At 41.2% G+C, this 72,089-nt stretch overlaps 1 protein-coding gene and 2 pseudogenes across 1 annotated transcript; 1 reads left to right on the plus strand and 2 right to left on the minus strand.

The window, feature by feature from the left end:
- Positions 1-1,528: 1,528 nt before the first annotated feature.
- On the minus strand, positions 1,529-11,744 carry LOC133754762 (SERPINE1 mRNA-binding protein 1-like; annotated as a pseudogene).
- Positions 11,745-14,843: 3,099 nt separating this feature from the next.
- Positions 14,844-19,139, plus strand: LOC133754763 (histone acetyltransferase KAT2B-like; annotated as a pseudogene).
- Positions 19,140-21,923: 2,784 nt separating this feature from the next.
- Positions 21,924-53,459, minus strand: LOC133754764 (endogenous retrovirus group K member 25 Env polyprotein-like). The gene is made up of 2 exons (XM_062185182.1): positions 51,902-53,459; positions 21,924-21,988 (listed from the first exon to the last, which is right to left on the minus strand). Exons 1-2 carry the CDS (start codon positions 53,457-53,459, stop codon positions 21,924-21,926), a joined length of 1,623 nt encoding a protein of 540 aa, XP_062041166.1.
- Positions 53,460-72,089: the final 18,630 nt, after the last annotated feature.

Here is a 72,089-nt window from a genome sequence, read left to right on the forward strand (position 1 = left end):
TTCTCTCTCTGTGTAACTCTGACTTTCAAATAAATAAATAAATCTTTAAAAAAGTTTATTTATGACACAGTTTAGAATAGTTTTTGTTAACCCCAGTACTTGGGGGAATGCTCCCCAACCCTGGCTGGATTAAACAGCATTTTCAGGGTGATTGAGATTTTAGCTGAAACACAGAGCCTTCACTGCTTTTATTCTGGCTTCTGTACAGATTTGGAATATACAAAAATCTCACCTTAGAAGTTGAGCAGATCATTGATGGCAGAAATAATTTGAAGTGGGAAAGAATGTTCTCACATAATTACTCTGAAGTTTAATGAGCATTGCTGACTAATTATCTTAGTGCCATTAGAAGTAAGTTGTTTCAAAGTAAGTTTTGTTTGTGTGAGTGTGCATTGTGTAAACTAAATTGTGATGTTTATAGCACTTAGAGTGTGTATTTGTATCAAAATGTGCCTACCTATTTATGAGGGAGGCTTGCTTTTCACACTTCAGTTTTATTTAATGTGTGGCAAGCTGAGAGACAACACTCCCATTTTAGGTGAGGTTGTGTTGTGAAGTTTAAAATATTTCAGGAAAAGGATCCGTTCTAAGCAAGAGTCATCTCTCAGCTTTAGTTATCAATGTAGCTGGCTAAAAATGAGGAAATAAAATCCTTAACCATTTATAATTTCTGTAATTTCTCTGAAAGATTTCTTTGCGGAACTAAAAGTGACTTGACATATCCAAACTCATTTCAGAGTAAGAAGCTAACATCTTTTTAAAATCTCAGATTGTTTACTTGTAGATCTAGGTAATATTGTGGGGAAAAAATTTCTTTCAGAGGAGTACTCTTTCCAATTTTGTTTTGGAAACCTAGGTTTTGCCTGTGAAGAACAAGACAATGGTTTTTAGATACTGCTTGTGGATTGTGTTTGAGGGATTGATTCTAGGACTGTTATTTATTGGATAGTATTTCTAGCTTTCATTTATTTACTATTTGCAGTTAATGTTCATGTTTTGCTATACAATCATGTTATGCACATTTCTTTAACTTTTTAAGATTTTTTTGGATGTATAAACAACAAAGTCAATTTTTTATTAAACTGTTACACACTATTAACACCTGTATTTCAAGTTTGCAAGCAGCCATGCAAAAGTGTACATGAATAATTCACAATCTATGAAAATTATGAAAACATCCTTGCTACTAATACATTCCTAAATACAAAAGTGACTACCATATTTGTATGAAGAAGAAGACCTAAATGAGGATTTCAGTGAGTGTGATCCCAGTGGAAAGAACGGGGCCATCAAGGTAGGAGGTACCTTTCTCTGAAGGGAGGAGAGAACTTCCACTTTGACTATGACTCTGTCATAATCAAATGAGAAGCTCATTTTCAAAACAGATAAAATTCAATCTTTAGGTGTGGGTGGCATCAATGTCAGGCTGTTTTTTTTTTTCAATTTCTTAGTCCTTTGGGATCATTAAGCATGCAAAAACATTGCACAGGAGAGTCCACAAAGGAACTAAGGTTGTTAGGACATCCCATTAAGCCATAGCTAGAAATGCCTCTGGATCATTCATATCAGATGCAGAAACACTTGACTTGGTCCTGCTGGACTAAGTCATCCATCATGACATCCATCATGTCCACATCTACCTCTGCCCTCTTCTGCCACCATGTCCTAGGTGGCCTAGGTCTCCAAAGTTGATCTCTAGCTAAGATGTTATATCATTTGCTGGTTTCCAGAAATGATAGGCCAAAATAGAATCTTCAGCATGAGCCTCTTCACACCTTGTTTATGAAAAACAAATCCTTTCATTGCCAGTCAGCACCTTGATTTGATTTTCAAATATTAAATTCTAGTTTTGTCCTGTCTTTATGAATTGTCTTCCACTCATCCAAAGTAATCTCATTTGTACTCTCTTCTTTTACCTTTTCCATTCACATTTCCCTATTTTCCATGTTGGCCACTGGATGTTCTTCACCTTCAAGTGTTTCCTCAGTCACATTTGATGAATCAGTCAGTTAATTCATCTTTGAAAATTTCCCATTTGTGAGACCCACAACCTCCACATTTGTCTACCTGCTTTAGACCACTGTAATGTGATACAGATCTATTGCTTTTACTGTGTCTATCAAATTCACATTTGCCATGAGAACCAAATCCATCTCCTAGGCCCATTCCACATCCATGGCCTCCTGACCTCTTCTAAGACCACCACTACCTCAGGTCAATTATAAATGTATCAACAGAAAACTCACCTCTCATCTGCTAATATCCCTGCCCCTCTGAAGCAGACCTGAGGCAGCCTTGGGCCAACAGTTCTGCCTCAACTTCCACTGGTAGACCTGGTGTTGGGAAGCACTCTTTGCCAGAGAATGACATTTTAGTTTTATGTTCCCAATTAAAACTTTCCCCTATTTTTATAAATTGTTGATTTCTTGCATACTTTACAAAATGACTATAACTTTGCTAAACAAAGTACCATTTTTTTTGTCCTGTGCAATGTTGAGATAGTGTGATGACACTGACAAACCCTTATCCCTTATGATGATGTTGGTTCCCTTTTCTTTTCTGTTTTTTTTTTTTTTTTGTATTTTTTGTATGACTTTTTGTCCTCTTTCCAGTTGTTAGGTTAGGTTTTATGATCTGAGAAAAAAGAATTACTGGAGTCTGAGAATAGAGGAAAGGGGATTTTTCTTGGGCCTTTTAGGATAATTTCCCCTCAGGTAATTTAGAAAAATATCTAAATTGCATTCAAACTTCGAACTACTTCAAGAAGAGGAATCTAATGCAACCAAGTCTGCAATGCTCACAAAACATTACAGAAGCAGATATTCTGTGAATAAGTCAGAGATGATTAAAATATTCAAGGGGTCATTAAGTTGATACTGGCTTCTATTTGTGGTGTGTTTGTGTTTTTGCATAGTATTTGCTTTCATTAGGAGAGGATGTAGCAGGAATAGTAAGATGCTGGATTTGACAATCTGTGCAGAAATGAATCAATGGAAATAACAGGGCAGATCCTGTTCTTGCAGGGCAAGGATAGTAGCAGGGATTAAAGCTTACCCTAATGGCCCTTTAGTTTGTTTTCTTTGCTTGTGTTTGTGTTTCATTTTTTTGGAGCAGTTTCCATTAATAAAGGTTTTGGTTTGTGGACTTAATTACAAGGGGGTATGGCTTTGGAATGTAGACTGGGTCCCAGGGTGACCCTCAGCCTCAGAGCTCCCCCAAACAGCTGTGGAGCCTCTGTGCTAGGAGAGACATCTTCCCTCTCTTGTTGAATGACATTTTCCTTTCCAAGATGCATATAATCTCCTAGTGGATTACGTCCTTCCTCCCAAAACGTGCCTTCTGAGCAGTTGGTGCTTTAGTGGGTTTGAGTCTTGGCTGTTTTGTTCTCCCTGGCCTTTAAACACTCCTTGATGTTCCCCACCTGTCTTTGCTGCAATTTCCCCTGCCACCCAGGGTGTAGGACTTTCAACAAGAACTCTTTCCTTGTTCTTGACTTGTTCACCCTGGAAGGTTAAGAATTTGAATCAGTCCCTATGGGTCAATCCTTTAAGACCTATTAGAGTTAGGTATTAGTCCTTTCACTAGGCAGAAATCATGTATCATTTATCATTGACACGTGGTACTCATTACTCATTTTTCTATTGTGGGTAGTGTTTAGCCCCTGGCACTGATTCTCAGCCTGAAGCCAGTGAATCCCTTCAGTTATAGTTAAACAAAGTTTTTATAAGTCATTTTTGCTCACACTATAAGAAGGTTTACCCAGTCATCTCAAGCTAATTAGAAGCTCTGATTGGCAGCTTTAAATTTCTTGATTAAAAACTTAATAGTATTAGTCTTTTAATAATAAAGGTGCTGTTAATGAAAAGAATGAGAACGATGCTACTTGGTGCTTAAAGAAAATATTTTGATTTAATGTATGTACCAGCTATTGACATTTCTTTATTGTATTGAAAAGTTTTCTTTTAAATAAATAGCAGTTTTTCAGTGTTTGAAAGAAAAGAAAACCTGCTTCTTCACCCTTTTCTTCAAGCGGTTTTGCAAATATTCATTCAAGAAGTGGTCACCTTTTGGTCCTCTCTTAATTATTTTTCCTTCACCCTGAAGCTGTTGATCAGTCTTTTTCCAACATGTCTTATTCCTTCTTTCTTGAACGCCACAGGTGGCTGCACCTTCTCTTTCTTGTCAACCAGGCCAATCTGGCAGTGAGTTTATTGGTCTTTCTGGGACTCTTTCTATGGCTGTTTGCCTGCTGCTTTGGAGTTGGTCTGGGCCTCTGCCTGAGCTGCGTTATCTGCCCCGGGGACTCCAACACTCCCCACCCCCAGCCCTGCCTCAGCCAGCTTCTTTTTCTCTTGGTCTCTGCTCCTTTAGCATCTGGAATGGATCAGATTCGATGTCAAATAACTGATTGAATTGGTTGGTAACCATGCAGAGAAGCCTTCCTGTGGGTGCCCAGCCCTGATTGTGGCTCAGCGGTGCTTTTCTCCACAGACTGCTATGGGTCGCCTTGAGTTAAGAGCTCCTGCTTCAGTTCTTCCCACAAGATGATTCAGCTCAGGGGGAAGGAGTCTACTTAACACTGTAGTTTTAGGGGCCGGCGCTGTGGCACAGTGGGGTAACACCCTGGCCTGAAGCACTGGCATCCCACATGGGTGCTGCTTTGAGACCCAGCTGCTCCACTTCCAATCCAGCTCTCTGCTATGGCCTGGGAAAGCAGTAGAAGATGGCCCAAAATGCTTGGGCCCCTGCACCCATGTGGGAGACCTGGAGGAAGCTCCTGGCTTCAAATCAGTGCAGCTCCAGCCAGTGCAGCCAACTGGAGAGTGAACCATCAGATGGAAGACTTCTCTGTCTCTCTGTCTCTCTCTCTCTCTACTTCTTAAAACTGTAGTTTTAAAAATAAAACTACTAGCAGTAGTTTTTCAGTTCTAGAAAAAGTAAAAGTTGTGGGGTTAAAAGTTGTATTTTCTTTCTTATGGGATCTTCTAATATTGTATTTTTATATGTCCTTTTTAAAAAAAATATTGTGTACAACCTTTAAAACATCAATGTTGGGATCAAAAGAAGACCCAGCCTATTTTCTACTTGCTGTAAGTTAAGCAAACATGTTTTAATAAAAACAAAATGAAGGAAAGAAAATTGAAGCAGTCAGAACATGAACCAGTGCCCATATGGTGAGCCTGTTCAGTTGGGCTGGGCATCTGTGGGCCTCTCGGGCTTTAGCAGAATGTCTTTAGCATGCAGGCTGTAGGCTGTGACAGTGTGGTTTGCTCTGAGACTTGCTCATACATCTCCCCATTGTAGCATCCTGTGCTACAGCCTGTGGTTTGGACCACGTCTTCAAGCTAGTTACAATTTTTCACTCAGAACTAGCAGAGAGAGGGCTGAGGCCACCAAAAGAGGAAGTTAGCATTTAGAAATTCCCATTCAGGCTGTCACCAACAAAAATACCACTATTATTATGGGCCCCAAGCCAATGAGCATACAGTATGTGAAACCCCCATCCAATGGGAAAGCCTGTAAGATGTCCCAATAAGAAAATAGTAAATCCTTAAAAACCCAGTGCACTTTTGGAAAACCAGTGTCCCACTCTGGCACTCCATCTCACCTCTCAGATGAGCTGCTTCACTTTCACTTGCAAAACAAAGAAGCAATAAAGTTTCTATTCACTTGCCATTGTTTCCAGGCTTTTTCTCTTTACTGGGCTAAGGAAAGGAAACCACTGAATTCAATCCAGTAACTACTCTCCCCTCTGTGACTGGGAACATACTAGATGCTGGCTTTGTGGGTAGCATCTTGGCCTGCTATGCCACAATATGGCCCCTAAATAAACCTTTACAAAGAAAGTCATAAAATCTAGAAGACACAAAAGAAATAAAATAAAATCTGAGTCACATAAATCAAAACTTTCTTCAAGGCAAAAACACCATAAACTAAACATTAAGAATCTATGGCGGCCGGCGCCATGGCTTAACAGGCTAATCCTCTGCCTTGCAGCACCGGCACACCGGGTTCTAGTCCTGGTTGGGGTGCCGGATTCTATCCCGGCTGCCCCTCTTCCAGGCCAGCTCTCTGCTATGGCCCAGGAAGGCAGTGGAGGATGGCCCAAGTGCTTGGGCCCTGCACCCGCGGGGGAGACCAAGAGAAGCACCTGGCTCCTGGCTTCAGATCAGTGAGATGCGCTGGCTGCAGCGGCCATTGGAGGGTGAACCAATGGCAAAAAGGAAGACCTTTCTCTCTGTCTGTCTCTCTCACTCTGCCTGTCAAAAAGAAAAAAAAAGAATCTATGGTAGATTAGAAATTCCTGTGAAAAACATAAGTTTGCATTTTCAAGTCTATCAAGAATATCTTCATATCGGGAAAGTGAAATAAAAGTAATTCTCAAATGTTTGACCCAGCTGCAGCCACTGCAAACATTTGAGGAATGAACCGGTTTATGGGAGCACTCTCTCTCTGTTTCTCAAAAACAGTTTTGAAAATCACACACACACACAAATTGTATGAATTAAGCTTTTTTTTTTAACTTTGATGATTATTTCTGAGATATCAATTGCAAGGAGTTCCCATCTGTCACTCATACATCAATGCTGAGTTCCAACCAAGTGCTTGAAATATGCTATATCTTGGCATGAAAAAGGCAAAGTTCTCAAGACACTCTAAGTCCACTATGCAGAGAGAAACCATGATAATAAAAGGGGTCTTCAGAACATTGGTGGGAAATGCATACTACAAAAACAGTGCATAAATTTTGATATTTTTGCCTTAAAATAAACTCATATTAACTTATTATAACATATCTGAACAGGATGTAGTTTGAAGTGCTAGGATATATAAGGCAACAATTTCAAAAGAGCTCATAATGCAACATAAATTCTGAAAACACAGAGAAAACTCCACATTGATGGTGCAACTCAAGTGGAAGAATGGTTAAACAACTGGTGCCATATGGAAAATGTATGGCAACAGCAATTGAAGAGAATCAGTGGTGTATGAATAGATAACTCTTTAGAAAAATTAACTTGAAGGACAGGCAACAAATTTCATGTTTTTCATATATATAGTTTTTTTTTTTTTTTTTGACAGGCAGATTGGCCAGTGAGAGAGAGAGACTGAGAGAAAGGTCTTCCTTTGCTGTTGGTTCACCCTCCAATGGCCGCCGCGGTAGGCGCACTGTGGCTGGCGCACCACGCTAATCCGATGGCAGGAGCCAGGTGTTTATCCTGGTCTCCCATGGGGTGCAGGGCCCAAGCACTTGGGCCATCCTCCACTGCACTCCCTGGCCACAGCAGAGAGCTGGCCTGGAAGAGGGGCAACCGGGAAAGAATCTGGCGCCCCGACTGGGACTAGAACCTGGTGTGCCAGCACCACAAGGCAGAGGATTAGCCTGTTGAGCCACGGCGCCGGCCCATATATATAGTTTTAAGAGTATAATGATACTTCCATCCACACTCCTCCTTCATATTCCTTTCATATTTTAAGGTTTGCTATGGACAAACTTTTAATTTACTTTATAATCACAAGCTTAATCATCCACTAAATAAAAGGCTCAACAAGTAGTAAGTAGAATAACCACTGTTCCTCAGGAGTAGAGACAAGGAATATAGGACTATAAACAATCAAATCTATGAGGGCTAGGATTGTGGCATAGAAGGCTAAGCTGCTGCTCACAGTGCACCCCATATGGGATGCTGGCTGCTCTACTACTGATCCAGCTCCTTGCTGATGTGCTTGGGAGGGCAGTAGATGGCCGAGTTCTTGGGCCCCTGCCACCCATGTGGGAGACCCAGAAGAAGCTCCAGACTCCTAGCTTCGGCCTGTTCCAACCCCTGCTATTGCAACCATTTGGGGAGTGAACCAGTGGATGGAAGGTTCTCTCTCCTTCTCTCTCTCACTCACTCTCTCCCTCTCTTTCTCTCCCCCTCTCCCTCTCTCCCCTCTTTCTGTATCTCTGCCTTTCAAATAAATCTTTTTTTAAAATCAAATCCTAAAATGTCAACACTATTCATATACATTATATTGTTTTGTACTCTGTATATTAATTACCAGAAATCAGGAAAAATCTATGATATTTGTCTTTTGAGGACTTGCTTACTTTACTAAGTATAATGATCTCCACTTGCATTTATCGTTCAAGTCCTGGCTAATCTGACTCCACTTCAACATCCTGCTAATGTGCATGTTGGGAAGCAGCAAATGATGACTCCATTCCTACCACCCACATAGCATACCCAGATGGAGTTCCATGCTTCTGGATTTAGCCTGGTCCAGCCCTGGATTTTGTGGGTATTTGTGGATATCCCAGCAGATAAAAATTTCTGTCTCTGCCTTTAAAATAAAATAAAAAATATTTTTTAAAAAGGGTAGGCTGTGTCAGTAAAGCTTCTGCCAGTGACACCAGCATCCCATATAGGTGCCAGTTCAAGTCCCAGATGCTCCACTTCTGATCCAGGTCCCTGCTAGTGTACCTGAGAAAGCAATGGAGGATGGCCCAAGTACTGTACCCATGAGGGAGACCCAGAAGAAGCTCCTGACTTCTGGCTTTTGACTGACCCAGCTCCAGCCATTGAGACCATATGGAGAGTAAACCAGCAGGAAAGATTTCTTCTCCCTCTCTCTGTGTGTGTGTGTGTGTGTGTGTAACTCTGCCTTTCAGTTAAAACAATGAATAAGCTCAGGATCATTGTGTGTAGCAAGTCCAAGACCCACTGAGCATTCAGGCTTGGAGGGAATTTGGAGAGCATCACTGTAATAGAATTCTGAGATGGGAGATTATCTTGCCCCAAATCTTCCAGTTTTTCTTTTTCACATAACTCATATCTGTCAACACTCACAAAATATGAGAAACCAAAGATGCTACTAAAATTAAAAGTCTACTTCAGATGTTGCTGTGGACTATTTCTGAGAGGAGGAGTGCAGTGGGGGTAAGAGGGGTGGAGTCACCACACAGACACCAGGAGTCAGGTGAAGGCTGGCCAGAGGTGAGCAGCCCACAGACTCATTTATTTCAGTTGGTACAGCAGCTTATATAGATGAGTCAGACAATCCAGTCAAGGGGTGGTTTATGCCCTAACCAATCACAGCCTGTTGAGAGGCAGGCTCCATTGCCAGGTGGGTTTTGAAATCATTCTTAAGTAACTGACGCTCACTTGCCTGTGGCCATCTTAGCATGGCTTTATCATTCCACCACATTTGCCCCTTTTCATTTATATTTGAGCAATGAGAGGCATGATCCTTAGTCATATCATTGTTGACCATGTTTCCATGTGGTCTCTATACATGGCTGTGCCAGTCTTAGGTTGTCCCCCAGGGGATCTTACCCATAATTGACTAACCAGCCCTCAAAATGAACACAGGAGTTCTTGCTCAGATGGAGGTAGGAATGAGGAACAATGGTAATCAGGAACAGAGTGACTGCATACAGGCTGTGGGTCGTTTGAGTGGCTGACCAGAGCTAGTGGAGTATAAAGCAATCACAGATGTGGCTGTGGGCAATTCCTCAGGGTAGGATGATAAAGCAGCAGCTTGACAATTGATAGCAGGTGCATCCACTAACAAGGCAGACTCTCAATCTTATTCAGCTGGTTCTAGTTGACTGTCAGTTGTAGGCACAATATTTCTGGCTGGTACCGAAATGGGCTGCCCCACTTTCTCTGGAAAGAAGCATATCCTTGGCCCTTGGTTAGCAGAGGGTGTGATCTCATCCATTCTCCTGTCAGGGGGTCTTTCCACCTAACCATAGGGGTTGAGGTCTGGGATGGAAAGGATCTCCAGTGTTTATAAGCTGGGCTGACCCTTTGGGAACCAAAAGTAAGAAAATTGATAGTGAAAAGAACCTCAGTCAAAGCAAACAGTGCATCTGGGGGCATGAGATTGTTTTTCTGTCTTTGTAAGAGATATTTAATAGTCCTATGTGCTGTTTCAATGATTGCCTGTCCCTGTGGGCTGTATGGGATACCTGTAGCAGATTGTATGTTCCAGGACCTCAGGAATGAATTAATTTCCTGTGATGTATATGGTGACCCATTATGTCTTTATGGTCCAGGGGATAAAGAGGACCAGCATGGCTGACTTAACCACCTTTATCACATTACTAGCCTTTTCCCTGGGGGCTGTTGCAAATACAGCCTCTGAATAAGTATCTACCACCACATGGGCAAACTTAAGTTTAACAAAGGAGTTAATGTGGGTGACGTCCACTTGCCAGAGCTTATTAGGAGCAAGGCCTCGAGATTTCACTCCTGCTTGTTGCAATGGGCCTAATGGGGCGAGTGGGACACCATTCTTGCAAGAGCACACTAGGTGTTTGCATTGAATCATTGTTAGCTCTGGGCAAAGCAATTTTATGTTGCTTGCTGACATATGAAATTTTTGGTGTAGAATATGCGCTTGTTGTAGGTGTCTGATGGAAGCCATATTGCAGAGATAAGATGATCAACCTTTTCATTGCCTTGGAAAATAAAGCCAGGTAACCCAGTATCTAAGGGGGCCTTGAGGGTAGATATGATTATGACAAATAGAGACACCCAAGGGTCATATCTAAGGGTTTTTAAATTGACAACTGGGTGTTGATCTTTTCTATAGTGGATTTGGCTGCTGATGTCAATGTGATTTTTGAGGAAGGGCTGTCCCCCTTAGTAAGTCAAATAGTGATCTAGGCTCTGTAGGTGTTAAGGGAAGGAAGGGCTTCAACCAATTGAGTTGGCCACATAGTTGCTGAAGTTCATTAAGAGAATATTTATGCTTGACTTAGATTTGGGCCCATTGGAGATATATGGGAGGAGATTTGATAACCCAGGAATTGAAAAGGAGGAAAATGTTGTGCCTATTCTGTGGCAATAGACAAACCCAGGAATTGTAAATTTTTTATTGTCTCAATTAGACAGGCCTTCAGAGTTGCTGCATTTTCATAAGCAAGTAACATATCATCCACATAATGTATGACCAACCACTGATCTTTAGGTGTGCTGGTTGCATGAGAAATGTGTCTTTGACAAATGGCAGGGCAACTTTTCATGCCTTGTGGGAGTACTGTCCACTGAAATCTTTTTGTGAGGAGCTAGAAATTGGGCTCCCATACTGTAAAGGCAAAGTAGGGCTTATCCTGCTCTGTGATGGGAATGGAAAAGAAGCAATCTTTGATATCAATGGTAACTATGTGGAATCTGTTAGGAATGGCCCCTGGATAGGGAATGCCAGCCTGGAATGTTCCCATCTTTTTTATGATTTTGTTGATGGCTCTCAAATCCTGTAGTAGCCTATATTTTCCCTGTTTCTTTGCTATCACAAAAATGGGTGTGTTGTGAGTGCTAGTGGAAGGCACTATGTGTCCCTTTTCCAATTGTTCCTGTACCAATTCTGTAAGGATGCCAAGTTTGGGTTGTGATATTGGCCACTGCTCTCTCTACCCAGATGTTTCCTGTTTTTTTCCCATTTAATGGGGATTGGACCTGGCTTTTGTATGAGGTGAGCAGTGGCTGCTAGAATTGGGGGTGAATCTTACTTGTAGGCTCTCCATTAAAGCGGTTGGCTTGTGGAGATTTGTGATCTGTAGTAAGGACCATTTGCATTTGTGACAGCACATCTCTCCCCCATGAGGTCATGGTAACCTCAGCAATTAGTGCAAAGATGGTTCCTGTATCTCTGCTGTCATCTTGCCACATTATAGGCATGATGACACGATCAGCCAATTTTAATCCTCCAACACCTTGGAGGTCGGGCCTGGGCGCTGTCTTCCAAAGTTGCATTTTTCTTGTGTCCCTAGCTGTTAAGACAGTGGCATCTGCCCCTGTATCAATTAAACCCACAAAGGCAAAGTCATCTAAGTATAGGGTCCATTTTGGCCTCAGATTAAAGATATCAACCAGTTAATGATGGTGGGACTCCCTCTTATTTGCTGGGCTGAGGGCTGCCCCGCTGAGAGTGTTTAAAGGCTTGGTCTTGCAATCTTTTGTCCAATGAAAGACTTTTTTACATCTCGGCCACACCATTATGGGCTTGCCCCGTCTGTCAGTGTTTGGGCAGTTTTGCTGTAGGTGTCCTGTTTCCTGACATCCCCAATAAACTGGAGGGTCATTAGACTTCCTTGTGTTCAGTCTGTTAATGGCTGCAGTTAGGGCTTGTATAGCTTGTATGGGTGTATCAGCAGGGTTTACCTCCTTTATAGCTACTATCCATTTAGAAAGGTCTTCATTATGGACTGGGGCAATTGCAGCTTTTGCCTCTGGTAGCGCCTTCCCAAGCTAATTGTTTGACCAGATTTTCTTGATTGGGGCCAAGCAATAATCTTTTCTCTACTGCTTCCAAGACTCTGGTAAGGAAATTGGGAAACCATCCGCCTGGGCCTTGAACTAGGTTTCTAAAGAGCTGACTATAATTAGGAGGATTTATATTTTTTAAGGCTCTAAGTGCCAAATCTCTGACCTGATCAAAATAGGTAACTACTCCAATGCAGGCCTGTTCATGAGAATATATGTAGGTACCATTGCCTGTAAGCATATCAAAGGTTACTGCTATTTCATAGGCAGCATTATTCCTCACCACGGTTACAGCCGCTTCCTCATAGGAGGCTTTTGACTGTAAGAACTGTGGTCTTGACAGATATGCTTTGAGCAGTGTAACCCAGTCAAAATGAGTTTGAAGATTCGCTGCCCATTGTATGAGCACCTGTTCAAAGCAGGGAGTCAGAATCTTACTCTTGAGAAGCCTTTTTTGGCATAATAAGGTCATCTATGGGTATTGCAATCCAAGGCCTGAATTCTGCGTCCACTCCTACATTAACGGAAAACATGTGGGTGGGATGGGATCTAGCAGCTCCCCTGAGAGCCTGGGGTGCCCGGGGACTGCCACAAATGTGGGGATCCTCACTAGGTGCAGATGGGATGACCTTGCATGGGTTATTGCCTTGAGGTCATCTAAGTTCATCCCATGGATGTTTGGGGGGTTGCTGACTAGGCATTATTGCATTGTCTGCTGTCATGTCATTTTCACTGTGGGAGTTCTCTCCTTAAGTCATCAACTCTTGCCTGTGAGGATGAGGCCTGGAGTGACAGGCTCTTATCACTCACAGATTCATTATGTTTGGTAATCTGTGTGGGTTTCTGAGAGGGTGATATGTTTCCCATGTTTGAGTGCTTAATAGTGGCACACCACACTGATTCTAGCCAAAAGAAAGACACCCACAACACTGCTGCCATAACAAAACAAATCCTAGCACCTCAGTTGCTGATGGCATTATGCAAGGGGTTCCCTATGTTAGACGAACAGACAGTGGTGTATCAGATCGTAAGTATGGCCTGTGCTAAGTGGGAGACTTCCTTGATTCATTAGGTCAAGGCCATATGCCCACACAGTGTCTCCAGAGCATCACCTCTCTCAAGCGAGGGAAGATGACTTGGTTTTGAATTCTAGGATGATCAGTCCGTTATGTAAATTTGCCAGATGAACCAAAAGTAAAAGGAGGAGCGGAGAAGTGGCATTATGCTTCTGGGCAGTGTGTGCCTAACCTGGGGTCACTTAGACCGAGGACAAGGACAAAGAAAGGGGTACAGGAGGGGGTTCTGTGCTCACCCTCACAGAACCAAACAGCACACAAAACACAGAGGGGCCTACTTGTCGAAATCAAGAGGGGACCTCACCAAGTCCAACATGCTGTCTCTCTCAGTCACATTGGGGGCCATATGTTGCTGTGGATTTGTTCTGAGAGGAGAAGCACAGTGGGGGCAAGAGGCAGAGTCACCACACAGACCCTGAGAGCTGGGTGAAAGTGGACCAGAGGCGATCATCCTGCAGACTCATTTATTTCAGTTGGTAAAGTAGCTTATATAGCCAAGGCAGACAATCTGGTCAAGGGGCAGTTTATGCCCTAACCGACCACAGCCTGTTGTGAGGCAGGCTCTGTTGTCATGTGGGTTTTGAAATCATTCTTGAGTATCTGACACTCACTTGCCAGCGGCCATCTTGGCATGGCCTTCTCATTCCACCACATTCAGAGAAACCCTACATCCAGCCAATGATTTTGTTAGATGTCATAAAACCCAAGCCTCTTCCTCTTTTTTAAAGATTATTTATTTGGAAGGCAGAATTACGGGGGGGGGGGGAGGCGGTGACAGAGAGACAGAAAGGGATCTTCCTTCTACTGGTTCACTTCCCAAATGGCTGCACCAGCTTCATCCAGAACTTCCACATGGGTGGCAGGGGCCCAAGATTTGGGCCATCTTCTGCTGCTTTCCCAGGTGTGTTAGCAGGGAGCTGGACCAGCAGTGGGGCAACCAACATTCAAACTGGCACCCATATGGGATGCCAACATTGCAGGCATCAGTTTAACCCACTGTGCCACAGTACCAGTCCTTCAAGCCCTTTCTTAACCTTTCAATAAGATCAGTGGGACCTGAAAATTGACTGACTGAGTGGTAATGCAATACCAGACAGAAACAGCCCTGGATCCAAATGTCTTCATGACAACTGAGCTGCCCCAGACTACACAGCTGGCATTTTCACTAGTCTCCTTGGACACACTATGAGGAAACTTAACATGGAGAAGGAATTTCTATGATGGCTTCTTTGTTGGAAGAATCTGGGACAGATTGCAGCAACTGTTCAGGCACCAAGTCTCTGAGAAACCCTTTGGGGATAAGAAACCATTTCCATTCATCTTGATCTCTTGCCAAGCTGCAACTAGTGAAGCTAGCCATGTCTTCCCACCTGTCTCCACCTTTCATGCTCCCCCATCTCGCCCACAGGAAAGTAGCACTCAAGAATCATGATCCTAGTGAGTGATCACACCCTAGTGAGTGATCAGAGGCCTCATTCCATGGTCCCTGGGATCACAATACTACAGCTTAGACATGGAGCACTGTGGAGACCTAGCAGCGAAGGAGGAACTAGAGGCTTGGCAGAAAAGTGACAACATGGCCAGTCCAGGCTTCCTGGTCGATCAAGACCCTTAAGGTCACCCTTACACTAAGAGAGAATCACCTTTTGGGAACTGTTCATGAAAGGGCTATGAGTCAAGGACTCTGTAATGTGCCACACACAAACACACACATAAATAGTTACACATGGCTTCACTATTTTGAAGAAACAACCTTTGTTCTTTGACAACCTACATCCATCTCGATTTTTTCATAGCATTTCATATCAGACCAGGTGGAGTCTTCTTCAGGAATAAAAACTCTCAATGTCTCAGAATTATAGAGCGCTCAACATGTTAAAAGAATTTCGAGCCTGGGGAAGGAGAGCCGAGGGAGGGCATGTGCGGCGACAGCGGCCTTGGCATTGGAGCCGCTAGTTCCCTCCCTCCTGGGGGAACAGCACCGCCACCAGCGCGCGGGCCAAGGCCAGGGCGAGCCGGGCGGGCAGCGCTCCGGAGGACGGAGGAAGGGAGAAGGGTGGGCGAAGGGGCGGCCGGGCGTGCGGGGAGGGTCTCGCTCTCCTGACGACCAGAACCCGAGCGGGAGACCCTGGCGGCGGCGCCTGACACTCGGCACCTTCTGTCGTGCAGGAGGGCGGCTTGTCCGAGGCTGGCGGGGCCAGACCCGGGCCGCTGTTCCCGCAGGCCCCTGCGCCGCCGCCCGCGCCGCCGTAGGGCTCCTCGGGTGCCCCCGCCGCTGGCTCGGGCTCCTGAGGTCCGGCTACAGCTGTGGCTGCGGCGGGCACGGCCCAAGAACCGGAAGGCCGTGGCTCGGATCAGATCGCCCAGAAAAAGGCACAGCTGCATTCCGCTCCGCGGGCGAAGAAACTGGAGAAGCTTGGAGTGTACTCCTCCTGCAAGGCTGAGGAGTCCTGTAAATGTAATGGCAGGTGGCGGAGGCGATGTCACCCATGCTGTATGACCAAGTCACAGCTGCGGGAGGCAGAACTCAGCAAAGCAGGAAGCCCCTGACTGAATTGAAGCCATCTTCTCTGTTGTTTTTATTAGGCTTAATAATGATGTAATCATTGGGTTTGAGTGTGAGAATAATGGATATCAATCTAGGCAAAATTGTTGTTTCTTGTAAAAAAAAATGAGTTACAGGAGGTGACTGGAGAAATGAGGAGAATCCCCTAAAATTTGTATAGAGTAAAATATTATTAGAAACATGAGTAATGAGTTTTATGAGAAAATAGAACAGAAAGAGCATGCAGGTGCTTGTTCCCACAGACCTCCCCTTTGCCTTACACAGGAGTATATGATGAGATTGGGAGGTACGTAGTTAATATTACAGCAAATGGAAGGATGAACAAGCACTACTATTCTTACAAAGGTTAAGACCTTATGCCCCTGCTTGGAAATGTAGAACAAAGGAACAAAGAACACTTACATTAAGCAATGAAGTAGGTTTTATAAAAAACACAGTTGTTGGAGGTGTGGTTTACCTTTAGAAAAATAGGATATAATCATTAGAACTTTCTCTATACAGTTTTAACCCTTTAAAATAAATCGATTAACATATAAAATCTTAGACATTTTGTCTAACACCTTTAGATAAGTTAAGCAAGTTTCATATAGCTAACATACCCACTATGAATAGAGAAAAAATTAGTGGAAAGCTTATGATGAGGCCATGAAAGGAAAACGAAACAAAACAAGATTAATAGAGAAAGTTACGCATAGATGATCACTTGTGATGTGTTCTTTCCCAGAAAGAAGAGAGACTTGGGACAAAGAAGGCTTAATCAAAAGTACATGTAAAAAGAGTATAAGATAAAGCTAGAAGAAGGAACGGCAAAATGATGCCTTCCCTTGCCACCTAAACCTCATCCCTTCATTTCCTTTCTTTGCTAATGCCTCCCCTCCTTCAGGATCTCCTGGACCTTCCGAGGCTGGACCACAGCAGGCTGGAAAAACCCCAACCCCTCTCCCACTCCCCTCAGAGCCCATCTGCAGCAAATAATCGTCAGTCTAATGGAATCCTGTCAGGGTGGTAGCCATGCCCTAGCTGCTCATTTTTCTCACCTGGAGAATGTGTCAGAGGAAGAAATGAACAGATTCCTGAGAATAGTGTTGGATATGGAGCATCTCTTTACTTGTGTCCAGAAGGAGAAAGATGCGGATACCATGCAAGGTTATTTCTACCTATTTAAGCTCCTGAGACAGTTTATTTTACAAATAGGAAAGCCTGTGGTTGAAGGCTCCTTGGAGAAGAAACCCTCATTTGAAAAGCCTAGTATTGAACAGGCTATGAATACCTTTGTACAATATAAAGTTAGTCACCTGCCATCAAAAGAAAGACAAACAATAGTTGAGTTGGCAAAAATGTTCCTAAACCACATCAACAATTGGCATTTGAGGCACCATCTCAATGAAGACTGTGATTTCCCAATGTTGATATTTCTGGATATGAAGAGAACTACACAAGGTGGCTGTGTTACCACAATGTCCCACAGTTCTATGACAGTCTACCTCAGTATGAAACCACCCACGTGTTTGGGAGAATATTGCTTTGCTCAGTCTTCACTGTTATGAGGAAACAACTCCTGGAACAAGCAAGACAGGAAAAAGACAAACTGCCTCTTGCGAAACAAACTCTGATCCTCACTCATTTCCCTGGGATCAGGAGTAGCAGTCCTGCCTGCAAAGCTTCTTCTGGGCTAGAGGCAAACCCAGGAGAAAAGAGGAAAATGAATGACTCTTATGTTCTGGAGGAGGCCAAGAAACCCTGAGTAATGGGGGATATTCTGATGGAGTTAATCCATGAGGTGATGTCCACCATCATGGACCCTGTAGCAATGCTTGGACCAGAGACCAATTTTCTGTCAGCCCATTCAGCCAGGGATGAGGCAGCAAGGCTGGAAGAGCACAGGGACAGGATTGAATTTCACCTGGTTGGCAATTCCCTGAACCAAAAATCAAACAAGAGGATCCTGATGTGGCTGATAGGCCTGCAGAATGTGTTCTTCCATCAGCTGCCCCGAATGCCAAAATAGTATATCATGTGACTTGTCTGTGATCCGAAACACAAAACCCTCACTTGAATTAAAGATGGCCATGTTATTGGTGGTATATGTTTCCATATGTTCCCAACCCAAGGATTCACAGAGATTGTTTTCTGTGCTGTAACTTCAAATGAACAAGTCAAGGATTATGGAATACATGTGATGAATCATTTGAAAAAATATCATATAAAACATTACATCCTGAACTTCTTCACATATGCGAATGAATATGCAGTTGGGTACTTTAAGAAATACGGTTTCTCCAAAGAAATTAAAATACCTAAAGCCAAACATGTTGGCTATATTAAGGATTAGGAAGGAGCCACTTTAATGGAATGTGAGCTAAATTCTCAGATACCATATGCAGAATTTTCTGTCATAATTAAAAAGCAGAAAGAGATCATTTAAGAACCGATAGATGGGGCTGGCACTATGGTGCAGTAGGTTAATTCTCTACCTGCAGCACCGGCATTCCATATGGGTGCTGGTTCTAGTCCTCTTCCAATACAGCTCTCTGTTGTGGCCTGGGAAAGCAGTAAAAGATGGCCCAAGTGCTTGGGCCCCTGCACCCACATGAGACACTGGGAAGAAACACCTGGCTCCTGGCTTTGGATTGGCACAGCTCTGACTGTCGCAGCCATTGCGGAGTGAACCAATGGACGGAAGACCTTTCTCTCTGTTTCTCCCTCTCACTGTCTGTAACTCTACCTCTCAAATAAATAAATAAAAATATTTTTTTAAAAAAAGCTGATAGAAAGCAGGCCCAGGTTCAGAAAGTTTACCCTGGACTTTCATGTTTTAAAGATAGAGTTTGGCAAATTCCTATAGAAAGCATTCCTGGAATTAGAGAGACAGGCTGGAAACCAAGTGGAAAGGATAAAAGTAAGGAACCCAAAAACCCTGACCAGCTTTACAGCATGCTGAAGAACATCCTTCAGCAGGTGAAGAGCCATCAAAGCACTTGGCCCTTCATGGAACTGGTGAAGAGAACAGAAGCTCTGGGATATTATGAAGTTATAAGGTTTCCCATGGATCTGAAAACCATGAATGAATGCCTCAAGAATTGGTACCACATATCTAAGAAATTATTCATTGCAGACTTAGAGTGAGTCTTTTCCAATTCTAAAGAGTACAACCCCCCTGAGAGTGAACACTGCAAATGTGCCAATATTGTAGAGAAATTCTTCTTCAGTAAAATTAAGGAAGCTGGATTAATTGACAAGTGATGTTTCCCCCTCTGCTTCTTAGAAATTCAAGCAGTGTGCCTAATGCAAGGTGGTTAAGTTGGACAAAGAATTGGACAAAATGTGTTGAAGAGACATGTAATAATTAGCACTTTTGAAAAAGAAACAAAAAACCTCCTTTTAACTTTATATATATATATATATATATATAAATTGACATAGAACATATATATATATACATATATATATATATATAAATAATTCCTGTATATGAGGAAATTGCACATCTTCTGGAGATTTGGGGAGTCTAGAAAATTTCAGACCATGAATGTTTCCACATTTTTCTAATGGAATGTGAGAATTTATTTTTATTTTTTATTCTGAAGAACTTTAAAGAAAGGATACCTGATTTTTAAAAACCCATAAAAGGTGAAATACATTTGAAGTCTCATTGTAGACCTTATATATATTTTTTAAAACACTCATTTAAATGAGATATTTTGAACAGTTCTGAAAAATGCAGCTTTGCAAAAGCAACTGCTTTGATTTCTAAGAAAAAATTTAAATAATGTAACATTTTATAAGCAATTTCCTCATATGTTCAATTTCCTCATACACAGGTTTTGAGAAAACCCTTGGCCATTCATCTTGTTATGGTTGTCTAATGGACATCCCATAGAAAATTTACATTAATAGCACTAAATGGATTAAAATCTATTCCATAAAATAAAAATGTTCTATGTCAAATGTTCTATGTCTGGAGTTTTGATAATTCTGTCTACCTACAACAAACTTGTGAGTTCATAACCATTATTTTAATAATTCTTTTCTCTACATAAAAGTTTGATATATATTTGACTTTGCTTATGCAAGCCATAAGTACCAAAAGGTAATTTCCCAGGCCACAAAGGCATAAACTTGAAAACACTTAAGATTTAATCCACGCATTTTAATAGGAAAAGATTTATAGTTTACACATATATCAATATGGTGAATCCTTTTCTAAAATAAAGATTTATTTCTTTGGTATACAGAACACCATTTATAAAGTATACATGAGGATTTTTTATTTTTTATCTCTCAATTTTGTTTGTTGTCAGTGGTGAACTAAATTCCAACCAAGATTTTCTGTCAGTATTTTAATACCTATATTGCTATATAGGTCTAAGGTAACATCTCACTAAACTACACTATACAGCCAATCTTATTAACCTATCATCAATTTATTTTCTAATTATGCTACAAAGAAAAGTGGGACTTCTGCTATCCCAAATCTGGGAAAATCAACTAATATACAATCATAGAAATAAAGGCCATCCTGATAGTCTCTACACTAATTGTTATGATGCAAATTTATTAACTGGTTTATGTAAAGGATGGAGCTTAAAAAGTGTATTTATCTTAATTTTTCTATCAGCATAAATAAATTTAAATGATCAGCAATAGTCATTAAAAACCATTGCCAGTGATAGTCTGTGAAGAAAAAAAACCCTACAAATGGCTATTAAGTTAAATTAAAAGTGTTGTTTTTGATACAAATGAGATATTCAGAATGCTCACATGGAAAAATGCCTCAATTTTTTTAAAGATTTATTTATTTATTTGAAAGTCAGAGTTACACAGAGAGAGGAGAAGCAGAGAGAGAGAGAGGTCTTCTGTCTGTTAGTTCACTCCCCAGAAGGCTGCAATGGCCGGAGCTGTGTCCATCTGAAGCCAGGAGTCAGGAGCCAGGAGATTCTTCTGGGTTTCCCATGTGGGTGCAGGGGCCCAAGGGCTTGGGCCATCTTCTGCTGCTTTCCCAGGCCATAGCAGAGAACTGGTTTGGAAGAGGAGCAGTCGGGACTAGAACTGGCACCCATATGGGATGCCGGTGCTTCAGGCCAGGGTGTTAATCCCACTGTGCCACAGCCCCGGCCCCTCATCTTTTTTAATATAAAAAACTACCTTCAGTGGTGTCTAGATTTCTATGAAAAATGATGATACAGTTTGGATTAAGTTATTTTGGACTGGTTTTAATAGTGCTTTGTATCAGATCTGCCAATGCATCTGTCCAGCTTGGTATCCTGTGAAAGTTTGTTATTTTCTTGGTAGACATTCTTATAGAGTATTGTCTTTAAAATGAGATTCTTTTCTATACTGAAAACATTTTTATCTTTTCTAATTTAAAATTAATATTTTCTTATAGATATTGTGCAATAAAGCTGAAGTAGAATGTATAGTTTTACAAATGTTTTAACAGCTGATAAAATTTTACATTTGTAGAATTAATATATTGTACTGGTACAAAATAGTTTTAAATTATATTTTAAAAAGCTAAAAAAAGAGTTTCATAAAAATTATGTCACTATGAAGACTAAATGTGCTAAATATATTCATATTGCTAAAACTAAACATGAGACTTAGCTTAGAGAGACTAAGACATTCTATTTCTAGGAAATAATCTGATAAGAAACAAGGAATGGAGATGAAAAACATCATCACCAAGCAAGTATATCTTGCCATCACATGTGATGTTCTCCAGTGGGTTCTTAGAACCTTAATTTTGAGGGAAGAGCAGAGGGGACCAGAGAGTGCTTTGTGTGCTTAGCTCCTGCCCATGACACTGAACTCAGAAGTGAGATATTTGGAGGAATTAAAGATGACTTAAATAACTGATTACAATAAATTAACTGTCTCCAAATTGTGATGAGAATCCTACAGCTCAAGTTTAGAAGGCCTTCCCACAGATGGAGAAGAGACTGCATTGACACTCAGCTTGAATGACCTCCCCGGGCCTGGGGAGCAAGGAAAGTGAGGCCCCTTCAAGATAAATAAAGCCATTTTTCATCATCCACCCAGATTCTGAACAGCTGACTTCCCAACATTTGCAATCAGAACACGCTCTTCTAGGCCTAGAGATCAGGAGGAAGTGATACAGAGTTGTCCAAGGCATTGTTGCCCCTCCTAAAATGTCTGAGGTTGCCCACTGCAGTTGGGGGAAGTAATGCAGCATGTAGAAAAACAAGGACAGAGAACAGATTATCAACCTACAGTTTAATTTTTTTTTATTTGAAGAGCAGAATGACAGGGAGAGGGAGAGAAAGAGAGATACAGAGATCTTTCATCCACTGATTCACTTTTCAAATGACCACAATGATTGGGGCTGCATGAAGCCAAAGCCAGTAGAAAGGAACTCCATTTGAGCCTCACACATATGTAACAGGGTCCCAAGTAGTTGGGTCATCTTCTGCTGCTCTCCCAGGTGCAGAGAGCTGGATAAGAATTGGAGATGGGGGGGAGGGGGGACTAATGCTGTGGCTCAGTGGGTTAATGCCCTGGCCTGAAGTGCCAGCATCCCATATAGGCGCTGGTTAGAGACCTGGATGCTCTACTTCTGATCCAGCTCTCTGCTATGGCCTGGGAAAGCTGTAAGAAGATGTCCCAAGTCCTTGGCCCCCTGCATCCATGAGGGAGACCTGGAAGAAGCTCCTGACTCCTGGCTTTGGATCAACACAGCTCCAGCCATTGCAGCCAACTGGGGAGTGAACCATCAGATGGAAAATCTCTCTCTCTCTCTCTCACATACACACACACACACACACACATATATATATATATCCTCTCTCTGTGTAACTCTGACTTTCAAATAAATAAATAAATCTTAAAAAAAAAAAAAAAGAATTGGGTGGGGACCAGTGTGGTGCTGCAGCAAGTTAAGGCACTACTTGTGATGCTAGAATCCTCTCCCACTCTGTAACTCTGCCTTTCAAATAAATAAATCCTTTTTTAAAAAATAAACTGACTGCCCTGACATGTAGGAAGACATGCCTAGGCATGAATTCTGGGGGATGCTGACAGGGCAGAGTAGTTACTCTGAGGACACAATCAGGCCTACACAGGTAGGACAAGAAGCAAAGCTGCCAGTTTGTCTTGCTCCTCTGCATACACTGCCATTCATCTGCCTCTCCCATTTGTAGCAGGTTCACCAGCCATTACAGCCTGTGTTCTCCTGTAAGCCTTCCAGTGGACTACTGCTGAGGTGGCACAAACCACAGTGTGTGTGGATGTGTGTGTGTGAATATTTGATGTATGATGTATTGAGTCACCAAGTTCAAGTATTAAAAATTTTTGAAGCCAGTTTCCAGAAAGCAAAAGCAACCCCACATTACAGAGGCTTATCCCGGGGATGTGTGGGAGAGGGTTCATTAAGTTCAGGACAGAGAGCTCCACCTAGAGGATCTATGCTGCTCAACACCCAAGGTCAATAAAAGTAAAACCATCAGTCAACTGCCATTTACAATGTCAAATTAAAAGCCCCCTGTGCCCCAGAGGACTTCAATTTCTGCTTGAGAAACAGAGAATGCATGGCCTCACTTTCCCCAACAGTTGAGTCCTAATTCTATGCACAAGGTCAGAATACAGAGATGCCCCATACCATAAATGCTCTAGCAGAGGTCATTGTTAGAGCAATCTTAGGAATCTTCTGCAAAGTGGAGCTACTGCTTATAATGTTAATCTAAGGTTTTGGAAGGAATTTTCCGGTGCCAAATGTGGTCCTAATTTCAGCCTGGAGACATCCTCAAGCAGTCTGGGAGTTTGGAGACTTGTGGGGACAGCCTGGTTCTGAGTCTATTTGCATGAAATGAGGACTGCCCTGGAATTGAAGTCATTCTAGAGGAAGAGGATCTGTCCATGCTTATCCAGTAAGGCAGCCTCAGCTTTGGAAGAGAAGTTGCTTCCACGGTAAGCCATGAGTTGTGCCTGTGTTGGTAGTTTTCGCCAGTCATGGTCTGATTCAAATCAAGTCACAAAGTGCACAGCAGCTGTGAGGACAGGTTCTAGGCCTGCTGTGACATCCCCATCAAAGACATGAGCAGTATTTTTCCCATTTCTGCCCAGAACCAAGTTGGCCTCAGTAACTGGAGGGCTAAGACAGATACAAAACCTGTCCAGATAGTTGTGCCCCAGAGCAGCAGTATCTCATCCATCTGATAATGAACATGCTTGTTGATTCCATATTTTGGTTATTATGGACAGTGCTGTCATAAACATGGTGGTTCAGGTAACTCTTTGATACAACATCTTCATGTCTTTTTATATATATCCAGTAATAGGAATGATAGATTATTTTTGCAAGTCTATTTTTAGTTTTTTAAAAAAAATCTCAATACTGTTTTTATAGTGGCTGCAATAGCTTGCATTCAATGAACAGTGTAGAAGTGCTCCCTTTACAACATATCCTGGGCAGCATTTGTTACTCTGTCTTTTGGATAATAACCATTCTGACAGGGGTGGGGGAATATTTCATTGTGGTTTTGATTTGCATTTCCTTGAAGGCTAGTGATGCTGAGCATTTTTTCATGTATTTGTTGACATTTTTATTTGTGCTTTTGAGGACTTTTGAGGTCTGTTGTCCATTTCTTAGCTGGATTGGATTTTGTTGTTGTTTGGTTTATTGAGTTGCTAGTATATTCTGGATATCTTTTGTCAAATAGGTAGTTCACAAATATTTTCCCACTCTGTTGTATGTCTTTTCACTCTATTATTTACTTTGCTCTGTAGAAACTTCTGCTTTTAATATAATCCTATTTATTTAGTTTTTTTTTGTTGCTTGTTTTGGGGGTCTTATACAAAAGAAGTCATGGTCTATACCAATATCTTGGAGTGTTTCCCCTTCTCTTTCTTCTAGCAACTTCATTAAACTTGGATCTCTAATACATCCTGAGTTGATTTTTTGGTATATGGTGAGAAGTATGTATCTAATTTCATGCTTCTCATGCATACATCCAGTTATGTCAGCACCACTTATGGAAGAGATTATCCTTATTCCACTGTATAGTCTGGGCACTTTTGTGAAAAATCAGTTGTCTGTAGATGGATTAATTTCTGGATTCTCTTTTGTTCCAGTGATCTATGTGTCAGTTTTTATGGCAGTACCATGCTGTTTTTTTTAAAGATTTATTTATTTATTTGAAAGTCAGAGCTACACAGAGAGAGGCAGAGAGAGAGAGAGAGAGAGAGAGAGAGAGAAGTCTTCCATCTGATGGTTCACTCCCCAATTGGCTGCAATGGCTGGAGCTGAGCCTATGCAAAGCCAGGAGCCAGGAGCTTCATCCAGGTCTCCCACGCAGGTGCAGGGGCCCAAGGACTTGGGCCATCTTCTTACTGCTTTCCCAGGCCACAGCAGAGAGCTGGATCGGATCGGAAGTGGAGCAGCTGGGAATGGAACCACTGCCCATATGGGATGCTGGCACTTCAGGCCAGGGCATTAACCTGCTACACCACAGCACCTGCACCCATGCTGTTGTTTTTTGTTTGTTTGTTTTGGACAGGCAGTGTTAGACACTGAGAGAGAGAGAGAGAGAAAGGTGTTCCTTCCGTTGGTTCACCCCTCAAATGGCCACTACAGCCGGTGCACTGTGCCGATCTGAAGCCAGGAGCCAGGTGCTTCCACCTGGTCTCTCATGTGGGTGCAGGGCCCAAGCACTTGGGCCATCCTCCACTGCACTCCCAGGCCACAGCAGAGAGCTGGACTGGAAGAGGAGCAACTGGGACAGAATCCGGCACCCCAACCAGGACTAGAACCCGGTGTGCCAGCGCCACAGGCAGAGGATTAGCCTAGTGAACCACAGTGCCGGCCTCCCATGCTGTTTTACTTACTATAGCTTCAGGCTGGTGTTATAACATAATGGATAGAGTCATCACCTGCAATGCCTGCAATCCATATGAGTGCTGCTAGTTCATGTCCCAGCTGTTTCACTTCTAATTCAGCTCCATGCTAATGGGCTGGGGGAAGTAGTGGAAGATAACCCAAGTATTTGGGCCTTGCCACCATGTGGGAGACACTGATGAAGCTCCTGGCTCCTGAGTTTGGCCTGGCCAACCACAGCCATTGTAACTATTTGGGGAATGAACCAGGAAATAAAAGATTTCTCTCTCTCTCTCTCTCTCTCTCTCTCTCTGCATGTTGTGTATGTAACTTTGACTTTCAAATAAATAATTCTTTTTTAAAGTTTTATTTGTTTATTTGAGAGGTAGGGTTACAGACAGAGAGAGACAGAGGAAGAGAAAGTTCTTCCATCTGCAGGTTCACTCCCCAGTTAGCTGCAATGGCCAGAGCTTAGTCTATCTGAAGCTAGGAGCCAAGAGCTTCTTTCAGATCCCCCATGTGGGTGCAGGAGCACAAATAATTGGGTCATCCCCCACTGCTTTCCTAGGTGCTGGATCAGAAATGAAGCAGCCAGGGCTTGAATTGGTGCCCATATGGAATGCTAGTGCTGCAGGCTAGAGCTTTAACCTGCTGCACCACAGCACAGGCCCCTGTATGTTTATTTTATAACCTGAACTTTACTGAACTGGTTTATTAGTTATAAGAGCTTTTTAGTGAGGGATGTGGGTTTTTCTATGTCACATTCAAACATGGATATTTTAACTTCCTCCTTTCTATTTTGATGCCCTTTATTTCTTTCTCCTCCCCAATTGCTTTTGCTAATACTGTGAGTACTATATTGAATAAAAGTAGTGAAAATAGATATTTTTTGTCTTCTTCCAGATCTGAATGGAAGATGCTTTCAGATTTTCCCCACTCAGTATTTTATTGCATGTTGAATTATCATAAATAGCCTTTATAATTTTGAAATATATTCTCTCTAAATCTAATTTGTGGAGGGCTTTTACCATGAAGGGGTGTTGAATCTTATCAAATGCTTTCTCTGCCTTGACTGAGATGACCATATGGTTTTTGTTCTTTTTTCTGTTAATATGACTTATGACATCTATTGATTTGTAAATATTGAACCAACTTTGCATTGCTGAGATAAATCCCACTTGATCATGTTGTATGATCTTTTTGATGTTAATCTGCTAGGGTTTTTTTTTTTAGAATTTTTAAATCTATGTTCATCAAAGATCTAGTATACTTTTCATTTCATATTTTGTCTTTGGTTTGGGTATCAGAGTGATGTTGACCTCATAGAAAAAAATTTGGCAGAGTTCTGTCCTGTTCAATATTTTGGAATAGTTTGAAGACAATTGGAGTTAGTTCATTTTTAAATGTTTTATAGAATTCAGTAGTAAATCCATCAGATTCTGAGATTTTCCCTCATGGAAAACTTTTAACTAATTCTTTATCTCATTGATTGCTATGGTTCTGCTTACATTATCTGTATCTTATTGATTTAATCTTGATATTAAGTCATGTGTTTCTAGGAATTTATCCATTTATTTGAAGTTTTCCAGTTTATGAATACAGTTTTTATAGTAGTTTCTTAAAATCCTTTGTATTTTAGTGGTGTCAGTTGTAATATCTCCTTTTTTATCTCTAATTTTATTTATTTGAGTTTTTTTTCTCTTTTTTCTTCATTAGTCTGGCTAAAGGTTTGTCTATTTCATTTATCTTCTCAAAAAACCAACTTCTCATTTTGTTTATTGTATTGTTTTCTTATTTTCAATTTCATTTGTTTCTGCCCTATCTCTTATTATTTCTTACCTACTGCTGATTTGGAGTGTAATTTGTTTTTGTTTTTCTAATTTTAAAATATTAATTGGGGCCAGCACTGTGACATAGCAGCTAAGGCCACTGCCTGCAGTACCGGCATCCCATATGGGTGCTGGTTCGAGTCCTGGTTGCTCCACTTCTGAACCAGCTCTCTGCCATGGCCTGGAAAAGCAGTGGAGAATGGCCCAAGTCCTTGGGCCCCTGCACTCATGTGGGGGAATCAGAGGAGGCTCCTGGCTCTTGACTTTGGATCGGCGCATCTTCAGCCATTGTGGCCAGATAGGGAGTGAACCAGCTGATGGAAGACCTCTCTCTCTCTCTGCCTCTCCTTCTCTCTCTGTGTAACTTTGACTTTCAAATAGACAAATACATTTTTTTAAGATTTAAAGATTTATTCATTTATTTGAAAGAGATACAGAGATAAAGGGAAGGAGAGAGAGAGAGAGAGAAAGAAAAAGGAAGAGAGGGAGAGAGATCTTCTACCCACTGTTTCATTTGCCACATTCCCAAAATGACCACAAAGCCTGGGCTGTGGCCAGGCTGAAGCCAGGAGCCAGGAGCTCCATCCATATCTCCCACATGAGTGCACGGACCAAGGACTTAGGCTACCTTCTGATGCTTTCCTGGGGCATTAGCGGGGAGTCTGATCAGAAGTGGAGCAAGGGCCGGCGCTGTGGAGGAGAGGGTTAATGCCCTGGCTCAAAGCACTGGCATCTCATATGGGCACCAATGCAAGACCTGGCTGCTCCACTTCCGATCCAGCTCTCTGCTATGGCCTGGGAAAGCAGTAAGAAGATGGTCCAAGTCCTTGGGCCCCTGCCCCTTCATGGGAGACCTGGAAGAAGCTCCTGGCTCCTGGCTTTGGATTGGCACAGCTCCGGACATTGTGGCCAATTGGGGAGTGAACCATCAGATGGAAGACCTCTCTTTCTGTCTTATTTTTTCTTTTTGGACAGGCATAGTGGACAGTGAGAGAGAGAGAGAGAAAGGTCTTCCTTTTCCATTGGTTCACCCCCAAATGGCCACTGTGGCTGGCACAGTGTGGCCGGCGCACTGCGCTGATCCAAAGCCAGGAGCCAGGTGCTTTTCCTGGTCTCCCATGCGGGTGCAGGGCCCAAGCACTTGGGCCATCCTCCACTGCACTCCTGGGCCATAGCAGAGAGCTGGACTGGAAGAGGAGCAACTGGGACAGAATCCGGCACTCTGACCAGGACTAGAACCCGGGGTGCTGGCGCCGCAGACGGAGGGTTAGCCTACTGAGCCGCAGTGCCAGCCCTCTCTCTTTATCTCTGCTTCTCCTTTCTCTCTGTAACTCTTTCAAATAAATAAATAAATCTTAAAAAAAAAAAAAAGAAGTGGAGGGCCGGCGCCGTGGCTTAACAGGCTAATCCTCCGCCTTGCGGTGCTGGCACACTGGGTTCTAGTCCCGGTCGGGGCACTGATCCTGTCCCGGTTGCCCCTCTTCCAGGCCAGCTCTCTGCTGTGGCCAGGGAGTGCAGTGGAGGATGGCCCAAGTTCTTGGGCCCTGCACCCCATGGGAGACCAGGAGAAGCACCTGGCTCCTGCCATCGGAACGGCGCGGTGCACCGGCTGCAGCGTGCCTACCGCGGCGGCCATTGGAGGGTGAACCAACGGCAAAAAGGAAGACCTTTCTCTCTGTCTCCCTCTACTGTCCACTCTGCCTGTCAAAAAAAAAAAAAAAAAAAAAAAAAAAGAAGTGGAGCAGCCATGACTCAAACTGGCATCCATACAGATGCCCACATTGCAAGCAGCAGCTTAACCATCTATGCCACAATGCCAGCCCCTCTAAATCTTTGAGATGTATCATTAGATCACTTATTTGAGACTTTCTCTTTTAAATGTAAGGACTTGATATTATAAACTTCTCTCTTAAAACTTCTTTTGCTTTATCTCACAGATTTTGATATGGTGTGTTTTCATTTTAATTTATTTCAAGAAAGTTTTATATTTTCTTTTTAACTTCTTCAATGACTCATTGATCATTCAAAATGTTTTATTTCTGTATCTTTTTGAGTGCTGCATCTTCTTGTTGGTTTCTAATTTTTATTCCTTTGTGGTCTGAGAGGATTCATGGTATGATTTCAGTCTTTTTAAATTACTGAAACTTTACTTGTAGCCTAATAGATGGCCAACTATGACAATACTCAATGCGCTAATGAAAAGAAGGTTATTCTATAGTTGGTGGGTGAAATGTCCTGTAAATATCTGTTATGTCCACTTGCTCAACAGTATGTTTCAACTCTGATTTATCTTTATTGATTTTCTGTCTGCTTGATCTGTCCATTGAAGAGAGTGGGGTGTTGTAATCACCCACTATTATTGTATTGGGGTCTCTTTCCTTTAAGTCTAATGTTATTTGCTGTATATATCTGGGTGGTCTTGTTTTGGGTGCATAAATGTTTATGATTGCTATATCTTCTTGCAGATTCAAGCCTTCTATCAAAGTACAATGTCCTTCTTTGTCTCTCTTTACCACTTTTTATTTAAAGTCTGTTTTATCTTATATGAATAGCCACTCCTGTTCATTTTTTGTATCCATTTTCCTGGTATATCTTTTTCTAGTCCTTCACTTTCAGTCTATGTGTGTCTTTATTCGTGAAGTGAGTTTCTTGTAGCCAACATGTAGTGGGGTCTTGATTTTTTTTTAACTATCCAGCCAATGTAAGTCCTTTGGTTGTTGAATTTAATCCATCTATATTAAATGATAGTATTGATGAATAAGAATTAACACCTGTCATTTGGTTGATTGGGTACTGATTTTACCTGCTCTGTTAGTGAATTTGGTGGTATCATATGTTTTCAGGATGTTTACTTCTAATGCAGGACTCATTTCAGAATTTCTTATAAGACTTGTCTGGTAGTGGTGATTTCCTTCAGTTTTTCTTATTTGAAAAATAGCTTATTTCTCCCTCCATTTTAAGGATACCGTCTCTCAATACAATCTTCCCGGTGGAAAGTTCTTTTCCTTGACGACATTGAATATATCATCCCACTCTTTTCTCACCTGTTTGATTTCTTCTGAAAAGTCTGATGTCAACCAAATTAGTTTTTATATATAACTTGATACTTTTATTTTAACCTTATTGCTTTAGTATTTTCTCCTCATCCTTAACTTTTGTCAGTTTGACAACAATATGCCTTGTAGATGATATTTTTTGGTTCAGTCTGCTTGAAGTTCTTTGAGCTTCTTGTATCTGGATAGCCACATTTCTTTCTCCTTTTTAAAGATTTATCTATTTGAAGGCCGGTGCCACAGCTCACTAGGCTAATCCTCCACCTGCGGCGCCGGCACACCGGATTCTAGTCCCAGTCAGGATGCCGGATTCTGTCCCAGTTGCCCCTCTTCCAGGCAAGCTTTCTGATGTGGCCTGGGAGTGCAGTGGAGGATGGCCCAAGTGCTTGGGCCCTGCACCCCATGGGAGACTAGGAGAAGCACCTGGCGCCTGGCTTTGGATCAGCGCAGTGTGACGGGTGCAGCGTGCCAGCTGCAGTGGCCATTGGGGGGTGAGCCAATGGAAAAGGAAGACCTTTCTCTCTGTCTCTCTCTCTCTCACTGTCCACTCTGCCTGTAAAAAAAAGAAAGATTTATTTATTTGAGAAGCAGAGTTACAGAGAGAGAAAGAGACAGAAAGAGAGGTCTTACATCTGCTAGTTCACTCCCCAAATGGCCACAAAGGTTAGAGTTCAACAGATCCAAAACAGATAAGGAGGAGCTTCTTCCAGCTATTTCAGGGGCCCAAGCACTTGGGCCATCTTCTACTGCTTTTCCATGCCATTAGAAGGAGCTGTATCAGAAGTGAAGCAGCTGGTACCTGAACTGGCACCCATATGGGATGCTGGCACTGCAAGCGAGGTTTAGCCTACTACATCACAGTGCTGGCCCTGATGTCCCTTTCAAGACCTGGAAAATTTTCAATTATTGTTTGATTTGGGAGGCTTTAAACATCTTTTCTCTTCCCTTCTGCTTCAGAAATACCTATAATATAAATATTCAGTCATTTAATCATATCCCAAGTTTCACATAGAATTTCTTCATTCTTTTTAATTTGTTTTATTGTCTGATTAGGTTATTTCAAAAGTCTTGTCTGCCAGATTAGAAATTCCTTCATTCATTTGGTCTATTCCTTTGTTAAAACTCTCAGTTATATTTTTTTTCTCACTGACTGAAGATTTTATTTTCAAAATTTCTATTTGGTTCTTCTTAATTATTTCTGTCTGCTTACTAATATTTTCATTCATGTCACTCATTGATTTACTCACTTGTTTAATCTGTCTATATGTATTCTCCTGATTGCATTAAGTTTCCTTACAATCACTATTTTGAATTCTATTTCCAGAATTTCATAGTTTCCTTCAGTCTGAAGAATTATTGTGTTATTTTGGAGATGTCATGCTAGCTTTCTCTGTCATGTTTCCTATGTCCCTACGTTGACATCTGTACATCTGGTATAGTAATTCCTTCTTCTTTATGAAGTAGGTTTTCTTAAAAAAGAGTTTAAGGTTTGGATGAAATGCAACATATCACTTCGCTGGTTCTTTTGGCTTTGGTTCTAGGTAATTCCAGAAGTTCAGTCTCTCAGTTATATCTTTTGTTTTAATCAATGTCATCCTGTCTATAATTGACACACTGGTCTAGTCTGCTGCAAGCCATAGGATTAGAAGCATGACTTTGAGATGAAGGTAGGTTTCCTAGGCTATGTATCTTCAGTCCACACAATTTTGTATCAGTTACTCTGGAAATGTGAAAGCCATTGTCTTGGTGGTGGGTGCTGATGTCAATGTAAATGACTATTCCCTTGTCCCAGTAGCAATCCTGAGTGATTGTAGGGCTTGTGGCATGAATTTCTGTGACTCTATGATTGTGTAAAGTGGATGAAATGAACCCCTCCTTTGGTCTTGCTAGGAAAGTGCAACTGGTGCTGCAGATTATAATGTCCAAAGCCCTATTTCTTGGAATGGGCAATGTGAACTGAACCCTGCTCCAGTTCCACAGGGTGATTTTAAGGCACACAGGAAATTTTTTCTCTGGCAGGTATGAGTCCCTAGAGGTGGAATGCAGGTGAGTTCTCCCCTAGGTCCATTGGGTAGATTTCAGTGGGATTAAACAAAGTCAAACTGATTGTTATAATCCTGGTGTTATATAGTACAGCAGAGTCATTACCCAAATCTTCTAGATGGAAGTACATTTTGGTGTTAGTTCCCAGAAGCTAAGTGTCACCCCACCCCCACTCCCAGCTCACATACAGTGGGTGAACATGGTTCTTGGGCTAATACTCCCAAGCTCCAATTGTTACAAGATGAATGGGACACGCCCTCTACCCCACAACTTGCCCTTACTCTGACTCTGACTGTCTTCTGATAGCAATGGTCCAGAGATCACTTGTGTGAGTTTTTCCAGGAGAGTCCAGCACTCTATGGGAATAAGGGATGGAAGGGAGACAATGTGAATTCATTTCTTTGAGTGTAGCAATTGCTCAGACCCCAGTCAGCTCCCCAGGATAAAGTTACAGTCAGTGAGTGACTGTGAAATTCTTAGCATGTAAAGCCACAGCCTGCAGTGCTGACATCCCATATGGGTGCTGGTTTGAGTCCTGGCTGCTCCACTTCTAATTCAGCTCTCTTCTATGGCCTGGGAAAGCAGTAGGAGGTGGCCCAAGTGCTTGGGCCCCTGTACCTACATGGGAGACCTGGAAGAAGCTCCTGGCTCTTTGCTTTGGATCAGCACAGCTGCAGTTTCCACCATTACAGCCAATTGGGGAGTGAATCAGTGGATGGAAGACCTCTTTCTCTCTCTTCCTTTCCTTCTCTCTCTGTATAACTCTGACTTTCAAATAACTAAATAAATCTTTTTTAAAAAAATGACATATAAAAACTTCTTCCTACTTTTACTTGGTAAGATGTCAACTCAGCTTGCAGCTGTCTGTACTGTGCTGCCCATCTCAACCGTGTTTCTGTCCTCTTTCCTCACTGTTCCATGGGATATTCATTCTTTTTATTTCACCTCCACTGAATATTTCTGTCAGTCAGACCTCTGGAAAGAGATCATTTCTTTGTTTTCATATCCTAATGAAGCTGGTCAGTATGACTTTACCCTATTCAACCATCTTGGATCCTAGGAATGCTGCTTCTTAGGGCTAGACTCAGGGATGATCTAAACTTCAAGTTTTCCCCAAGTTGAGATTCTGATGATGCTTAAGAATGTCATGTTTCACAATATTCACCCTGAACTAACATCAAAATTATCATTTATTAATACTATGTGTCAGGCACTTTGTATAAGTGTTAGGCAAAATGTTCACCACTAAACTAACTTGAAGGGAAATGTTTAATGACCACTCATTAGGAAATAAAGAAATTGAGTCTCAGCATAAACAGGCCTGAAATCACAGGTCTGTTTGAATTCATGTGTGACCAACTCTGCAAGATTCTTCTTGCCAAGGATACCAATGGACTGTTGACTTCATTTTTTTAAGGGATTTCCTGACAACATTAGAACATGAATTGGTCTTCCAGTGGTGTTTGTTTTAGAAACACTTAAATGATAATCATTCTGGTTCTCTTTCCAAGATATGTGACAATGATTTTGGGTGTGTTAACAGCAAGAGGGAATCACAGAAGACAACTTGTATCTTTCAACACTGGCTGAAAAAGACAGCTGCTTCCTGCCTGCATAGAATCAGTTATGAAAGTGTCACATTCACTGTTAGCTATTCCTTAGACAAACCCTCCCTCTAGAGGCCAGCAAAGAAGGGGATGGATGTGAAGAATATTATGTGTGTGAATTTCACAAGCCATGTTAATTCTTTGTTTTTTTTTAAGTTTTATTTATTTGAAAGAGTTACAGAGAGAGGTTGAGAGAGAGAGAGAGAGAGAGAGAGAGGTCTTCCACCCACTAGTTCACTCCCGAGATGGCTGCAACAGCTGAAGCTGAGCTGATCCAAAGTCAGGAGCCAGGAGCTTCTTCTGAGTCTCTCACATGGATGAAAGGATCCAAGGACTTGGGCTATTTTCTACTGCTTTCCCAGGCCATACCAGAGAGCTGGATCAGAAGTGGAGCAGCCGAGACTTGAACCGGATGACTATATGGGATGCCTGTGCTGCAGGCCGGGGCTTGCACTGTGCCACCACTGTGCTCTACCCCCCACCCCCCTGCTGGTCCCACCATCTTAACTCTTTGTAAAAGCCAATTTATTTTTGAACAGGCATGGCCAGAAATTATACCTGTGTTGAGATTGTCACAACTGTCAGATGTTAACAATTCTAGTAATTTTAGCTCATTAATCCTGGGTTAGCTAGCACAGGGCACATTCTCCTCTCTGGATTCCCTGTGCTGAAGTCTTTCTCCACAACCTTGACCTTCGAGTGAGATAACCTGCACTGACCTCTGATTCACCCATAAAAGGAGATTCATCCCAACATTCACAAGGGAAGGGGTGGAAAGAGAGAATCTAGGGAAGAATCAGAGAAGAATCCCCTCCCCCATTGCCACCTTCTACAGCTATTGGGCTGTGGGATAGTTGATTACTTAATTATCCAATTTTTCAGGTATCTAAGATGTACAGTGGAAGCAGCTGATGACTTAAACACTATGTGTAAAAGGCACTTGAAATTCTTGAGAGGGGCAGACAGAGCACATGCTGAATGACACAGTTGCAAGGCTTATGTTGGTTCTGTCTTCTAGACCAACGAATTTTCCTAACATCTTTGCTTTTAGGAGATTGCCTGCTAGGAACCATTGAAGAACCAAAGTGACTCCATTTTAAAACAATAAAAAAAGCAGCCTCCATTTCCCATAGCAGACCCGAGTCCTTGTAAAAGCAGGCATTCAGGCATTCTGGAGATAGCAAAGCTTACCAGGGACAACTAGCTTGGTAGACCAAGGACAGCACAGTAGAGATTGCTAAACAAAGTAATTCCCTGCATCCAAAGCTTCTGTGCTGTAAGCTCCCGCTGTAACTCCCTGTGCCCAAAGCTTCCATGTTGTATATAACTCTTTTTTCCTGCTGATGTAGCCCTTTTTTCCTTTAAAAACTCTCCCAAACAAAGACCGGGGCCTCACTCGTTCCTCTGCTATGCCGGTTGGTTGGATGGAGTCCCTGTCGCAGCTTGTACTCTAGAATAAACCTTGCTTTTGCAGTTTGGTGTGATCAACTCTCTGGGGGTCTCTGTGGGGATCTAACGATCTGGGCACAACATAATCACCAGTGTTTTTGGTTTTTGGAGCTTCAGCTATAGCTGGAGTATCTTCAGGATGAGGTGAGGAATAAGGATACAAACATCAGAGGTAATGTTATGATGATAGACACCCTAAACTTGATCCAGGTCCTGAAGCATTGCTGACCATGAGACTGTGACACCTCTAAAAACTGGTGGATTTGGGGCTAATGCTGTAGCATAGGTTAAGCCTCTGCCTGTAGCACTAGCATCCTTTATGAGCACCAGTTCAAGTCCCAGATGCTCTATTTCTGATCTATCTTCCTGCTGATTGCCTGGAAATGCAAAATATGGCACAGTATTTGGGCTTCTGCTTCTCATGTGGGAGACCCGGAAGAAGCTCCTGGATCCTGATTTTGGATTGGCCCAGCTCTAGTCATTGTGAACATATGGGGAGTGAACCAGTGGATGGAAGACCTCTCACTGTCTCTCCTCCTCTGTAACTCTGTCTCTTAAATAAAGTCTTTTTTTTTTTTTAAAAAAAAGGGGGGGGGGAATCCTTTTTTTAAAAAAAAGATTGAGAGATTTTTTCTTTCCTGCCAGCATGTGGAGTTCTACAAGAAAGACTTTAATATATTCATTTTTCACACTGGCTCCATGGTCCAAGACCATAACAAAGGAGGCCCCAATCAATATTTGTTGCATGAGGAAAGCACACATAGGTGATCAGATATCAGCCACCTCAATGTTTGGAGGCACACAGGGTACGGGAGCTGGCTAACTCTGTGCACTTATGTGTCTTAAGAAAAAGAAACAGCAAGAATTGGAAACATTCCCAGTACTTCCAAAGGAAGAAATGAGCAGTCAGCGCATGTGTATCCACCTCTACTTCCTTTTCCATTGGTGATGTTTATCACCTTCCCCCATCCCTCACTGACAGTGATAGTGAGAAAGGTAGCCTAACAGCTTGACACAGTTCCTCCATTCCCACACAACACGGGGAGCTTGGGACATAGCTTTCCTTTCCAAATCAAACAACATAAAAGATCTGTTTTCTAATAAAACTCCTTCCTACCTAACCATGCAGCCTTTCTTTTCCAGGTAAGGAGTTCTGCTAGGCCAGGGAATGACAATAAAACCATAGATGAGGATGTCTAAACAGGAGGCACATATTCTGAGTTATGAAACCATGCATTATAAGTGAGCCTCCCAAAATTAAGGAGGAAAAAGAACAAAGAGAGATAGTGGTCAACCAATGAATTATTCTTCAAACAAAAATGTTTTGGACACCATGTATAAGTCAAAGAATGTTTATGATGAAGAAGTGAACAAGCCAGAAACAGGTCTTGCTTCTCTGTAATTTATATGCTGACACAGGAAACAAACATTAAGCAAAGAATGTAAGTGTGTTGAAGTTTAAAAAAGAAAAATGTGAAATGCACTGAGAACCTATCTGGTGATGCTAATAATGGGGGGGGGGGCTCTTACTAATCTTGAGGAAGGCAGTAATGAAATCTCACATGTGGGAGACTTGTGGCATCAATCAGGCCAAGACTGGTGGGAAGAGCATGTGAAATTAACACAAAGAACACTGCTGTTAAGACATTTAAGAGTGCATGATGTCCAGTGCATAAAGAATACTGGGGATGATTGAGATAGAAGAGAGAGGGAGGCTGGGACCAGGTAATTCACATGAACAGAATCCATGTTCAAAATTCTGGACCTTATCTCACAGGTGATGAGAAGGTATTGATGAATTTTAAGAAACAGAATGGCATCTGAGATTTACATTTTAACCTTTTAAGCTTCAGTGTGGATAGCAGAAGGAAAAGGGGCTGGGATATGACATTGGAGGAGCTTTCCAGAGGCCTTCATTGTAGTCCAGGGAACATATGAAAATGTGCTTAATTAATGTGGTAGTGATGACAAGAGAAGAGAAGGAAAGGCAGTGCTGAATATAAATGAAAGACAGGAGCTCTCTCACTGTGATTTTTGTAACAACTGCTCGTTATAGGAATTCCAAAGGATGCTTCAGAAGCTGTGAGGAAAGAAAAAAGTATAAGTTGGATAGTGAAATAAATGCTCACAGAAATATATTTGAGAGTGCTCATTCATTCAAATATTCTCTGAGTGGCTAGAAAGATGGCGCAATAGAGGAAGCAAATACTAGTCTCCGGTCTGTCATTGTGGTGCAGTAGATAAAGCTGCCACCTGCAAACCTAGCACCCCATGTGGGCAACATTTCATTTCCTGGCTCCTCCCTGCTAATGGCCTGGGGAAAGCACAGATGACCCAAGTGTTTGGGCCCCTGTCACCTATGTGTAAAACCCAACTGAAGTTCCTGCCTCCTGACTTCAGCTTGGCCCAGCTCTGGCCATTGTGGCCATCTGGAGAGTAACTAGTAGATGGAAGATATGTGTGTGTGCGTGTGAGTGTGTGTCCCTCTCTATATATAATTCTGACTTTCAAAATAAATAAATCTCTTTAAAGACTACTACTCTCCTCTGCAAAGAAGAACCAGAAAATAAATAAATAGGTGCATTTCAATGTGACTTACACTAGAACCCAGAAGGGGAGAAACAGGAACATTGTACAACACAGAGATTTGAGGTAGTAGCATATAGAATAGGGGGAAAAGAAACAACACTGGACAACAATGATGCTGGTTCTCTGACCAAGGGGAATCCCCTTTATACAAGAAAGGGTAAACAGAAAAGTCCCAGTAAGACCTTTTGCATTGAAGTCAGAAAAAATAGCAACAAACATCACAGGTTTGCAGCCCATTTATAGGTGACCTGGAGTCTGCACAGTAGTTTCACTTTTTTGAAAAAATTTATTTATTTATTTCAAAGATAGAGTTACAGAGAGGCAGAGAGAGAGATAGGTCTTTCATCCGCTGGTTCACTCCCCAAATGGACACAATGGCCAGAGCTGCGCCAATGCAAAGACAGGAGCCAGGAGCTTCCTCTGGGTCTCTGTCATGGGTGCAGGGGCCCAAGCACTTGGGCCACCTTCTACTGCCTTCCCAGGCCATAGTGGAGAGCTGGATTGGAAGTGAGGCAGCCAGGACTCAAATCGGTGCCCATATGGGATGCCAGCACCTCAGGCAGTGGCTTTACCTGCTATGTCATAGCACCGGCCCCAGCTTCATTTCTGAGAAGGTTCTTGCACTGTTATCCTAGCTCCCAAAGACCAGGCTGCTGTAGCACAACAACAATACTGGGGACAGAATCATACTTCCAGCCTGTCATTAGTTGAGAGCTTGCACTTTGTGCAAACACTCATCCATGATTGCCAGATTTCAGGACTTACAATGTGTGCTGTACTCTCCTTATAATCACAGCAAGCCTGGAGTCAGATAATGCAGCACTTGGGTACTCCTCAAAGCTGCTAGTGCCCTAACACTTGCATTATTTACTACACTTCCCCTGCCATCACTGCTGGCCCACCCATGGCCCATGCCTGTTTCCAACAGGACCACATATACACCACACTTGCCACCATTGCTAATGTGGAAAAATCCATCATGTTTCCTATGTCATCATTTTCATTGTGGTGACTGGTCTCTCACCAACACTACTGTGTGCACGACAAATAGTAATGTTCTGGCCATTCATGTGGGAGACATAGATTGAATTTCTGGCTAAGGCCCGCTGGCCAATGTGGGCATTTGGGGAGAGAATGGTAGGTGAGAGATCTCTGTATATAAGTCTCTCCCTTCCTGTGTCTCAGATAAATGCATAAACACTTTAAAAATATATTTTTGAAATACTTAACAAAAGACTGGATCAAACATAAGAAATGATATCAGATCTTGAAGATGAGTCTTATGAAAAAAATGAGGACAGCTTTTGAGACCTTAGGAACACCATCAAGCAAGCAAATACTTAATTTTTGGAGGTCTATGAAGGCAAAAAAAAAGGAAAGACATAGAAAAGCTAACCCATAAGTGAAGCTGCTGGTTCCTGGGTTTCACTTGGCCCACTGCTGGCTATTGCAGCCATCTGGGGAGTGAACTAGTGAGTAGAATATTTCTCTCTCTCTCTCTCTCTCTCTCTTTCTCTCTCCTCTGATTTTCCAATAAGGTAATAAATGTTTTTAAAAACTATCCGAATAAGCTGAAATGGGAAAGAAACTGTTCAAACTCATTTTGCAAGGCTAGAATTATCCTGACACCACAGCTAGGCAAGGCCAGAGCAAAAACAGCAAAAGAAAAATATAGACCAATATTTCTGATCAATGTGAATTCAAGACTTCTCAACAAAATACTAACCAATAGAATCCTACTACACATCAAAAATTTCACTCAACATGATCAAGCAGGATTTCTTTTCTAAAGGAGAGCTACCTATATTTTTTTTTGACAAAGATGAAAAATAAGCAGGGAAGACAAAGATGACTCCAAAGTTTGGGGCATGAGTAACTGGGAGGGGGAGGTTGTCACTGAATAAGGAGTAAGGAAGCATATGAAAGAAACAAATTGCAGAGAAGTGTCAGGGTTTCACTTTGAACATGGTCAGTGTGAGGTACCTGGGGGATGGCGCCATGATAATCCTGAGACACTAACTTATATTCACGTCTGTAGCTCAGTGTGCAAGAGTAAACTGCAGAAATAAATGTGAGGCTCATATCCTGTAGATGGTAAGTGAAACCTTGAGGCATGGAGAAGCCAAGAACAAAGAACAGAAGCAAAGCAGACCAAAGACAAGGCCCTGGGCTCTCCAACACTAAGAAATAGAACAGAAAAGAGGGAAGAATCAAAAAATACCTAGTTGGAGCAGCTAGTGTTACTGGATGAAAGCAAGGTGTTGCATGGAAGCCCAGAAAAGAAATTCCCCCAAGAATAGAGGAGTGGTGTCCTGTGCCCTGTGCTGCTGGATGACAGAGTGGGACATGGTGCAAGAGATGACCCTGTGCTAGCACTGAGAAAGCATGGGTGCATTCTCACAGAAGTGCTCGGAACCTCTAAGTCTTGGTTTAAAGACTAAATGCAAAAATCGAACTTAAAACACCAGAAGAGTAAATTTTTAAAAAGGGAAAATATTTTTAAAACCATAAATCAATAAAAATGAAAATGTGTCTATAGCCCTATAACAGACAGTTCCAAATGTGACTTCTAGGAGTGTGAATAAATTAATAAATAAACTTCTGGCAAGACTGAACGATAAAAAGAAAACACTTGCGATTTGAGTGGAGAAAGTGGATGTCACCAAGTTTCAAAAACTTAAAGATAATATGTCACACATAACTTTGAGTCAATAATATTTTTGGTGATTAAGTGGATTTTATTTTTGGAAATTACATATTACCATAATCAATTTCATGAAAAAGAACAAAAGGATATATCAACAATCATTATACAGTCTGAAAAAATTTTTAAATATGCATAATGACAAATTAAAAACAAAATATGTACAATGTTTAAGCCCAGATGGTACTACTACTGTTGAACAGCGAATGCTGAGTGTCCTGTGTTGAACCTGGGAGGCCACCAGAGGGCACACAAACACATCTTTTTGAAAGAAAGAAAAGAAAGAAAGAGAGAGAGAGAGAGAGAGAGAGAGAGAGAGAGAGAGAGAAGGAAGGAAGGAAGGAAGGAAGGAAGGAAGGAAGGAAGGAAGGAATTAAGACTGAAAGAACATGTAATTCCTGTTACTTGTTTAAAAAAAAGAGAGAGGCTAGAGTAATTTTGATAATGATGATTGATGAAAATAGAATGAAAAAGAGAACCATATGGTCATTTATGAATAAAGTTTAAGTCTGCTGCCATAGCCTATGGGTAAATGCATCCAATTTCATCTGAATAAAATTTAAATCTTGGAAAGATGAATTTAGCAGAATATTAAGTTAATAATGCATTATGAAAAAGTAATTTTCAAACCAGGAATAAAAATGTGATAAAACATTAATAACCATCCTGGTGGCAAGGGAAGTGCTAGGCTCACACTTTGCAGTGGTGAGTAAAAAGCCTTTCTTCATTAGCCTCCCAGCAGAGGGAGGATTCTTCAAAGTACTCAGCAGAGGAAGGCCTTGCAATAGAAAAATATAATTCAAAATATTCACTGTTTCCTCCCCAACACAGGATGTGTTCACTGATGTAAAATATACACAGTGGCCTCTAATTAGAATTAATATACACAGAGAAGCTCCTGGGACTAATATAACATGTTCTCAACTGTCTCTAATATGAATATGATGTCCATGCCATAGTCCCTAGGATGAATCTCATATGTACACAGCAGTCTCTTCTATGAATGCGATGTCCACACTGTATTCTCTGGTACTAGCAGAATGTTCTAAAATAGATGACACAGGGCTGAAGACCAGTTAAAGAACTACACTAGTGAATCTTCACACTTGTCAGAAGGTTGTAGTAATGAAGATAGTGTGATGTTGGGGAAGAAATACATGAGTGGATAAATGAAACAGAATAAATGGAATGAAAATACAGCATGTAAATTTAGTTAACTAATTTTGTCAAAGGAACTATGCCAATTCAACACAGAACAGTCTGTTCCACAGATGTCAACTGAATAATTGTGGGGAAAAATTAACCACATGCAAACCACATGAGAAAAAAACAACACAGACACAAATCTTATAGCTAACCCAAAAATCCACTCACAATGGTCTATAAACTGAAATTTTCAAGTGTGAAAATTGGAAAAATTATAGAATGAAATATATATGCTCTGTCAGTTGCTGGGGAGGTTTTTAAATTATCTATTTTGCTGGGGAAGTTTTTAAATTATCTATTTATTTGTAAGTAGGGGAGGTAGAGACAAACAGAGCTCCCACCCACCAATTTATTCTGCAAATTAACAATATATCTGGGATTGGGATGAGCCAAAATAAGGATCTGGAAACTCAATACAGGTCTTTCACTTGACTGACAGAGACCCAACCCCATGAACTACACCTGTTGCCTCCAGGGTGTGCACCAGCAGGAAACCAAAATAGGGACCAGAACTAGGACCTAAACACAGGTACTACAACATGGGATGTGGGCATTCCAACATGGTGTTCCAACTTCCAGGCCAGTCTATGGAAAAAAAATGTAAAATGGTCTGACCTTGGTAGAAAACTGTCAATTGTACAAAAAATTAAGCGTAGAAGTACCGTGTGGGAACCAGTGGTGTATCATAGTACGTTAAGCCACCTTCTGCAATGCCAGGATCTCATATGTGCATCCTAGCTGCTCCACTCCCATTGCCTGCCTCCTAGTGCACCTAAAAAAGCAGCAGAATATGGCCCAAGTAGTTTGGCCCCTGCCATCCTTGTGGGAGATCTGGATGGGGTGCCAGGCTCCTGGCTTCTTCCTGTAACAGCCCCTGCTATTGCAACCATCTGGGGGAGTGAACCAGTAGATATAGGATCTCTCTGCCTGTATGTCTGTGTGTCTGTGTCTGTGTGTGTCTGTGTTTTGTGTGTGTCTTCCTCTCTGTAGCTCTTTCAAAGAAATATAATAAATCTTATTTACAACGGTTACCATATGATCCATCCATTTTTCTCTTAGATACAAATAAAAAAGTGCTGAAAACAAGTATTCAAACAGAAACTAGTACACTAATGTTTACTTGCTCCCTTGCTCCCTTGGTTAACCCTAGGTATCCTGGATAGTGATTCTCTTGGTGCTCCATCCCCCTATCTCTTACTATATAAGCCCCTGGGAACTGAAGGTCACATGCTTTTCCAGGCAACCCTGGACATTCAGGGTAGTACTGTCTGAATTGGCACTCTGCACGTTCATATCTCACCGAGGGACCTCTGGTAAATGTAGTCTTTGAGTTGCAAAGAAGAGTTTCACCAGACAGCTTCACTGTGTACAGACACTGCCTGAAGTGTCCAACATCATTTGGTTTCATCTACAGAAACTAACCACAGAAGTCCCCCATGTGTTATTCTTGCTCAGTTTCTATGCCTCTCAAATAAAATAAGAAATTTTTTTAAAGATTTATTTAAGTCAGAGTTACATAGAGAGGAGAGGCAGAGAGAGAGAAAGAGAGGTCCTCCATCTGATGGTTCACTCCCCATTTGGTCACAACAGTGGGAACTGCGCCAATCCGAAGCCAGGAGCCAGGATCTTCTTCTAGTTCTCCCACATGGGTGCAGGGACCCAAGGACTTGGGCCATCTTCCACTGCTTTCCCAGGCCATAGCAGAGAGCTGGATCAGAAGTAGAGCAGCTGGGTCTCAAACCAGTGCCCATATGGGATGCCGGTGCTTCAGGCCAGGTTGTTAACCTTCTGTGCCACAGTGCCAGCTCCAAAATAAAAAAAAAATTAAGGGCCAGCATTGTAGCCTAGTGGGTAAAGCTGCCTAAAATGCTGGCATCCCCTTTGGGCACTGGTTTGGTCTCAGTTGCTCCACTTCTGATTCAGCTCCCTGCTAATGGCCTTGGAAAAGCAATGGAAGATGGCCCAAGTGTTTGTCCCCCTTCCACTTATGTGAGAAACACAGATGGTGCTGCTAACTCCTGTATTCTTCCTGGCTCAGCACTGGCTATTGAGGCCATCTGAAAATCTCTCTCTAGCGTGTGCGCTCTCGCTCTCGCTATCTCTCTCTCTCCCTCTTCCTCTCCCTCTCTGTCAAAAATAATTTTTTTAAAAAGAAAGAGAGCACAAAAGCTCCCATCCACTGAATCACTGTGTGCCTACAATAGTGAGACCCAAGATCTGTGAACACAATCCAGGTCTCCCACCTTGGTGCCAGGAATGAAATTAATTGAGCCATCACCATTGTGTGTCGGGATATATATAAGCAGGAGCTTGAAAAAGGAACCAGAGCTTGGAATTAAAACCTAAATATGGGCCGGTGCCACATCTCACTAGACTAATCCTCCACCTTGCGGCGCCAGCACACCGGGTTCTAGTCCTGGTTGGGGCGCTGGATTCTGTCCCGGTTGCCCCTCTTCCAGGCCAGCTCTCTGCTGTGGCCAGGGAGTGCAGTGGAGGATGGCACAAGTGCTTGGGCCCTGCACCCCATGGGAGACCAGGAGAAGCACCTAGCTCCTGGCTTCGGATCAGGGCAGTGCGCCGGCCACAGCACGCCAGCCGCGGCGGCCATTGGAGGGTGAACCAACGGCAAAGGAAGACCTTACTCTCAGTCTCTCTCTCTCACTATCCACTCTGCCTGTCAAAAAATGAAAACAAAAACAAAAACAAAAAAACAACCTAGATATGGGACTTGGACATCTTGACTACAGCCCACTCCAACACTGGCATTTTTGAGAGGAACCCTTCTTTTATGTTGTAGAATGTGTCTAAATTTCAGTTTTTCAGATATTTCTTCAGAATGGATTCAGGTCATATATGTTTAGCAGGAATACTATGGCCATACTTCTGTGCAATCTTTGTGCAAGCCACTAGATGGAATTGGAATGTTACTCCATCCCTGATGATATCTACTATTTATTCAGTTAGAGTTAGGGTGAGGGGTGGGGAAAGCATCATGGTTAGAGTTTATTGTCAGCATTGGGTCTTAGCTACTGTGTTAGACATATGGTGGCACTACAAAAAGTTCAAGGAAGGTGGAATTAAGATAAGTTGATTTTGGTACCAAAATTTTTAGAATCCACCCATAGTCTTTTCAGAATGCTCATCTCCCATAAATTCCAGATCCTCATGTATGCAAATTAGGAGGAGTTGTCATCTTCATTCTGGGGGACCTTCTATTCCAAGAACATGGGATTTATTTACCTATATCTTCTTAATATTTTATTATTATTGAGATAGCATTTTAGTTTACTATAGTCAAAGACTAAGTACTCCACTAAACAAAGAATTCAACAAATAAAAATTTAAAAGATCATATTTGATCAGGAAAATAGTGATGGTTATAAATAAAATTTGAATAAAAGTTGCTGAAGTTTACTCATGTAAAATAAATTTTAAAATAGTCACAAAATCATTAAAACTATGGTAATATATAACAATAATATATACTCTAATAGTATATGATTATTATTAATTCGATTTTTTAACAGCTTGGTAAAATACTGTTTGCTGTAAAATTGATACATACAGACATTTCTTCTTTTGATTTTTAAAATAAATTTTAACTCCCACATATAGAGAACATGTAGTATGTGTCTTTTTGTGTTCTGCTTATTTCAATAAACATGATGTTTTACAATTTCAATCATTTTGTGTCCTGTCTCGCGGGACGTCAACTAGGGCCAAGTACCTAGAATGGGGAATGAAAGGGACAGGAGAAACAAAGATGGCAGCAAGACTCTTGTCTGTTCAAGCTGCAAATTTTATTTTTCAACCACACACTTATATATCATAAAGGCAGGGTGTCAGGTGGGGGGAAGGAGGGGCATTTAGGAGGGCAGGATGTTGGGCAGGGGAAGGAGGGAGAGCTTATCTTGTAGCTCCAATGCTTGTGAAAGTAGGGGAAAGGTTACAAGTGCAAGTAGGGGAAAGGTTACAAGGTCTTAAGGCACAGGTCACACAAGGTTGCGTTATCAGTACTCTCTGGTCTGGGCTGCTTAGCTCTACTTCAGTAGTTTTCCACTAAGAGGCCACATGTTGCGTGGTCCCTGACAATTTTGATGTAAAGCTACAATTTCATTCTTTTTTGTAACTGGATAATATTCCCTTGTACAAATGTACATCAGATTTTCTTTATCCATTCATATGACGATAGAAATCATGGTTGATTCCATATCTTAGCTATAGTGAACAATGCTGCTACAAACATGGAGATGTAGATATCTCTTTAATACAGTGTGTTTGTGTCTTTTGGGTATATGGTGGGTAGTGAGATAACTGAATCATATAGTGAGTCTATTTCCAATTTTTACAGAATTCTCCATATTATTTTCCACAGTGACTGCACTAATTAACATACCCATCTACAATGTTTAAGAGTTTCCTTTTCGGGGCCGGAGCTGTGGCGCAGTGGGTTTACGCCCTGGCCTGAAGTGCCAACATCCCATATGTGTGCCGGTTCGAGGCCCAGCTGCTCCTCTTCCAACCCAGCTCTCTGCTGTGGCCTGGGAAGGTGGTGGAGGATGGCCCAAGTCCTTGGGACTCCTGCGTGGGAGACCCAGAAGAAGCTCCTGGTCTTGGCTTCGGATTGGCACAGCTCTGGTCATTGTGGCCATCTGGGGAGTGAACTGGCAGATGGAGGACCTCTCTCTCTCTATCTCTCCTCTCTCTGTGTAGCTCTGACTTTCAAATAAATAAATAAATCTTAAAAAAAAAGAGTTTCCTTTTCTTTACTTCTTCAACATCATTTATCTCTCACTGCCTTTTAGATAATAGCCATTCTAATATGGGTTAGGCAATCTCATTTTGGGTTTCATTTGCATTTCCTTGATGCCTAGAAATATTGAGAACTATTTTCTTACATTGGCTAGTTATTTATATTTCTTCCTTTTTGAGAACTGTCTGTTGATATCTTTTGTCCCTTTCCTAACTGGATTAGTTGATTTTTTGTTTATCTTTTTGAGTTGCTGATGTATTTTGGATATTAACCCTTTGCCAGATAAATATATTGCTAGTATTTTTTCATTCTACAGGTGGTACCTTCACCCTATTTATTGTTTCCTTTGTGGTGCAAAAGATTGTGAGTTTGATGTAATCCCATTTTTTTCTGGTTTTGATTTTTTTTGCCTATACTTTGGGTGGTTTTCCAGGAAGTCATTGCCTACGCCAATGTCTTGAAGTGTTTCCTCCACATTTTTTCCCAATAACTTTATAATCTTAGGTCTTAAGTTTAGGTCTTTGATCCATCTTGAATTATTTTTTATATGGTGACAGGAATCTAATTTCATTCTTATAAACATACACATCCAATTTTGCCAGCACCATTTACTGAAGAGATTATCATTTCTGTAATGCATGGTCTGGGCATTTTTGTCAAAAATTGGTTGGTTGTAAGTACATGAATTATGACCTCTATATTCAGTTCCATTGAACTATGTGTTGGTTATTAAATCTTTTTAATCAATATAGTATAGTTTTCCACATATAATTCTTATTTTTTTGAGAGATTTACATCAGGTATTTCATTATTTGAACAATTGTTCATGATATTGCATCTTTAGTTTCAGTAAGAAAGTTGATTTAATTTTTTATTTATCTGAAAGGCAGTGATATAGAGACAAGGAAATCTTCTATCTGCTAGTTTGCTCCACTAAATGCCCACAATAGCTGAGGCTGAAGCAAGCAAAATTTAGGAGTCAGGCAATTAATCCAGGCCTCCTATGGTAGTGAGAGGGACCTAAATAATTGAGCCATCATCTACTTCTTCCAAGACTGCACATTAGAAGGAAGCTAGAATCTGAAACAGAGCTCAGCTTTAACCTAGACATTCTATGGGATTTGGACATCCAAAACAATGCCTTATGTGCTGCTTTAGACATCAACCCCAAGAGAGTTGATTTTTGTATCTTTGTATTGCATCCTATAACCTTTCTGGATTTATTTGGTAGTCTGAAGAGATATTAAACAACAAGTTTCTTAGAATTTTCCACATGAACAGGCCAAAGTAGGACATCAGCTTCACTTCTTAATTTCTATTCAAATTCTTATATTTTTTATTTTTCTGTAGCATTGGCCAGAACTTCCAAGAATGTGTTAAATAAGGGTGGAAAAGATGTACATCCTTGCCTTGGCTCTAATCCTAAGAAAAAATATTCAGAAATTCAATATCAAATATGTTCTGTATTGGTTTTTTACTGATGCTCTGCATTAAGTTGAACAATTTCTCCTCTAATTTTTTGTGAAAAATTTTATCAGTAATAAGTGTTGAATTTTGTCAAATGGATTTTTTATCAATTGATATCATCACATAATTTTTTTCCTAAGACTATTAGCACTGTGGGTTGTATGAATTGTCCTATACATGCTGAATTGAATTTATATTCCTGGAACAAATACCATTTGGTTATAGTGTATAATTTTTTTTTATTTATTTATTTGAAAGATAGAGTTACAGAGAGGCTGAGGCAAACAGAGAGAGAGAGGTCTCCCATCTGCTGGTTTGCTCTCCATATGGCCACAATGGCTGGAGCTTGGCTGATCTGAAGCCAGGAGCCAGGAGCTTCCTCCAGGTCTCCCATATTGGTGCAGGGGCCTAAGGACTTGGGCTATCCTCTACTGCTTTCCCAGCCCATACCAGAGATCTGGATAGGAAGTGCAGCAACCAGGACCTGAACTGGCACCCATATGGGATGTTGGCACTTTATGCAGCAGCCTTACCAACTATGCTACAGCACTGACCCCAATAGTGTATAATTAATTTTTTGTCTTACTAAATTTTTGCTATAATTTTAAATAGTTTTCTTCTATATTGCAATGTGTATGGTTTTCTAATCCCGAATCATTTTTGCCTGTATCTGGTATCAGAGTAACTACAATTTCATAAAATGACAAGAAAATAGTTCCCTCCTATTTTATTTTTTGGAAGAGATTGTGTACAATTAGTGTTACTCCCCCTTAAACTTTTGGTAGAATTCCCCAGTAAAACTATTTGGATCTTGATGTTTCTTTTGGGAGTTTAAAACTTATAAATTTTAAAACTTACAAATTTGGGACTTTAAAACTTACAAAAGCTGCACCGATCCAAAGCCAACAGCTGTGAACTTCTTCCAGGTCTCCCTTGAGGGTGTTGGGGCCCAGGGATTTGAGCCATCTTTTACTGCTTTCCCAGGTCAGAGATGGATTGGAAGTGGAGCAGCCAGGTCTCGAAATGTCACCCATATGAGATGCTGGCACTGCAGGCAGTTACTTTTACCTGCTATGCCTCAGCCCCCATGGGTGATTTTCAAGTGCATCATTCTGCTTCCAAGTGACTTAAATTCTTTCATTATCTTTATCTTATTATTTCCAGTAATATTTAATTGTGGCCAGAGGAAACATTCAGTAAGATATAGGTATATCATTGTGTTGTACAGAATCTGTCCCCTCTATATCAGGCACACGTTCTCCAGTGAGCTAGCATCCCCACCTCCCTACTTCACTTGCTCTGCTCAGCTGCTTTGCCTCTTTCAGCAGCTGAGTTTATAATTCCTGTTTTGTGGTATATTTTGATAAAGATTTCAAAAGTTTTTTTATACTGTTCATATTAATGTATAATGTCTAAATTATTAGTAATCTCTTAGAAATGATATTCAATTTTAGTAGAAGTTTTTCTTTTTTTTTCTTTTTTTATTTTTGACAGGCAGAGTGGACAGTGAGAGAGAGAGAGAGACAGAGAGAAAGGTCTTCCTTTGCCATTGGTTCACCCTCCAATGGCCACCGCGGCCAGTGCACTGCAGCCGGTGCACTGCGCTGATTCAAAGGCAGGAGCCAGGTGCTTCTCCTGGTCTCCCATGGGGTACAGGGCCCAAGCACTTGGGCCATCCTCCACTGCACTCACTCCCGGGCCACAGCAGAGAGCTGGCCTGGAAGAGGGGCAACCAGGACAGAATCCGGTCCCCTGACCGGGACTAGACAGATAGAGTTAGTGAGAGACAGAGAGAAAGGTCTTCCTTCCATTGGTTCACTCCCCAAATGGCTGCTACGGCCAGAGCTACACCAATCCGAAGCCAGGAGCCAGGTGCTTCTTCCTGGTCTCCCATGTGGGTGCAGGGGCACAAGCACTTGGGCCATCCTCCACTGCCCTCCTGGGCCACAGCAGAGAGCTGGACTGGAAGAGGAGCAACCGGGACTAGAACCTGGTGCCCATATGGGATGCCGGCACAGCAGGTGGAGGATTAACCAAATGAGCCACAGTGCCGGCCGCAGTAGAAGTTTTTCTTAAGTCTTTTTTCTCATACATGCTACAAATAATCATTTCCATTACAGTGTCAATTTTTTTTTGACAGGCAGAGTTAGACAATGAAAGACAGAGACAGAGAGAAGGGGCTTCCTTTTTCCATTGGTTCACCCGCCAAATGGCTGCCACAGCTAGTGTGCTGTTGCCACGGACCGGCTCTATCAGAGGCCTCAGACCGAGGGAGAACGAGGGCGAAGGTGTTCAGGAGAGCAAGAATCGACGGGGGGAATGACAGACAGACACCCAAATTGTATGAGTATGCTGCTGCGTTTATTTGCTGCAAAGCATAAGCTTTTATTCTGCTTTTACACGGAACTTGGCAAAGCAAATACAGGCTTCCAGGCAAAGAAATTACGCTTACAATCATTAATCAGCAGGACATTCTAACTCACATGTGAGACAATAGTGGTTTCGGTTTTTCAATCTACATGTGCCGTGAGAAACATATCTGCACTTTCATGAAAGGTCACAGAGAGTTCATTTCTTAACTTAAAGACAATTTTTCTTTTATAAATTTCTTGATCATTTTATCTCAACCTCCTCTCACACGCACTAATTCGCTACCTGAATAATAACTAGAGGGGGTAAATATTTTCCCGCTTGCGGGGCCCACTGAGGACGAGTCCACCACCGCCCACTAATTAGATATTGTTCATATCCTTTTGGCAAAATTCTCTTGGGAATCTTTGCTAATTCTTGCTCTCTTTTGGAATCTTTTTTGGGCGTGCACATTTCCTAACAACATCTCCAAGTGGGCTTCTGCCGTGCCATCTCCTTCATCAAAGCTAAGCAGCTCCAGCTGCTCCGTGGGATCGAGCAATGTTCCCAGAGTGCCATTTGAGGTCAATGCCCAGGCTGCATTGTGCACAGCCTGGATGAATAGCGGTGCCCACAAGGATATGTTCCCGGAGGTAAAGTTTATTGAATCCTGGTGTCCCACCTGTACCCCACTTGACTGCACATAGCACAATGAAAAAGCACTGCTAAAATTAAACAAAAGCAACAGCAAGGAAAGTTCTCTGAGCCAAGCTGGCAGTTTCGTGCCTTTCTAGCCGCCAGGGGCCATGACGACCGCTGACTGCATGGGAACCGCCTGGGGCTTCACTCCGCAGAGCACTGACCCCACCCCTCCAGCCTGAGGGTCCCAACATGGCAGCAGTTTTGCTACGCAGATGGGACAGCTGTGGGTGTAGCAATTCCCCCTTTGTTTTTAAGACGAAGCTCGAAAACTTCCTGCTGCACATCCCGCAATGAAGTGAGTATACATTTAAACACTCCAGGAAACAATAAAATCACCACCAATACTATTGCAGCTAAAACTCCTATATAAATTAAGTAATTTTTCCAATTGATAGGATTTAGAGCTTTTATTCCCGATCCTATACTTTCTGCTAATTCGTTCAAATCCCCTAGTTGCAATCTAGACTGGCTTGCTACCGCTATTTCCTTTTGCAAAGCATGTAGGTCATGTGTAATATCATTATCATGCCACATGCCCTGCACATGTGCTTTCACTTTCTCCCAAGGTTGTGAAGTATTATACAACAATGGTGTTACACAAATTGATTTAAAACTACTATGACAGCGTGCAGAGAACATTGTCTTCAAGTTAGCAATATCTTGTCCTAAAGCGAGGACCACTTCCTCCAACACATTGATTTTAGCTTCCAATTTTTGATCAATTGCTTCTTGTCTTAATAAAGCCATTGTAATATTCCTGTTTAATGTATTTACATAATGAGCAGTCTGAATTCCGTTCTCTAATGCAGTAGTAGCCACAGCAAATGTAGTAACAATAGAAATTAAAGCAGTTATTCCTAGTATCAATGAAGTAACAAATCTTTTTGGCCTTAACAATTCAGATAACATATCAAGTACTTGCAAAGCAGAATTATCATACCATGCATTTTTTCCTAATTCTACTGGCAACATTATAAAGGGAGGTCGGCGCACTATTAGCATAGCATAATACTTTTTCTGCACTGTGGACCCTATACAATTTGTTAACACGCAGTGAAAACATAATAATCTATATGATTGCCATTCTGCACTAATATTTAAAGAACCAGTAGGAGGAACCAACAAAAGAGCATTTGGATAAGCAACACAAGCTTTGACACTGATAGGTTCTGATTTTGTCTGATTGGGACGCTTCTCAAGAATCATATTAGCAGCCGCAGACAGTCTAAACAAATCTAAATGCTTCCTAATTTTATTCCCTTTTCTGGCATATAAAATAGGTTCCACATATCCTGGAGAAAACCATCGCCTTAAAGGTTCCCCATGTCTTTCATATCGATATCCATGAAATCTATCCACAGCATTAATGTAATGTTCCAGATTCCAGCTGCGTTTACATATAGAATTAGAAAAATCCCAAATTCTTAGTCCTAAATTATCAGGATCATAAAATGTAGCCGAATTATGAAAACCACATGACAGCCATGTTGGATTTTTTGTCAAAGAAGAATCCCACAATTCATCTGATTTGGAAGTAGGAAATTTAAGCTCACATGGTGTTGTGGGCATAGACACAGCAGGGATGGCTGTACAATTGTCATTATAAAGTGCTTGCCCTACTACCTGCAGTTGCCTTTCCCACATCCATCGCTTCTGTTCCCGTTTCTTACCACCAGATATTCCACTTTCTATTGAGCTCGTCTTATCTGGTCCATCTGCTAGAAAAGTTCTGTATGAGGTGGGAAGACAGCCCGATGGTGGTTCCCCCTTAAGTGACAGGCAAATGGGCAGAGAATCTGCTCTTCCCTCAAAGGTTATTAATGAAGAGGTGGAATATCTTTCATCAGAACCTTGAGCTCCTCCCATTCTTACAGAATCATTAGTTAGCACTTTAATAGGCTCTCTGTCTAACCATCCCACTGGCTGAATAATTGGAGGATTTGGTACATAGGCCCAATAGGAAATCCCCTCCACTTCCCCCATCGGTGCCGAGACTAAGGCTAAAAAGGCCAAAAAATAATAGGGGGCAGAAAGGGGTCTCCCTTGTTCATGTAGCAACGCCTTCGCTGCGCGAATGAAGTTCTTGATTTTTGTCCACGTGATTTCCTTCTCGGCTGATGTTATCTTCAGCTTCTTCAGCTTGTTGACTGTCTGCTTCTTGTTCTTCTTCCAGCGTCGCTTCCCGCGGCGCTGTCCCAAGAGCTGGCCGGATAAGGCGATCCGGGATCCAGATCGGGACGTCAGCATTCTGTGGAAAAACACAAGCATAGCCTCGTCCCGAGGTTATTAGCAAATCTGGACCTTTCCATGTTCCAGTTAATAAATCCTTCCATTGGACTTTAGGTAATGGTGTTTTATATACCTCTTGATCCCAATGTTTTAAGGCTGCAGTTAAACTTTTATCATCAACATTTAAATGATTTAACACAAATAAACAATGAGACAGTATATGATGTGCTGAGAAATATGAATTTGCCTTTTGCAGCCTTTCTATTTGTAATTTTAAAGTTTGATGAGTCCTTTCTATAATGGCTTGCCCTTGTGGATTATAAGGAATTCCTGTCACATGCACAATATGCCATTGTGCACAAAAGGTGGCAAAAGCCTTTGAAGTATATGCAGGGCCATTGTCCGTTTTTATTTGTGATGGCACCCCCATGATTTGAAAACATTGCACTAGATGTTGTACAACATCCTTTACTGCCTCTCCTGTTCTTGCAGAGGCATGCACAAAATGCGAAAAGGTGTCCACAGTAACATGCACATAAGCTAATTTCCCAAAAGAAGCTACATGCGTCACATCCATTTGCCAAATTACATTAGCTTTCAAGCCTCTGGGATTAACTCCCATTTTTAAAGGATGATACACTTCCGGACAATGTACACACTGTTTCACAATTTGCCTTGCCTGCTCTCTAGTAAGGGAAAACATTTTTCTTAAAGAAGAAGCATTTTGATGATGCAATTTATGACTTTGTTGTGCCTCCTGCACATTCCCTACAAATGGTTGAGTAAATATATCAGCAATAGCATTCCCCTGTGCTAAGGGTCCTGGTAATTTAGTATGTCCTCGAATATGCCCAATGTAAAATTTTTCTGTTCTCCTTTGTATTAACTCTTGTAACTGCTTTAATAATGATAGAATGGGAGATTTTCCTGATAAAAGCGCTGTTTCTAGGGCAGGAAATAAGTTAACCACATATCTAGAATCTGAGTAAAGATTAAATGCCTGTGGAAACTTAGTAAAAGCTAAGACTACAGCCCTTATCTCAGCTTGCTGAGCAGATGTTTTTTCACCATTCTCTACATAAATCCCATGACCAGGGCTGTAGACCACAGCTCGACCCGTGGATGACCCATCTGTAAAAATATTATCTGACCTTTCTAAAGGTTGAGAGGAAAACCACAATGGAAATATTAATTCTACATGTCTGGCAAATTCTACAATGGGGTGTCTGGGATAATGATATTTTATTTGTCCTGCATAATTTTGCAATGCTAATACCCAATCATCATTATTTTGTAACAAATCATCCACTTGCATTTTATTATAAGGAGTGACTATGCAAGTTGGTTCCTTTCCAAAAAGTTCCTTAGATCTCATCCTTCCCTTAGTAATTAATAGGGAGCATAAATAAGGATAGTCTGCCACTATCTTTGTTTGTGTGTGTGGTAGATGGAGCCATTCTAAAACACCTTCTTGCCACAAACATGCTGTAGGAGTATATTCCGTAGCAAATATTAATAGTAGCCAAGGTTTTTCATAATTTACCTGTTGAACTCGGGCCTTGCTTAGAGTTTCTTCAACCAACTGCAGAGCTTTTATAGCTTCTGGAGTGATTGTTCTTAATGATTTTGGATCTGAATCTCCATGCAACAGCATATATAATGGGCTTAACTCTCCAGTGGTTATCTTTAAATGTGGTCGAAGCCAATTAATATCTCCTAATAATTTTTGATAATCATTTAATGTTCTCATTTTATCCCTCCTAATTGATATTTTCTGGGAGACTATACAATCATCTTTAATGGTTTGTCCTAAATAATTTAAAGGCCTTTCTCTTTGTATTTTGTCTGGAGCTATAATTAAACCACAAGCAGTAAGAGCTTCAATAGTGTCATATAATATTTTTTCTAACATTTCTGATACTTCATGGGCCAATAATATATCATCCATATAATGAATAATATATGCTTTATCATATTTTTGTCTAATTCCTTGTAATGCCTTATCTACAAATTTTTGACATAATGTTGGTGAATTTTTCATACCCTGAGGTAAAGTTACCCATTGATATCTCCTATATGGCCTTTTAAAATTTGTTGAAGGAACACTAAATGCAAAATATTCACTATCTTCTGGATGCAATTTTATGGTATAAAAACAATCTTGTAAATCTATTACTATGATTTTCCATCCTTGAGGCACAGCAACGGGGGATGGCAAACCAGGCTGCAATGGACCCAGGTCTTTCCTAACAGCATTAACTGCTCTTAAGTCCTGTAACAAACGCCACTTGCCAGATTTTTTCTTAATGACGAACACAGGAGTGTTCCATGGACTATTCGACTCTACCAAATGCCCTTTATCCAACTGTTCTTGCACTAGCTGCTCAAGAGCCTGTATTTTTTCTTCTGTAAGGGGCCACTGACTCACCCACACGGGCTCTTGAGTCAGCCATTGTATTTTATCTGCAAAAAGATTTTCTGCAGTGGCCCCTATGTAAAATGCTGTTCATCCATGGCATCTGCCGTAACAAGACGCACCTGCATGGCATTCAAAAGGTCTCTACCCCAAAGAGTAAAAGGTAAGGAGGGAAGGACATAAGGTTGAATGTACCCTTCCTTTCCTTCATCGGTCCATTTCAGCATTGCTGAGCTTTGCAAGACCCCAGTTGCTGTTCCTAAACCTATCAAAGAAGAGCCTGTCCGATGTACGGGCCAGGCAGAAGGCCAATCTGAAGAAGCAATACAAGTCCTATTGGCCCCTGTATCCAGTAACCCTCTGAACTGTCTTCCATTTAAACGAATAGTTTTGAAGGGACGTTGACCAAGCTCTTGAACAAAATATATCCCTTCTGTGCTGCCAAATTGTCCCTGTCCTCTACATTCTTTCATGATTTTATTAGGTAAATTTATATATGGCAATAATAATAGCTGTGCAATTCTTTGCCCCTTATGAATTTGTATTGTTTCTTTTAATGGCCTAATCATGATTTTTATATCATTCTCGGTATCGGAATCCAACACTCCTGGCAATACCTCAAAATTTTTTGTGTAATTTGAACTCCTACCTATAATTAATCCTACAGTTTGGGGTAATAAAGTTCCCTTTACATTAGTAGGAATTAAGGTTACTCCGTCCCATTTAGATACAATTATATCCTTAGAGCTGGCTAAATCAAGACCCGCACTTCCTGGCGTGGCTCTTGGTAAGTCATGTATGGTAAATTCTGGGGCTTCTGGATTCAGAGAACTGCTCACACCATTGTTCTCACGGCTCTCAGCTTCTCCCTTTGTTGCCGGGCTAGGAGCCTGCCCCTGACTTAGTTTTTTGTTTCCCTTTCCTTTTCTGCCTCTTTTGTTAGAGGGGTTCCATCTTTATGGAACTTTGATGCATTCATTTCTCCAATGTCTCCCTTTTTTACAGCGGGGACATAATCCAGGAGCTTCCCTCTTTTGGGGGTCTCCTTTTGAATGCTTGCAGTCCTTCTGCATGTGTCCAGGTTGTCCACAATTGTAGCAAGCATTCATGGGGGGAGACTTTGAGCCTCCTCCATATGTTTTCTTTACATAGGCGCTAAACTTCTGTCCCTTCATTGCTGCAGCATAGGCCATTCCTTGCACTACTGCTGGTGAGGCATCTAAACATGCTTTAATATAATCCTGGAGCGTTCCTGTCTTCCTTAAAGGCCGAATTAAATCTTGACAAAGGGGATTGGCATTCTCCCAAGCCAACTGCTTAAGAAGAATGTCAGTGCCCTCTGAAGGAGGAAGCATTCTCGTGACAGCCTCCTCCAGCCTGGATATAAAATCTTGATAAGGTTCTTCAGTTCCCTGTCTTATACTAGCTAGCGTTCCCCCCTTGGTTCCTGGAGGTGGCAATGTACGCCATGCCTGTACAGCATTATTAGTTATTAAAGCCAATATATCTCTAGGAATTTTGGTCTGAGCCTGAGGTGAGGTATATTCTTCTGTCCCCATAAGCATAGACATCGTGGGCTTAGGTCCCTTCTTTTTTATAGATTGTACTATAGTATCTTTGCTTCGGTCCTCATAATCTGTTCGCCAGAGAATATAATCCCCGGGGGTCAAAGTGGCCTTAGCTGTCTGTATCCAATCATACGGTGTCAGCCATAGACTAGCCACCATCTCTAACACTTGCAAAGTATAGGGAGCTGTAGCCCCATTAGTCTTAACTGCACTTTGCAATTCCTTTAAAGTCTTTAATGGCATTGGTTCCCAGGTCGGTTCTTCATCATTCTCAAATACCTCTGTAACAGGGAACGTTCCCAAGGTCAAGTCCCCATTTCTCCTCGCCTCTGCGACTGCTCCTTGAAATCCTGTAGGGGGCAGAGGAGGACGCTTCCGGGGTTTTGGGATTGGCCGTGATGTTTTAGAGGCTCCAGGCAGAGACATTAAAGGCATGGGATGATGGTCTCGAAAATCATCCTCCCAATCTTCCTCTGCCTGTCTCCTTTCTAATTCTGACCAATCAACCTCATCCCCATCATCTCTGTTAATAGAGGCATAAAATAATTCTGGGGCCGAAGCCATCAAGGGAGTCGCTTCCTTCTGCCTCTCTTTTTCCATCATTTCTTCATACACTGGTCCCTCACCAGCCTCTGAGGCTGTTTCCCTGCAAAGTCCCTCAAAGGGAGTAGTTTCTGCTAAAAGTTCACGAATTTGATACCATAATTGATATGCTTGCGGGGGCAGGGTATTTTCCCCTTGACTTTGTACGTACCTACGCATTTCTTTACCAACCTTTTTCCAATCTTCTAAAGTCATAGAGCCTCCCTCCAGGAACCAAGGACTTACCCTCCTGAGGAACGAAGTAAAAGTTTCTACCGTTTTGACTGAGACAGGAAAGCCAGTTTTAGTCAACATTTTCTGTAACATGACCACCAACATTTTTTCATTCTTAGTTAAAGCATGCCCCATGATTCCCCTTATAAGATTACTTACACTTAACCAGTGAGCCTTTACTGGCAGGGCTGCAGTCCCTTGGTAAGAGTCGTCCTTGCTCTGAAGAAAAAGGAGAAAGAGAAAGATTACCTGTCCTTCGAGTCCCTGTTCGGGCGCCACCTGCCACGGACCGGCTCTATCAGAGGCCTCAGACCGAGGGAGAACGAGGGCGAAGGTGTTCAGGAGAGCAAGAATCGACGGGGGGAATGACAGACAGACACCCAAATTGTATGAGTATGCTGCTGCGTTTATTTGCTGCAAAGCATAAGCTTTTATTCCGCTTTTACACGGAACTTGGCAAAGCAAATACAGGCTTCCAGGCAAAGAAATTACGCTTACAATCATTAATCAGCAGGACATTCTAACTCACATGTGAGACAATAGTGGTTTCGGTTTTTCAATCTACATGTGCCGTGAGAAACATATCTGCACTTTCATGAAAGGTCACAGAGAGTTCATTTCTTAACTTAAAGACAATTTTTCTTTTATAAATTTCTTGATCATTTTATCTCAACCTCCTCTCACACGCACTAATTCGCTACCTGAATAATAACTAGAGGGGGTAAATATTTTCCCGCTTGCGGGGCCCACTGAGGACGAGTCCACCACCGCCCACTAATTAGATATTGTTCATATCCTTTTGGCAAAATTCTCTTGGGAATCTTTGCTAATTCTTGCTCTCTTTTGGAATCTTTTTTGGGCGTGCACATTTCCTAACAACATCTCCAAGTGGGCTTCTGCCGTGCCATCTCCTTCATCAAAGCTAAGCAGCTCCAGCTGCTCCGTGGGATCGAGCAATGTTCCCAGAGTGCCATTTGAGGTCAATGCCCAGGCTGCATTGTGCACAGCCTGGATGAATAGCGGTGCCCACAAGGATATGTTCCCGGAGGTAAAGTTTATTGAATCCTGGTGTCCCACCTGTACCCCACTTGACTGCACATAGCACAATGAAAAAGCACTGCTAAAATTAAACAAAAGCAACAGCAAGGAAAGTTCTCTGAGCCAAGCTGGCAGTTTCGTGCCTTTCTAGCCGCCAGGGGCCATGACGACCGCTGACTGCATGGGAACCGCCTGGGGCTTCACTCCGCAGAGCACTGACCCCACCCCTCCAGCCTGAGGGTCCCAACATGGCAGCAGTTTTGCTACGCAGATGGGACAGCTGTGGGTGTAGCATGCTGTGGCCAGTGTGCTGAGCCAATTTGAAGCCAGGAGCCAGGTGCTTCCTCCTGGTCTCCCATGCGGGTGCAGGGCCTAAGGACTTGGGCCATCCTCCACTGCTTTCCTGGGCCACCACAGAGAGCTGGACTGGAAGAGGAGCAACTGGGAGTAGAACCCAGGGTGCAAGAGCCACAGGCAGAGGATTAGCCAAGTGAGCCGTGGCTCTGGCCCATTACAATGTCTTATTAAGGTAATTGTTGTTCTGGTCACATAGCTTATGTAACTGCAGACAATTCTTTATCTTTCTCTTCAACATTGTTCCTCAAAATCTCAAGCAATTCAATGGCTTTCCTTGTACTAAAATACTAAATATACATCATTAACATATTCTCAACCAAATATAAGCAAGCCATAGATTTTAACAATTTGCCTTCTTCTATATATAAAGTCAAACTAAAAATGATCCATAATGAAGAAGGAGATGGAAAAGAGAATGGGAGGTGGGATGGGAGTGCAGTGGGGGGCATGGGGGAAAGAACCACTGTATTCCTGAAGTTGTATCTATGTAAAAATGTATTCATTAAACAATAAAGAAAATTCAATATGATCTCATTAAAGTCAAGGACTCTTATATTGGGAAGAGCTGGCTGGTTGGGTTGTTAGGTAAAAGGAACATACTTTACTAGCCACAGGAAAAAAATATAAGCAAGTCAAATATAAATAATATCAAAAAGATCATATATGATGATCAAGTGGAATTTATCCTAGAAATGCAAGGGTGGTTCAACATTTTCAAATCAATAAGTATCATAAATCACATCAATATAATGAGAAACAGAAATGATATGGTCATCTCAATAGATGCAGAGAGAGCATTTGATAAGATTCAATACACTTTCATGATAAAAACCCTCCATAAATCTGATAGAGAAGAAACATACTCAAAATTATAAAGGTTTTATATGACAAACCAACAGCCAATATCATGCTGAATGGGAAAACACTGAAAGCATTTCCTCACAGATCTGAAACACAACAAAGGTGTCCAGTTTCACCACTCTTATTCAATATAATACTGGAAGTTTTATCAAGAGCAATTAGGGAGTAGGAAGAAAGAAAGAGTATCAAAATTGGAAAAAGGTAAGTCAAATTATTCTTATAGATAACATGATATTGCACATGAAAAACATAAACACTCCACCAAACAGTTGCTAGAATAGATAAACCAATTCAGTGAAATTGCAGGTTACAAAATCAATATACAAAATGCTGTAGATTTTTCATACGCTATGATGAATTCACTGAAAGAGAAATCAAGAAAAAAATCCCATTCACAATGGCCACCAAAAAATTAAATATTTATGAATAAATTTAACCAAAGAAGTAAAAGATCTCTACAATGAAAGTTATCAAACAATGATGAAAGAAATCAACAAGGACCCCCATGAAATGGAAAGATATCCCTTACTCATGGATTGGAAGAATGATTATTATTAAAATGTCCATAGGGGCTGGCACTGTGGCATAGCGGGTAAAACTAACACCTGCAGTGATGGCACACTATTTGGGCAGCAGTTTGAGTCCCAACTACTCTACTTCTGATACAGCTCTCAGCTATGGCCTGGGAAAGCAGTAGAAGGTGGTCTAAGTGCTTTGACCCCTGAACCCACATGGGATACCTGGAAGAAGCTCCAGGCTCCTAGCTTTGGATCAGTCCAGCTCCAGCCATTGCAGTCATTTAGGGAGTGAACCAGTGGATGGGAGACCTATCTCTCTCTCTCCCTCTCTCCCTCTCTCTCTCTCTCCCCCTGCCTCTGTAACTCTGCCTTTCAAATAAATGAATCTTTAAAAAATAAAATAAAATAAAATGTCTATACTACCTAAAGTAACCTAAAGATTCAATGCAATCCCTATCAAACTATCGATGACATTTTCTTATAGAATTAGAAAAAAAAATCCTAAAATTCACATGGAATCACAAAAGACCTAGAATATCCAAAGTGATCCTAAGTAGGAAAAATTAAGCTGGAAGCATCACAATACCTGATTTCAATGCATAGTACAATTACTAGTATAGCAATGAAAACAGCATGTTACTGGCATAAAATGTGACATATAGATCAATGGAATAGAATAGACAACCCAGAAATTAATCCACATACATAAAGAAAACTGATTTTTGATAATAGTCTCAGATCATACAGTACAGTAAGTATAGTCTCTTCAACAAATTGTTCTGGCAAACTGGATTTATGTATGTAGAAGAATGAAATTAAATTCACACCGCACACCATATATAAAAATCAACTCAAAATGTCCTAAGACCCAAATTTAAGACCTGAGACTATAACTGGAAGAAACTGTAGGGGAAACATACCAACATTGGTGTAGGGAAAGATTTCTTGGACAAGACCTCCAAAACACAGGCAACAAAAGCAAGACTAAAGAAATGGAACTATCAAACTCAGAACTCTCTGCACGGCAAAGAAAATGACCAATAGAGTGAAGACACCTCCAACAGAAGGAGAAGAAGACATTTAAAGCTACTTATTTGATAAAGCATAAAAATCCAGACTATATTAACACTCAAAAACTCAACAATAAAAAAAAAATCAGAGGCCAGCATTTTGGCATATTGGGTAAAACCTCTGCCTGTAATGTCAGCATCCAATATGGGTGCTAGTTCATGTCCCAGCTGCTTCACTTCTGATCCAACTCTCTGCTTCTGACATGGGAAAAGCAGCAGTGCTTGGGCCCCTACTACTCATGTGGGAAACTTGGAAAAAGCTCCTGGCTTTGGCCTGGTTGAGCCCCATCCATTGTAGCCATGTGGGGAGTGAATTAGCAGATGGAAGATCTCTCTCTGTCTCTGTCTCTCTTCTGTCTCTCACTGTCTCTATGACTCTGACTTTCAACAAAATAAATCATTTTTTTAAATCCAAGGAAGTAATGCGCAAAGGACCTCAACATACAGTTCAGAAAAGAAAAAGAATGGCCAAGAAATATATGAAAAAATGCACAAGTCACTACCCATCAGGGAAATGCAAATTAAAACCACAAAGAGCCAGTGCCATGGCTCAATAGGCTAATCTTCTGCCTTGAAGCACCAGCATCCCAGGTTCTAGTCCCAGTCAGGGTGCCAGATTCTGTCCCAGTTGCCCCTCTTCCAGGCCAGCTCTCTGCTGTAGCCTGGGAGTGCAGTGGAGGATGGCCCAAGTGCTTGGGCTCTGCACCCACATGGAAGACCAGGAGAAGCACCTGACTCCCGGCTTCGGATCAGCGCGGTGCACCGGCTGCAGCGTGACGGCTGCAGCGAGACTGCCGCAGCGGCCATTGGAGGGTGAACCAATGGTAAAGGAAGATCTTTCTCTTTGTCTCTCACTCTCACTGTCCACTCTGCCTGTAAACACACACACACACACACACAATGAGGTACCACTTACCCCCTGTCAGAATGGCTGTTATCCAAAAGACAAAATGTAATAGGTTCTGCCAAAGATATGGAGAAAGGGGAAATCTTATACACTATTCATGGGAATATAAGTTAGTGCAGCCACTAAACAGTACGGAAATTTCTGAAAAAAGCTAGAAATATACTTGCCATATGACCCAAGAATCCCACTTCTGGGTATATACCCAAATGAAATGAACATATTCTATCAAAGATATACCTGCACCACCATTTTTATAGCAGCACTGTTCACAATACTCAAAATATGAAATCAAACAAGTGTCCATCAAAAGATGAATGGGTAAAGAAAATATATATATGTATGTATGCAGTAGAATATTAATCAGATATAAAAAAGAATGAAATAGTATTTGTGGCTGGCACTGAGGTTCAATAGGCTAATCCTCCACCTTGCGGTACCAGCACACCAGGTTCTAGTCCCGGTTGGGGTGCCGGATTCTGTCCTGGTTGCCCCTCTTCCAGGCCAGCTCTCTGCTGTGGCCCGGGAGTGAGTGCAGTGGAGGATGGCCCAAGTGCTTGGGCCCTGTACCCCATGGGAGACCAGGAGAAGCACCTGGCTCCTGCCTTTGAATCAGCGCAGTGCACCGGCTGCAGTGCACTGGCCGCGGTGGCCATTGGAGGGTGAACCAATGGCAAAGGAAGACCTTTCTCTCTGTCTCTCTCTCTCTCTCTCTCACTGTCCACTCTGCCTGTCAAAAAAAAAAGAAAGAAATTATAGTAATTGCATCAAAATGGATACAACTGGAAGGCATCATGTTTGGTGAAATAAGCCAGACACAGAAAGGCAAATACTACATATGCTCTCTTATATGTAGGAACTAATATTAAGGAAGAAAAAAAAAAAGAAAAAAAAAGAAATATATATGTATAAATATTACTGTAAATACACTTTTACCATATTTGTTTTACATCTTTGTCAAAACAATGAGTTAGAATGACATATTACTACAGTTTTAGAGATATGTGATTGTTTTATAATTTACTGTATATGAGCAAAATGTATGAATTTTCTTTTGATTTTGCCTATATTCCTGCTGAATATTGCCTTTTAATTTTTACTTATTCAATTCCTCACTTAGTGGAGAATTAAGCCTTCAGCTAGAATATAAATTTAAAAATACACTATCTCATAAATTAAAAAGAAGGAAAGAGGAATAAGAGAAATATCATGTCTTGGAATTATATCTATGGACTACATTAAACTTATTCTCTTGATATTAATATCACATTAATGATAAAATTGATGAGAACTGTGTTATAGCAATTATCATACATTTGCTTTAACCCTGAGAATATAATGTATTAAAAATTCCTTTAAATAACTAAGACAGAAGCTGGCGCTGTGGTGTAGTGGGTAAAGCCACAGCCTGCAGTGCCAGTATTCCACAAGGATGCTGGTTTGAGTCCTGCTGCTCCACTTCTGACCTAGCTCTCTGCTGTGGCCTCGGAAATCAGTAGAAGATGGTCCAAATCCTTGGGCCCCTGTATCCACATGGGAAACTCAGAAGAAGCTCCTGACTCCAAGCTTTCGATCAGCGAAGTCCAGCCATTGCGACCAATTGGGGAGTGAATCAGCAGATGGAAGACTTCTCTCTCTCTCTGCTTCTCCTTCTCTGTGTAACTCTGACCTTCAAATAAATAAATAAATCTTTTAAGAAATAACTAAAACAAATAGCAATTAATTGCAAACATAGTACATATTAATCCAACAATATCAATAACCCCTTCAAATGTGCTTTAGCTAAATACATCAATTAAAAGAATTTGACATGGGAAAATTTAAACCAACACCCAAATCCGTGCTGTGTATCAGAAAACCATTTTAAGTATACAGACAAAGGCTGGTGCTATGCTACTATAGGCTAAGCCATTGCCTGTGATACCAGCATGCCATATGAGTGCTGGTTCAAGTCCCAGTTGTTCCAATTCCAATCCAGCTGCCTGTCAATGTGCCAGGAAAAACACTGTATTATCACAAGAGTGGTTGGGCACCTGCACCTATGCTATAAGCCCAGATGGTGTTTCAGGCTCCTAGCTTCAGCATTGTTCACTCTCAGCCATTGTGACCATTTAGGAAGTAAACCAGCAGGTGAAATATCTCTCTCTCTGTCTCTCCCTCTCTTTGTGTCACTCTGCCTTTTAAATAAATTAATGTATCTTAAATAAACAAATATAAAGACATATGAGGAGTTTGAGGACATATCGGTCAAAGGAAAACACATTTCATTTGCATAGGAAAAAATTCAAAAGTGGTCTGGCATACATCATGGTGACAGTAGTTAATGATGATGTATTTGACTATAGAAAGTAACTAAGAGATTACATTTTAAATAGCTCCAATGTAAAAAACAGGTGTATGATAGAATGCATGTAGCAATTACCTTGGTTTATCCATTTTACATTATGCAAATATTTTCAACCATCATTTCTATGTGCTAAATGCAATCAATTTTTGTGAATTTAAGATAAACATTAAAATTGGTATTTTAATTTTTAAAACATTTTATTTATTTGAAAAACAGACTTATATAGATAGAAGGAGAGACAGAGAGATCTTCCATCTATTGGTTCACTCCCCAAGTGGCTGCAATGGCTGGGGCTGGACCAGGCTAAAGCCATGAGTCACCCATGTGGGTGGCAGGAGCCCAAGCACTTGGGTTATCCTATGCTGGTTTCCCAGGCATATTATTAGAGATGTGGATTATAAGTGGAGCAGCCAAGACTCAAACCAGTACCCATATGGCCTAACCCTTTGCACCACAATGCTTGCCCTCAATAAGCATTTTATTTTAAGATTTTTCAAATATTTTTCTATTTCTGAGCACTGCATATAGTATCATATTATAGGGATCAAAGAGTATAACCAGAAGGTTAAAAACAAATTTTTGAGTACCACTTCCATTTCTTACTTGAAGTGCAATAAAATCAATAGGACTATATTATTTCCACATTGAATACAAGTTAATAAAATAATTCCTGCAAATAATGTTGAGAACTTTATCTCAAATATTTGAACTATGATTTGAGATTTTCTAGTATACAACAGAACTAGACCGGGAGGTTACTACCTAAGCAAGAAAAATATATATCACTAGCAACTACATGAATTGAGACCATAGTTGTAAATTTACAAACTTGAGACAAGCTATACTTATTTGAGGAGTTTAGTAAAAAATAAAATACAATCTGAGTGGCACCATCCCTAAACAGGAACTGTATCACATATGCAGAGGCTGTTAGGAAAAGGGTTACAGATTGGTGCCTCCTCACATTCAGCACCAAAATGTTAGGAAATGAGGCACAGAATAGAGAGGAGGCAGTGTACAAATTTACAGCCAGACTGAATTCATTCAGAGAAAATAAATCCATAGAGGTGGGTGACCAACTGCCTGAATGCACATTGATGGAACATGTGGCAGAAGGCCCTGACCCCCAGGGGCCAGACCTTTTTATATTTTAGGAGGACTGGGGATGGGGGTGGGGCAGGGGGCAGCAGGCAGAGGGGAATTCCTGGAACTGGTCTTTCAGGTGTTTAGAGCAACTGGTCTTTCAGGTGGCTGTAAGGGGTCAGGTATGAAGGCAATGTGTGAGACCCAATTGAGTTTCAAGGGCAAGGAATACATTCCAAAGTTTTATCTTTTGGGCAATGAGGGAAAATGGCTGAGGCTCATGTCCTTATTCCATCTGAGGCCATATACTCTTGATAAAAAAAAAAAAAAAAACAAAAAACCAACTTGGAGGGGCTGGCACTGTGGCATAACAGGTTAAGAAGCCATTGCCTGCAGTGCCAGCATCCCATATGGGCACTGGTTTGAGTACTGGGTGTTCCAATTCCAATCCAGCTCTCTGCCATTGCTTGGGCCCCTGCACCCACATGGGAGACCTGGAAGAAGCTCCTGTCTCCTAGTTTCAGATCCACCCCACTCCAGCCATTGCAGCCATTTGGGGAGTGAACCAGCAATGGAAGATTTCTATCTCTATCTCTATCTCTATCATCTCTATCTCTATCACTATCACTATCACTATCACTATCACTATCACTATTTCTATCTCTTTCTCTGCCTCTGCCCCTCTCTCTTTACTGCCTTTCAAATAAATAAATAAATCTTAAAAAAAAAAACTTGGAAGGATCTATAGCATAAATTTAGCAGAATATTTTTTATGTACAGGAGCCTAACGTTTTAGGTTTAGATTAGATAATCACTAAATAAATTATCAAAGGTTTTCTATGAATATTTTAGAAAAACAGCCCTTGGGGCCAAGAAAATGACTTACTCAAAACATCTATTTACTTACTGAGAGTAGTAAAAGCAGAAAAGGCAGTAATGCATTTTTTAAAAATAGATGTAATCTTTTACCCGTAAGCTCCATTACATCACAAGAATAAGGTGGGTTTAACATTTTACTTAAGGTCATGTGATTTTAACAATCTTAAAAAAGCTGAAATGTAAAATGTTGACTTGGCCACACCCACCATATACCTCCTGTTATTCACAGGAAGGGCAGACATTCCAAAAAGCCACAGAAGCATATCAGTTTTCAAAGAAACAAATACCTTAGAAATAAATCATTCTGCTTTAATAAATTATAATAATGTTAATGAAATTTGAAACTTCTTTAAGGGTAGAAGCCAAAATCCAAACTGGATAATCTTAAAAAAGCTGAAATGTAAAATGTTGACTTCCACTTAGATAAATGTATTCTTGTTCTGATCTCTGTGACTTTATTTACCTCCTTACCTTTATTCTTTGGCTTGGTGATAGCAGTGGCCCCTCAGCATTTCTAATTTCTTTCTGAAGGCTGTGGTGGCTGTGGAACTTCTCCACAGAGCTTGAATAGTGGCAAAATGGGAGTACATGTTCATCGATGAACTAAGCACTGGGTGCCAAGCAGTGTGGGTCAGAGTCTCATGGTGGAGTTTTTCCATGATCTTCTGGTGCCCACACTTAGCAGCAGCAAGATCTCAAATAAGTATTACAAAAGTAACATAAATATAAAGACACAAATTAAATATAAAAATATGCAGAAAGATAGACCATTAGAACAATCGTCCAAAATAACCCAAAATAGCTATATTCACTTCAGACTAAACTTAGAGGTCTCCCACATGGGTGCACCCTCTGCTGCTTTCCAAGTCACATTAGCAGGGAGCTGGATCAGAAATGGGGCAGCTGGGAATTGAACTGAGACCCATAAGGGATGTGAGTGCTGCAGGTAACAGCTTAAATTACTACAACATAGTGCCTGTCCCGGAATCTTTTTGGATGTCACTTCTAACACCAAAGTTGTCATGCTTCCTGAACACCAACCCAGTTCTCCAACACCTACTAATTATCAAACAATTCTGGTCCCATCTAGAGCTAGAAGAGAACTTGAAGATGCCAGACCCAAGCATGTTTGCTGTTTATGGTCAACTCTCTCCATTCTGAAGTTGTATAGTGAGCTCACAGTTATTGCCAGAAAGGGGTGTGTTATGAAGGATCAGAGCTACACCTATTACTCAGGAAATTATAAAGGCCTTAAAATCTCTGTGCTAGACAATAAGTAGAAAGCCAAATAATTTGTTTCTTATAACTACATTCTCAAATAAACTCTCAAATTCATAAACCCTTTCTCAGCCAGCAAAAGCTAACCTTCCCAGGCATCCTCAATGGGCAAAAACTCTACCTAAAAAAACTACTCTGTGATACTATTTAATAAACAAACATATGGATTTTAGGATTTCCTAAAGATGAGGAAAGACAGAATCAATTAAAAGGTCTATTCAGTGAGGTAATAACTGAAAACATCCTTAATTTGGAGAAAAGGGGACAATCAAGTACAGGAAGCACATAGAACTCCTAATGGACATGACCAGAAAAGATCTTCAGCATGACACATGGTGGTCAAACTTCAACAGGAAAATATATTAAAAAAAAAAAAAGGATTTTAAAATGTACCTGAGAGAAATACCATATTGCCTTCAGAGGATCTCCAATTAGATGGACAGTTGATTTCTAATCAGAAACCTTATAGGCTAGGAAAGAATGGAGAGTCGTAGTCTAAGTCTTATAAGAAAAAAAACTGTCAACTGAGAACTGAAGGTGAAATAAAGACCTTTCATAACAAACAGAAATTGAAAGAATTTGTCACCACTCAGCCAGATTTATAAATGATGCTTAAAAAGGATATGCTACACAGAGAAACAGAAAGGTAGTCATCATTATGAAAGCATGTGAAGGCAGAAAATCTCCTAGTAAAAGTACAAAGGAACGCCAAACCAAACAATAGGAATAGTTATGGGAAAATGGCAAGGCAAACTCCTTACTTATCAATAATAATCATATAAATACCCTAAATTCTCCAATTAAAAGATACAAACTGGCTGAATGGATTAAAAAAAATTCCTCTATTTGCTGCCTGTAAGAAACACACATGACTAACAACAATACATACAGACTAAAAGTGAAAGGATGGAAAAAGCTATTCCATGCTAATGGAAAGAAAAATGATCAGAAGTAGCACAAAAACTGTAAAAAGGCAAAGAATAGCATTATGTTATTATTAAAGGATCAATTCAATAGGAAAATGTGGCTACAATAAATGTACATGTCCCAATACTAGTGCATCTGGCTATCTAAAAGCAATGTTAATGGATCTAAAGGGAGACACAGACTCATACAATAATGAGACACTTCAACATTCCACTTTCATCAATGGACAAATCAACTAGGCAAAAAAGAAAGAAAGAGAGAGAGAGAGAGAAAGAAAGAAAGAAAGAAAGAAAGAAAGAAAGAAAGAAAGAAAGAAAGAAAGAAAGAAAAGAAAGAAACAACAGAACAAATTAAATTTACACCATGGACCAAATGGACCTGTTATCTACAGAACATTTCATCCCCAAACTGAAGAATACACATTCTTTTCATCAGTGAATGGAACTTTTTCTAGGATATACTATATCCTAGGCCATAAAGCAGGTCTCAATGAATCAAAAAAATACCTGAAATAATATCATGTATCTTTTCTGACTACAATGGAATGAAGCTAGAAATTAACTAACTAAAGAAATGTCAGAAAACATGCAAACACATGCAGGCTGAACAACATGTTCCTAAATGAACAGTAGGTCATGGAAAAATCAGAAAAGAATTCAAAAAATTCTGGAAAACAAATGAAGATGACAATATAACATATCAAACATTATGAGTTACTAAAAAAGTAGTGTTGAGGGAAGTTTATAGCAATCAGTGTTTACATCAACAAGTTGGAAAGGCAAAAAGTAAAGGATCTAACAATACATCTCAAGGATCTAGAGAAAAAAAACAAACCAAACCCAAAATCAGTAGGAGGACCAGAAGAAGAAAAAAAATGGAGGATTTGGGAGTGGCATGCTTCAAAGGCTAGGGAGAAACAGTGAGGAGAATAATGTAAGAGGTACACTCCTGGTGGAGAATTAGAGAGAAAAACACCCAGGAAGCCCCATGGGAGGAGGGGAAATGGCCTGAACCTACAGCCAGAGAGTGCGGAGAGCCAAAGCTATGGAGAGCCAGAGCTGGCAGCATTCTTGAGATGGAGGGAGGATAGACTGTACCAACCCATGAGGTTAGAGCAGAGAGAGAATATGGTGTGTGTCCAGACTGGAGTCCAGGGTGCTGGGAGTTGCTGGCAGTTGTCAGTGGTCCTAGTGGAAGTGTAGAGGGTTGTTCAATTCCAACCAGTCACTCCAAAACAGAAACTGTGATCCAGCTGAGAGAGGGCAGTTGCCATTTTAAAACAGGACAAAACTACAAAAGCCTGCAGGTGTGCACATAACAGTTCACTGAGACAGGACACTTGAAGCTAGTGCTGGCAGCAGTGGCAGGCAGGCATTCAGCCAGTGATTCTATGATGTGTATGATCCAGAACTTCAAACAGTGGGCATGGCCCACAGCCCCCACTGACTCAGACTTGGCTGGGAGGCAGCTGGACAGCAATGAAGGACAGAGGGGTGCCTGTGCCAGCAGTGTCCTCTGGACTCAACAACTATGGGAGACTTGAGTGCTGAGACCATGGGGACTCGGTGGCTACAAGTAAAGGTGTAGCCATAGCTGGGTATTGATTTCCGCCATGCTCCTGGAACTTAGGTGTTACCCTGGAGACTTGCCCCACCCTAAGGCATTGGCCAGAGCCCCTTGGCCACACCCACCATATACCTCCTGTTATTCACTGGAAGGGCAGACATTCCAAAAAGCCACAGAAGCATACCCCAAAGATAAAAACCAACAAAAGGAAAAATTAAAAATTAAAAACTCCACAAATGCTGAAAAATAAGAACCAAAATTCAAGAAACTAGAATAAGGAAGTCACCATGACCCTCCCAGAGGAACACAACATTTCAACATTATAATGCTAAAGTAGAGATCAAGGAAATGCCAGAAATGGAATTTAGAAAATTAATCATAGGATTATTCACTCAAAAAAAAAATCAGAAGCAAATCCACAAAAGAAAATGATACATGACATGAATGAAAATTTTTTCCAAGAAATTGAGAACTAAAAGAGAAATCAAAATGAAATTTTAGAAATGAAAATTTCAATGGATCAAATAAAAAAGTGGTGGAAAGCTTTAACAGCAGCCTTGATGAGGCAGAAGAAAGACTATCTGAACTAGAGGACAAACTTTCAGAAAACTTACAATCAGGCAATAAATAAATAAATAAATAAATAAAACAAAAAGAAATTAGAAAACTTAAAAACAGTGTTGGAGATCTAAGAGATACTCTCAAATGACCCAACATGTACATCTTAAGAGTTCCTGAATGAGTGGAAAGAGAGAA

Source organism: Lepus europaeus, unplaced genomic scaffold (genome assembly GCF_033115175.1).
Source record: "Lepus europaeus isolate LE1 unplaced genomic scaffold, mLepTim1.pri SCAFFOLD_29, whole genome shotgun sequence".
NCBI classification, from domain to species: Eukaryota; Metazoa; Chordata; class Mammalia; order Lagomorpha; family Leporidae; genus Lepus; species Lepus europaeus.

Coding starts and splice junctions, on each gene's coding strand:
- LOC133754764 (XM_062185182.1), bottom strand. CDS start 53,459: ATGGGGGAAGTGGAGGGGATTTCCTATTGGGCCTATGTACCAAATCCT. Junction 21,989..51,901: donor TTTGAACGAATTAGCAGAAA/GTATAGGATCGG, acceptor CCTGATCTCTAG/GCCTAGAAGAGCGTGTTCTG.